Source organism: Camelus ferus, chromosome 3 (assembly GCF_009834535.1).
Source record: "Camelus ferus isolate YT-003-E chromosome 3, BCGSAC_Cfer_1.0, whole genome shotgun sequence".
Taxonomy (NCBI): Eukaryota; Metazoa; Chordata; class Mammalia; order Artiodactyla; family Camelidae; genus Camelus; species Camelus ferus.
The window spans coordinates 33,285,749-33,357,837 of NC_045698.1; positions in this window are offsets into that span (position 1 = coordinate 33,285,749).

Here is a 72,089-nt window from a genome sequence, read left to right on the forward strand (position 1 = left end):
CACTTTATCGTAACCCCTAAGCGGACCAAGGAAGACTAGATCTAGTAGGGATTTAAGGACGGATAACAATCACTTTCCTAGATTGAAGCAGAGTTGACTTTTCTGTTTCTGTAGAACATTCGATTTTATTCCACATTTTAAAAGAAATTCTGTCTTTGCATGTTGGGCTAACTTTTTAGTGTACATTGAAATAAATCTCTAAAAAGTTAAGTGATTCTTCAGAGAATGTGGGAGAATTTTAAAATCTTCAATTACTCGATTACATCTCTCAGTGTCAGTTTTCCACGAGGCATTCGATCAATTTTCAACACAGACACAGCGTCAACACAGTGTCAAAGGGTGTCTTTGTCACAGCTGGTATCGCAGTGAAGCTGTGAATTTCTTTTGAAATCATGTTCCCTTTGTGACATAAGCAGAACATAAATAAATGTTGGAAGAAATTATTTTCATGATTTTAATAATACCACCTACATTCACGATGAGGGCAATGATCAAACATGTTCTCATTTGATAAACCAGCTGGACAGATGATCTATAATTCTTTCGGATGCAAAATCTAAGCAATATTTAAAAATCATGAACACCCACTTCAGGACTGATACTGCATAAGGTTACTCTAATTTTCATGTGAAGTCCAAGTGTTGTAACAATTATGGCTCATTATGTTGTCAAAGAGAGACCTGTATTCAGTAACTATTTCCAACTCAAGACAGACTACGTTGTTGCCACTAGGCTTTTCAATAACCTGTGACAATCCAGCCTGCGGAGGTTAGAATTGAGCCTCTACACTGTCATCATTTTGTCTTAGTTCCTAAATCATCTGGCTTATTTGCAGAGATCACAGATAAATCCCTGTTCTTGTTCATTCTTGAAGAGTTCTCCTTCTCAGTTCTCAGTATAATACACATGATTTTCTAATGATTATCTTTTTCCTATTACTTTTGGCTTTCATCTAGCACAGTACATGAAGGCAAAGGAGAAGGCAATCCAAACAGAACGCACTGCTTTTAACTTTGCTTCGGTGGAGGGAGCAAGAGGTCTTCCACTTAAAATACTTCATTCATCTCTTGGCTGTGCACCTTGTCCTTTTCTGGCCATTTCACATGACCTTGTTTATGAAGGGTGACCCTGGGCCTGCTCCTCTTTTAGACTGTGGTCGGGCAGAAAGCAGTGAATATTTGCAAGACAATTACCAACTTCTATGCTTCTGACAGAAGTATAATATATATCCTATTTTAGAAATACAGATAAAAATTTACTGAATCATTACTTTTTCTGATCTGTCATGCAAGAATTTAAATGTAAGACTGTCAACTAAACTTACAGGTAAAACTGCTTTGTTTAAACCTACATTTAGCTTCTCCAATTTGAAAATGAAATGCTGTAGAAGTTTAAGAGCGATGGTTAATTTTTTATATGTAGAAAAGTTTAAAAACAGGAATCAAAAAAATGTTTAGATTACTTGGATTAAAATGCAATATACTTGCTTCCAATTTTAAAATAGGCACTCAAAGAAGAGAGAAAAAGGATGAGTGTTTCCCTTCATTTACCCATGCTCCCTGATACAAATATTTTATGTTTGGGGATGTAAAGAGGTCTCTGGAGTTGGGTTAATTGAGATATGAGAAAGTGTATTAAAAGATAACTACAGCCCTTCAAATGAAATAAACCACAAAATCACCATCTTAATCATTAGAACTATAATCACATTGGATTTATAACAATAATTATGACAGTGATGATGTTAATGAAGGAGGAGGAGGAGATGGAGAAGCAGCAGCTGCACTGTGAACATTATTTTATAACTTGATCATATCATTTTTTCTAATGTGCTCGTCAGTGGAAATGAAGGGGAACAAACTTTTTGTTGAAATTTGTGTTGCCTGGATAGTCACAGCAACTATTGTATCAACAGATGCATATACATGTGCCTATTTCTGGTTAGCAAATATACATATGTGTACTTATATACATTCACATATAGGTGAATATGTATACATATACACACATACATACACACATATCCATACATATGTATATATAATACGTGTATTTATATACATATATTTAATCCATTTAGACTTTAGTAGTGCTTCTGTTTAAAAAGGGCTAAGATCAACTTGGGGATAAAAGTGAAGCTAGTTGGATTCATGGCATATTGCATGCACAAATGAAAGAAATAGCAGAGGTGCAGCCAAAACCTTCTGAAGTCAAAGATTGATGGCAAAATACTCTGATCGTGCAGAATTTTCTTTTTCTTGCTTCATGAATTTACGCTGTTGATTACTTATCAAAATGAGGAGCAATACTGGGTAATTAAAGTTAACTTACTGGCTCATAAACTTTAATGCATTTGATGATGTGTAAGGCCCTAATACAATAACCAACTCAGAAATATTTCCAGGTGAAAATCACTTTACACGTTTGTAAGTGGCTGTGATATCTGTGCCAAGAAAACAGCATCCTTGGTAATCTAAAACTCAATTTTACATATTTTTAGTTTCCTGCATACTTATGCATTCCTATTATGCTTCACTGTAACCTTCTGAATACAGACATGCCATGTTCTTACTTAGTTCAAAAATGCCATGAGAACCTAATACTTCGCAAAAAACGAGTCTTAAAAAATAATGCCAAGCCCTGTATCAGTGATCGAATACTTCAGTACTACTGATTTACACTCTTAGCAGTAAGTTTTGATCCATATTAAAAGTTGCTGGGCTTAGGAGAGGTGATATATTTAACATTATCAGTCATTCATACTTAGCATGAAAGTTTATCACTGCTCTGCCCTGAGAATCTATAAATAGGAGAGAGGAGAGAGAAAAGCGTTGAGGTGCTGAGTGCCTGAGATTGGAGAATAGGCCACCAGAGGGGAAGGGAGAGCGAATGGGAGACTAACTTTGTTAATTTTACTGTTATTCAGTCTGTGCTGCAAACAAGGGAGGACACTGACTTACTCACACTAGACAAATGGCATTATGTTCTGAGGCACGTGGACGTTATTGGCCACGCCTGGTTGACATTTTAGTGCCTTTCTTTGACATCTGTCTCTGTTAGGCTTGAAAAAGGTATCATTATCTTCAATGTTCTTCCCACCCTCAATCCCTGCCCCCATTCTACAAAGCTTGGTGAAATAAAAAAAGATCTTGACTTGATCTTTTCTTGGGTTTCTTTATGAATGGTACATATGAAAGTCCAATTCTTATAAATGGCATTAGGTTTGTAATGTGATTTATTTATCTATTTATCTGCCAGATAATAGAGAAGGAACTGGTGGAACTGAGGTCAAATCGATATATACAGAAGAGATGTGATGTCAGAGCTCCACACACATGGGTTGACTGTCATGGGCTCCAGAACTGCCATCCCCATCATGCTTACGCATATAAAATGGGAGGACACTTTAGCAGGGCATGTCAATTCACTGCAGAATGATAATGACTAAGCTACATGCATGCTAATCTGGAAAGTGTGAGAAAAATGCCCTGTAGCCTGTGATTCTAGTTTGAAAAAAAATGGCAATGTCCAGTTTGTTGCAATAACAAGGGAAAAGGACTGTTTACAAAATGGCAGGCCTTAAGTGGAAATTTCTGACTTTACTTTTTGTTTTATTGTGAGGTAGGAATCAAAACAAGTGGGATTTAAGAATACAGATATGCAAGTCTCACATGGAGTTGGAATAAAAATGGGCAATGCAATTATATCTGAGAAACATACCCAGTCTCGAATTTAAGATATCAAGAAAAATAAGATTCCAAAATTAAGCTGTGTAATAGTGAGCAATAAATGACAGTCCTCAGCAAGAGCAAAGCAAATGTGAAAAAACACGTATACAGAGAATCTGACTCTCCTGGATCTTTAGAAATAAAAGCCATTTCTTTCTCTCAGAAGAGAAATTAAAATTTTAAAAGCTGTAGTTAATATTCATATCTCTTAAATTGTGATTTTTTTTTAAAAGCGGAAACAGTTGTTCCTGAGAACTTCATAACTCGACTATAGCATAAATTGATGTATAGCATTGTATTATTTACACAGGTATGTGGTCAAAACAGATTCAGTGGCAAAAATCTAATAGCACTCAGACATGGAATTTGAACACGAATTCAGTGATGCGTGACCAGTTGGAAAATACTTGTGTTTCTCCTATATTGGGGCGGTGCTGCTTACTGTTAAATGTAAAGAATTAGGCAAGTCTACCAAATACATTTTTCACTTAAAATTATATATTTTATTATTAATTCTCAGGAAATTAGTATAACTGACCACATCTTGTATATAATGACTTTTGAAAGGTCACATTTTTTTCCCAGCAAATTCTTGGCCCTTAATAATTTCAATTTACCTCATTTTGTAGGGAAATAGTCCATTTAAAAAAAGCTATGTTATTTTAAAATTATACATTTTGAATGTTGGCTTTCAAGCCAGGTCTTGGACAACAAATCAAGTGACTTTGATCAAAGTCTTTGGAAAACGTAATGTTTTAAGGACATGTTTAATTGGATCACAGTTTGAAGTGGTAGCAAAGTGAGTTTGCCCTTTGTCATAAGGTACCTAGGAATCCTGATCTATATTCCTGATTGCTATTGATTTTTCTAGATTTCATTATAAAATCAATAACTGTTGCACAGGGTAAAATAGTTTACAAGGGTTGCAACATACTGTGGACTTCTGAAAACATACTGAGCTCCGAGAAGCCACCCAGGCAGCCAATTAGGAGAAAACATCTATTAGGTAAAAACAGGGCAGTCCCATTGACTGCTATTGATTTTCTTAGCCCTGTGAAAAGACAATCAATTAGATAAAGAAGGCTAATGTTACAGCTGCAATTTAATAACCCCTAAAAAAAAGAAGGAGGGCTATTGATTCCTGACATGGAATGTTGAGGCTTATTGAAATATACTGAACTTCACCTGTCTTTTAATCAGGCCTGCAGAGAGAAGAAGCCTGCCTTTCCAGCCCTGTGGTAGAGAATCCCGATTATTAAAGAGCCTTGGTGAGGCCAGACCTAAGAGATGCAAATGAAAGAGAACTTTAGAAGAAACACAAGCCCAGACTGAATACCAAATCATGGAAGCTATTGACAGAAACTGTCTTGGTGAAGGTTGTTTCTTTTTCCATACAGAGCTCACCAGAGTACCACCTGTCATTTTCAAAAGCAAAGTCAGTTTTGCCAACCAGCCGTGAATGACAAATAAAGCTTTATATGAAACACAAGGGCATATTATGTGCTATTGTGAGTTCTGCTAAGTGCTAATTTATCTGGCTTGTTCTCTTCAGCAAACACAGGCACAGACACATGAAATAATCCATCTAATTATGTAGCTATTTAGGGGAAAAACAAAGCAAGGTGTTTTTGTGTGTTGCAGAAGGTACATGATACAAGAAAGGTTTTCACAAAACCTAACATAGCTAATGAAAATAAATGAAATGCTGTAAGCTGTAACAATTTTAGAACAAATAAACTTTTGCTAGTTTTGGATTTAGGGAGTCCCAGCTGCTTTTCATAAATAGATGAGTACTTTCATTCATTTTTTTTATAGTCCCTAATTGGAAATGGCTAATAGGCCTTGTCCCTTTCAAGTATAAAATCTGGGCTAAAATACCTCATATAGATATTTTCTTTATGCTTTTCTTTTCTATTGCATGTATTTGATCCTTTCTCCCTCATTATATATATGCCTTTTTACCAGCAGACAGCTGCTATTCACAATAATTGCTAGGGCACTCAATTATACTTTAAATAGACCTACTTGAGGACAAATGGTGGTCTAAATTGTACTAAAGGCATACCATACACAAAGACTATGTCATTTCTAGTATCTGAAATATTCTAAATATTCCTGAGCAGTGATATAGTTTATATATCTTCCTCCAGCATGTCAAAGGCTTTCTCCCAAATATTTCCAGAATATGAATATCCTACTCTGTAGGCCATTACTTAATTACTTAAATTTCTATTTATAAACAGAAACAGAAGAATATAGTGTGTTAATTCCCCCATGTGTATTTAGATAGCACTAATTAGTGTTGTAGGGAGACTGTTTTGTTTTTAGTATTTTCCTTTTTGTTTAAAGCCATGTGGATTCAATATGCATGCATGCTTCTAACCGTGAATGTGGATGTTTCAAAAGTTATGTTTTTTAAAGGTGCATTTTCCCTTAGGAGTTACACAGTTGTAAAAGTAACTTTATTGATTTGGACAATGAATTAAATGTTAGAATATAAGATCACAATCAAATGTGCATAAATATGTGCCTATTACAATCATGCTTTACACATATAGTGAATATTATAAACACTATTAGTGGCAGTGTCACCAGTGAGATCATGACATTTCTGTTTGTAACAGCATAACACAGGGATAACAGTCAACACATTATTGATTGGCAGGAGAACTGTAATCCACGAAAATCTGAAATACAATGTTATAGATAAACCACAGTAATAATATTTTTAGAATCAAAATTTCAGGATGTAAAATTACTTATCTAATTTAAATATTAAAATATGATTTATTCAGCCTTTTGGAACCTCATAGTGAAATGTCAATTATTCTCTCATTTTGCTTTTCATTTTCAAAGCATTACATATAAGTCATTTATTCTCAAAAGTATGTTTTGCTGTTGAGTATATAAAATACATCTTTTTTTCTCATCCACTCTCATATGTGTCTGATGTAAAATGTCAAGCCTCTTAGGTATCTTGGGTGTATGTGTTCTGAATTGTATTTTGACCTTAAAGGTTGAAGATAGCTCTCTCACTGATAGATTTGCATAAGCAAAAAAAATATACATAGCATAAATAAAATCTAGGTCATAAAAGGATCAGAATCTATCAAAAGAAGAGTAATGAAAGTGCATATTTAAACATCAAGGAATGAGCTTTTCAACACTTACACCTCTATCAGAGGTATTGAAGTAGCATTTAACTGTCCAACCGGCAATAGAAGAGTCCTTCACTCAGACATCGTCCCTCAGTTTTCCAAGACTGCAAGAATAAGAACTTTACTTTAAAGCATACGGCTAGAGTAGCAAATAAGGTCAAGTTACAATTTCAAAACCAAAAATGGTTTATGAATGAGTGAAGGTAAATGAATTAATTAAAAAGATTTTTTAGTGGGGGCTATATAGGACATATTTATCTTTACTTTTGTTCTCATATGTGAAAAACAACACTGGCAAATAAAGCAGTTTTGTTGGCTCAAGCAACAGAAACAGCGAAATTTATACTGTTTTCTCTAAAATCATTTCTCTCCAACTCTTCATTGGTTGGTTAAGCACTTACGTTTTCAGTGCTCTGAAAGGACTTTTGAGGAAGAACAGTAAAGAGTAAGGCACATATAATTTCTACTGATGAAGAATATAGAATATATTTGAAGATCACCTAGTAAATGCAAAAATTACTTACAAATAATCAAGCTAAATTTTTTCTTAAGCTATGCTATTAATTTATTTGTTAGATTTTTCACTTTCTTTTTATCCCTCATTTATCAAGAAATTCAAATTTGTTTTATATGAACTCAAGAAATGTTGCAATTTAATAATATTTAAGGTTGTCTAATAGTGCATAATTATTAGATCTGTTGATAGTTTAATAAATGAGTCAACTGACAGTATTTTGGAAAGCTTGTCATTGGGGAAATATAAAATTTTGAAGCAACACTTAATCAGCTTTTATATCCATGAATTTTCCACTTAACTCTATGCCAAACATTTATTTAAAATAATTAATATAACTTATTACATTTTTCCTTCATCTAAATAATCTCAGAGCCCCTTGATTTTGTAATAGTGTCACTGTTTTGCTACATTTAACTTTCTATTTAGTATTAGAGTTGATTGTATCCTTATTTTAACAGGAATAAGTTTCTTGAGAACCTTGGCTAGCTGATTTAAAGAGCTACTAGTTTAAATTGGTGGTTCTCCGATCTTGACCAGTAGGAAATGTTTGGCAATACCTGGAGACATTTTGGTTGTCATAATTAGGGAACAGGGGCCTCCTGGAATCTAGTGGTTAGATTCTGGGAGAATCTAGCCTAAGCTTCTTGAGAGAAGAAGGTATCTCTAATTTATCTGTGTTCATGCCCATAATGCCTGATACAGAGTTGGTTTCAGTAAATACTGGTTGAATTAAGAAAAACGCAATGAATGGACGTATGGCTTACAATTCCTTGATGTTTGTTTCTACATCACTCAAACTATTGCTTACATCCTTCTTGAAACTCCCTATTTTACTTTATACAAAAGCACACTATATCATTCTTTCTGAGATTTTCTTCTCATTTCTGCTTGCCAGTCGTTTTTTTTTTTCTTAAATATAGATGATCCCCAAAGTTCTCCTTCTGTTCATCCTTTCTGTCCTTCCCCTGTCTTCCCTTGGCTTCCCCAAAGATCTAGTCCAGGGTGAACCATGTCAACTCTCATGTGCTCTCTATCTTGCCACTGTTTTGGGAGCTTTAGGCAATTCTTAATGGTGCTTTGGCCATATCTACTTACCTCTTTCTAACTGCAGTATATTCAAAACAAAATTAATGGTAATTGACATTTGACTGTACAATTCAATTTTTGTGGAATTATTCTGTAAGTAAGGGTATAATTTAAAATGTAGGTACAATTAGACTTTCTAATATAATTTTTAACATGCTGGAAACAATAACCAATTGCTCTAAAAGAGAAAATGAAATATGTATACTCTGTTACTTCTAGGCGACTAAATATGGTGATGCTATGAAAAATATGGTATTCTAAAAATCAATTAATTGAATTAAAATTGTATTCCAAATATATTATTAAATATATGTAAAATAAAAAAGATTTGATAAAAAGGATGCCTGGTATAGTCTTTTTCTGAATAAAATATATTAATAGCTGTATCACTTCCAACATTAATCTCCATTAACAAGGCATACTAGTAAAGTAATGCAATTATGGCTCATTTGATTTTAATTAGCTCATTTATTACTTCTAACATTTCTTCAAAGTCCATACATATGCATGCATGCAGACACATGTGTAAACAATAAAATACTATTTAAAATAAATCGAGCTCAATAGCATTCAACTTTCTGCAGGGGAGAAAACATTTTCACTGAGAATTAACACCTGAATTTTATGGACAAATCCTTAAACAACCTACTCAGGAAACAAAGAGAAAATTGAATTTTGTTAAGAGCACATGCCAAAAAAATTTCAGAAAATATATACTGCTTTTTATCTCCTTAATTTAACTTGGAGTTTTATGTACTGAGTCGACACTGCATTCAGATCAAATGAGGTTCTGCTGCCTTATACTGGAAGAGCATGCACTGTCTTCGGGTGGATTGTAGATGTTCAAGGTGTGGACAGCATGAAAGACTGAGTAATGGCAGAAAAAGGAGACAAGAAGGTTGGGAACATACATTTTAGGCCAAGGGAATTATATGTAAAAAGACAAAATCATGATTCTGACAATATAAGTAGTAAACTTTAGCTGAAATGTAAGCTTCATAAGGCTATAATGAAAACTAAATTAAATATAAAACTAAGTGAAGCGCATGTTTATAAAAGCTTCTGAGGACTGTCAAAATCATCTCATACCAATAATTTACAACATACTCTGTGGAGTGTACAAGGATGTTGAATGAGATGGTTTTCTTTGTCATTAAATGAGGATAAATCTTAATGCTAAAAGGAGGTACTAAGTTTCCTGCATGAGAAATGTTATTATAGTTGAGAGAAAGCAGTTCCCGCGAGGGTTCACTAAGAGGCAGTAGAAATCAGACTTCGTGCCATCAGCTATCACCGCAATATTTACTCTCAAGTCCATGTTTACAGCAAACAAACAAGCACCACAACAGGAGAGAGAGAGTGGGAGTAACAGGCCTTGTGAGCAATGGCTGTTTGTGAGGCTTGCACCACCTCTGAGCCAAGAAGAGAAGTCAGAGAGGACAGCAAAAAACCATGCAAGAAGTTGTCTGACTACAACAATGGGAGACTGGGTTCTTGTTTTCTAACTGGGCATTTTTCTGACCTGCTGAATCTATAATCCCATCAGGTGGTTTTATTCTTGTCAAATATGTTCACATAATCCTTAGGAACCTCTTACAAGCTCTTCCTAATTTGGGGGCAAAAGTGAACAGAGATGATGGTACTTGCCTCTGAGATTTCTGAAGGCAGGAGGCATGGAGAAATAGCCTCAGCTAGCAAGTTAAGAAGGGACCAGGCAGTTGTAGGCCTGATTACTCAAAGCCTAGTGATTTAAATATTAATCACATTTTTAAAAAGTATCATCACAGCAACATCAAGACTAGTGTTTGATGAAACAATTGGGGCACCACAGCCTGACCAAGTCAGCACATAAATTAAACCATTACAAACCACTGCTAGACAACTTGGCGGCAACATGCATCCCTTGAAACCATACTTAATCTCTAAATTAAGATAATAATGTCATACCTAACCTAACATGATACAACTATCCTCAGAAATCTGGAAATTCATTAACCCTTTCCCCAAAAGAGAAGGCAAGTGATGTAAATTCTTCTCCTTGTGACTTAAATACTCTGATGTAAAGTTAACAATAATTAAATACTATGATATAAAGTTAATGCATCTTTTGTTATATGATATAGTGTTAAGAGAGAAAAAAATAGATATTTGCTATACATACACTCACACATACACTCAAAACTTATAACAGTTACTGTTGTTGTTTCTCTAACTAGTCACATAGTTGTAACTGTAAATACAGTTGTAAATATTTGTAAATACCTTCTTCCACTACCCATTCTGTGTTTCTTTTATCTTCAGTATACCACTTACAAAAAGATGTAACATACATGTAATAAGGATACCATAAGCAGAAGAAAAAAAGAACAGAGGAAATATTTGAGATAATAATGACTGAGAATTTGCCTGCCTTAATGTCAGATAACAAATCATATTAAAACTTCAGAAAATCAAAGACAAAGAAAATTTCCTGAAACAAATCAGAGGGGAAAAAAAAAACCACCTTCTCTATAAAGGGACAAATTAAAACTATAAAACTCAGGTTTTAGGAAGTTTTGTTGGGGAGGATTTGGTGATAGGGTGGTTTCAGGCCTGGATTATTAAACCAGCTCTGTCCAGGCTGGTCTCTTGGCAGAGTTAGTGACCAAGGGAATTTGATTGGTTCAGTAGGAAAGTGAGGCTGGATATAAAAATTTTCTGTATCTTATAGTTTGTTAAGTTTCTTTTTTTTTCCTGTAGCACATGAAACAAACACAGAAGATCCAGCTGTTAAGACTCACAGACACAGAAAACAAACTTATGGTTACCAGAGGGGGAAGCGGGGAGATGGATGGATAAATGGAGAGTTTGGGATTTGCAGGTTCTAACTACCATAAATACCATACCATAGTATTTGCAGATACTAAAGTAGATACACAACAAGGTTCTACTGTATAGCATAGGCATCTACTTTTAATAGCTTGTAATAACCTATAATGAAAAAAAATTAAAAGGAATATATTTATGTAAACTGAAACACTATGCTGTACACCAGAAATTAACACAACATTGTAAATCAATTATACTTCAATAAAAAAGAAGATCCAATTGTTTATAGGATAGATGCACATTGTTCTCCAGAAAATTCATAACTCCATTTGGTGCACAGAAAGAAAAGCAACCCTAAATAAAATCCCAGATTGGGAGAATTTTAATGCATTTCAAAAACAATTAGTGATATCAAGGAAAACGACTTAGTATGTGATCTATTTTCCTTTCAATGTAATAATGTCTTGGAAATATTTTGCAATAAATAGCAGAACCGAGATAAAGTAGAATTCTTACCCAACTCAAAAATATATGGGCATTGTCTTTTTTGAGATAGAAAGTTTATGTCTGTGTAAGACTGAAATGATTCTCAATCTTCCTATAGTTTTTGTTTCATGTTATTTACTTAAGGGTATTGTTGGTGGCTGGTGTATATATATATATATATATATATATTTATATTTTTTTTTTCTGTAAGTCTGTGAATCTCCTGATTAGGATTCCCATAAAACATTACCCACCAGCTGATTTTATGGCAAACTGTAGAACAGTGAATATTACTAAGCTCCCTGAAGCAGACTCAGAGTGTAAATAACAACCCACACACAGGTGCCAAAAATCTTTCCCCCTCAAGCTTTCCCTTTCACACCCCTCACGCCCCCCTTCTCTCATTCTCTGTAGCATAGCCGGCTAATGTGAGGAGTGAGTGAACCCATCAGAATGTAAGGAAAACTATAAATGTGAAGAATTTTAACAAGGGCAATGACGTGACGAATCACAAAAGGCAGTTAAGTGAAGAACTCAGAGGCAGTGTGATCTTGGAACTAGAGATCACACTACAAAGGGCAGTCAGCCCTGTCCCTGTTATAGCACTGATATATGTAAGAATAAGTCCAAATAAGATTTCAGTGTATATTCCATGTCATGGAATCAGAAGCATGGGTGAAAGTTAGAAAGTCTAGGGTGACAGATTCCAGCACTCAGCATGAATTCTCCATCACCCACAAAGTAAAGGGCTATAGGAGTATCAAAAAACTTACTTTAAAATCAAAGGTCTAAACAAACAGATATTCCATGTTCATGAATAGGAAGATTCAAAAACGGGCACCTCAACAAAGAAGATATACAGAAGGCCCAAAAGCATATGAAAAGATATTCAACATCACATGTCATAGCTGAATAGTAAATTAAAACAACAGTGAGATACCACTACACGCCTATTAGAATGGCTAAAATTCAAAACACTGATAACACCAAATGCTGGTAAGGATGTGAAGCAACAGGAAGTCTCCATTTATTGCTGATGGGAAAGCAATATAGTTCAGCCACTTTGGAAGACAGTTTGAGTCTCTTACAAAACCAAACATAAACTGATCCTATGATCCAGCAGTCGCACTTCTTGGTGTTTACCCTAATAAACTGAAAATTAAGTCCACATGAAAACCCACACAGATACTTATTGCAACTTTATTCGTAACTGCCAAAACTTGAAAGCTACCAAGATGTCCTTCAATAAGTGAGTGGATAAGTAACCTGTGGTAAATCCAGACAATGGACTATTACACTGTGCTAAAAAGAAGTATGCCACCAAGCCAGGAAAATATATGGCTGAATCTTAAACTGATCTGCTATATGATTCCAACTATATGACATTCTGGAAAAGGAAAAACTATGGAGACAGTAAAAACAATGGTGGTTGCCAGGGTCCCAAGGGAAGGGAGGGAAGGAGGGATGAATAGGTGGAGGAGAAAGGATTTTTAGGGCAAAGAATCTATTCTGTATGATGCTATGTTGCTGGGTATATGCCATACATTTGCCGAGATAAACAGAATATATAAAACAAAGAGTGAACTCATGCAAATTATGTAGGAAGGGAGAGGAGAAGGGGGTATATGGGAACTCTCTGTACTTTTCACTCAGTTTTTCTGTAAATGTAAAATTGCTCTAGAAAATAAAGTCTACTAATTAAAAAACATGTGAAAGAATGGTAAGAAAAAGAATTCTTAACATCTGTTCATGTGTTAAGGGCAGAAGAATTTTCCTAGAAGCCCTGGAACTGACGTCCCCTTATTTATAATTTGAATGAATTGGGTCAAAAGCAAATTGCTATAAACATAGTAAACTAAAACTACAGCCACTCATCAGCTCAGTTCTATAAGTGAGAAGTCCACGTGAGCTCGACTGGGTTCTTTGCTGGGGGTCTTACAGTGCCAGGATCAAGCTGTCAGCCCAGCTGGGCTCTTACCTGCAGGCTCTGAGAAGAATCTGCTTCCGTGTTCATTCAGGTCTTTGGGAGAGTTCAGTTCACTGCAGCTGCGGGACTGAGACCCACTCTCAGCCGGGCTTTGCCTGTCCAGGGTTGAGTTACTGTACGACACTGCTACCATAGCATCTACTTCGTTTCCCCCAGTAACCTGCAGAGGCCTTAAACTGACACCAGCCCCTCATGAAGCACATGCCTTAGATAAGCCCTCAGAGTCACAAGTAAATGTAAGCTCCTAATATAATTTCTCCAATGGCCCTTGTGACACTCCTCCATCTTCAGAGACTTCCCCTTGGGCACCCCTTAGATAAGACCCCTGTGGAACTTTCCAAAACTCTGCCCTTCTTCATTTGATCAATCTATCGTTAGCCTGGGAACACCAAAGCTCTCTACTCTAATGGCCTAAAGGCATGTGCCCCAGACCCTGCTGCTCTTTATCCCTGAAGCCTGACCTCGCCGTATGTATGCCATGTACGTCTTCCAGGACCTGTGAATAATAAACTTCTCTATCTCAGTTTCTCTTGTGATCTTTTGTTGAACCTCGGGGTTGGTTCCTTATCTGATCCCCTGGGGCTCTACTTAACACATGATGATTTAACAAAATCATAACATTGCTCCATGGCCTCCTCTATCTCATCAACAGAGAACCTCCCTCCTGTCAAATCTGTAACTCTCTTGCTTCAAATCTCTAACTTCCACTTCTGTTACCAGCTGAGCCTTACCAGCCACCTAGGTAATCTTGCTACCTTAAGATCAACTGACTAGCAACCTTAATTGCATCTGCAAAGACTCTTTTGCCATGAAGCAGTCATGACAGTGACAGCAGGGGGTTAAGGTCATGAGACCATCTAATAATTCAGCCTACCAACATGGGGCAGAAGTGTTCAAATCTCACACACTTAGACACATCATAGTAAGACTGCAGGGCACCATGATAAAAATAAAAGCTAAAGGGAGTACCTAGATTACTTACAAAGGAATGAGGATCACACCAGCTTCAAATTTCTCACAGCATCTATGGCTACTTCAAGATAGTGGAGAAATGCTTGCAAATTCCAGAAGAAAAACAATTCTGAATATAGGCATCCAAATTCAGTTATATATGAAAGCAAAGTAAACACTGAGGTCATGAAAAAACTTAGACCATTTCAAAGTGACGAAACTTTTTCTGAAAAATTTACCAAAACAAACAAACAAACAAACAGCAGAGGAAGAAGTCAGATTCAAGAAGCAGTAGAAAAGAGAAAAAGGATAAAACTCATTGATACTTGTTACTCCTCAGTAAACTGATTCTATAAAGTTAACAACCTGGAACTAAAATTCCAGATAAAATAAATACTGATTATTTCTAATCTGATTAGGAAAATAATTTTAAGTATCAATGATAACAACAGTTAATCAGAGAAAAAACTAGAAAATACAACTTTAAAATCATACTGAACTGTGCTTTCTATGAGAGAGACATTCAAAACCCAAATGGAAGATTGACTATAAAGAAAATGAAAAAAAGTATACTGTGCAAATACTAATAAGATGAAGCAAGTAGTATTTATGTCACAAATAGAATTGTCGGTACAAAGCCTTAAAAATGACAGAATAATATATAACAATACGTCAGGCATTGACTGAGTGCTAAGTAAGTCCTGGTAATGTTCTAGGTATTAACTCTTTCAATATTCGTAATGAAGCTATGAGGTAAACACTATTATTACCTTCATTAATATTTTCCAAATGAGGAAACTGAGGCACAGAGGGTTTAACTGGATTGCCCTATCACACAGTTATTAAGTGGTAAAGACTTGATTCAGTTCCATTATTGGCCTAATTCCAGAACAAATACGGTTAAATATAAATGTATATATTTAACATATGTATACATAGTCTCTAATATAGACAGAAATAAGAAGGCATATACTATACATGACACTACATGTATATGAATATGCAATTAGCCACACAGTTATAATACATAAAACAAATAAATAAAACCAAGGAGAAGTAGGCAAAGTCAGAGAGTGCACATTTTTAAACCACTTTCTTCAAAGTTGTCTGATCAAAATATAACAACAAAAATTTAAAATGTATGTATATTGAAGGAATCTCAGGAAATACATTTTGAGAAAGTTGACACTTTTGTCATGGATAGAGTGATGGATGACAATGAATTACCAAAGGAACTACCAATCAAAATATTATGACTTGTTAATTTAAAGCAACACAGTCAGAGGAATCCTAGCACAACATGCAGAAACAGAAATATGGTGTAATTTCAGAGTCTGGAGAATCCAGTAGTTGATGTACATGGAGAAATTATACATGAAACACTAACTAGGGAAACGAATATGTCAAGCAAAAGTTTTCAATAGGAAGACTATGCATTAGGCAGCTTATATCTGTAACTGCAGGAAGAGATTTTAGCTTCTAGAATTGAATGGAACTGATCATTGTCCATTTAATCCTCTCACGTTTTTATCCACAAAACCCATCAGACAAAAGGGTAAACATTTATGAAAACAAGAAAAGTATTGGTGATGGTAAGGATAACTAAGACAGATTACAGAAAATAATTACTACTACTAATGAAGGATTTCTTAACAACTGCACATATTTTATACTTTGAAAAATAAATAGTAAGCTGAAGGTAACATGCATAGACTATTTGATTTACTTTATCAAAGTAGTATAATTGATGATTTTATCAATCATAGTATAATACTTTCATAATTACATTCATAGAGAAGTAGATTCTGACTGAAATTCAAACATTTTTCATTGTTCCCTATTTTATATTCTCCCTCTTCCTTCCTTCCTTCCTTCCTTCCTTCCTTCCTTCCTTCCTTCCTTCCTTTCTTTCTTTCTTTCTTTCTTTCTTTCTTTCTTTCTTTCTTTCTTTCTTTCTTTCTTTCCTTCTTTCTTTCTTTCTTTCTTACTCTCTCTCTTTCTTTTGGTGGGGGGAGGTAATTACATTTATTTATTTGTTTATTTATTATTATTTTTAAAAATGGAGGTACTGGGGATTGAACCTAGGACCTTGTGCATGCTAAACACACACTACCACTGAGCTATACCCACCTCTCTTTATTTCTGTTTAGACCAGGCATCATTGTGATAGTCTTCAGCATTTCTTTTTAGTTAAATACTTTTAAATAAAGAAATGATCTTTCTCCTCTTGATGTGTAGGATTTTTATAACATAGTTTCTTGTCACACTTGCTGATTGGATGGGGGAGGAAACATGGGGATGTGTTCAGGATGGCTGGAGTGTTCCAATCAATCAATTCATGTGCATGCACTGTATTTCACAAAATTCGAAGGGTTCATCAGAAGAAGATACTACTGAAAATAAATTTCAAGGGTAAGCCTCTCCTAACTCAAAAAGTTGCATTTGTGCTTGTCTAGTGACTCTCATAATGCCACCTGTAAAGATTACAAGCTTCCAAGATTCTGGTAAGAAAGGTAAATTTTCCAATGGAATGACCCATAAAACTAAAAATTCACTCCTTAATTGGCTATGTAGCACCTGGTGTTGCCTATGATACGTCACACAGCATAAGAAAGGCACGTTGCCTAAGTTTCCAAAAACCAGACTGGTCTTCCCTACACCATGTGGTGGCAGGAAGGGGAAGGATGCAGAGCCTGGGTCCCAGATCCAGTAACACCTTCACCAAGAATCAGGCTGAAGAGACTAAGAATGCATCTTGATTGAGGTAGGGATGACTAGCAAGGACCAGTTTCAAGATGTCTTCTGTTGAGGTTGCTCACCTGCATAAAGGGCATTTAAGGTCTGCCATTAAGTTGGATTAGTCTCTGGATCATTTTACTGGAAAGCAGCTCAGTTTCTGATGATTAGGGAAAGTTCAAGGGTTAAAAAATGTTGGAAAATATACATGTTTGAACACAAGTCATTTGTTCACAGAGCCCACTCAGGAGCTGCCTTCAGACCCTGGAGGGGTGGTTTCTCAGGGCTCCTGTAATCTAAGCTTTGACAAAAGGGAGAGCAAAACATTTCCCAGAAGAAAACTGAGAACATGGAGAAGATACTGAGAGGTTGTTCATTTATCTGATAAAAATACAGAACTGGATTACTTTAAGGAAAGTCAGGATTATGGGGACTTGCCTTTCACTCTAATCTAATTGCAGCTGGAAGCAACAGAGTGACAGAGCATGCTCATAGCCAGCTTGGAGACAATAATGTGGAAAAGCCAATTTATATCCTAATTTCAGTCCTTTATGAACACAGGAGGTAACTTTTAGAATTAGGATTTCCACAAATATAAATGGACATTAATTTCTTTTAAAGAAGAAAGCAAGTGATTAAAAGCTTGCAAAAAAAATATATTGAAGTCCAACTGAGACTTGGAATGCTCACCAAGATGGAGAAATTTTCTATTATAATGCATATCATTTTGGCTGCAACTTAGAAACTCAGAATTCTCATTGTTACTGATTTTTAAGAGTCTGTAATCAGTTTATTTTTGGCTGTAATCCAAGAGTTATTTGATGTTTTTAAATTACTAAGCAACTGGGACTTAGAAAAATTAATTTTCTGTATTATTTTTCTTGTAGGTAGAAAACATGTTTTATGTAATTTACTTTTTATAATTTATTTACAGTTTTGGGGAGTACTTTTAAATGAATGTTTGTATTTTATGGATACTGGGAAAAGGGTGTACAATTTGCTTATGTGGAGCAAATATATAAATATGCAAATAGGCAGGGCTGATATTTCATACTTAAACCAATGTATTTTTCTCCTTCAAGTTGTTTATATTAACCCTTCACTCATCAGTTGGGCCATAGCAAGAGGTTACTTATTCCCTCTTGGTAAGGGTGTGCAGCAGAAAAGCAGAGGAGAAAGAAGCAAAGCTCCACTTCTGATTTTTCATGCATCTAATGTGAGTCTGCAGGGTGAAATGAGATCTGGTGTTCCCAGAGAGCTGTGGCAGGTGGGATGGGGCTCAAGGCTACACAGCAAGGTGCACAGCTTTGGTAAGAAATGAAGTCAGTGACTGAAAGCCAATCCACACTTCCATCATACTTCAGATTTTATCTGTTAATTCAGATGAAATTCCCATCAATCACAAAACTATGAAGCATCTGTTGGAACCAGGAATCTGGTACTATCTCCAGCACCAAAATTATTCTGCTTTGAGTAGTGTCTGGAAGCTTCCACAGCTTTTCTTCACCCATTGAAATATGCAGTATCTGCTGTCACCAGTGTCAAGAAGATGGATACCCCATTCTCTACTTGATTGCTCAGTATTTTATATCGAAGTCTTACTTTCATCTGGCAGGTGAAACCTATATCAAATGATAATGGAGTCTGTAAATACAGTGATTCTTTTTACTCTATATAAATAATGAGGGATTTTAAATACAGAGATACTTTTCTAATGTTGAAGGAATGTTCCAAAAAATTTCTTTCAAATTTATATGCCTTTTATTATCTTTGCTTGCCTTACTTAACTGGCTAGGACCTTTGATAAAAGGTTGAATAGAAATGAGAAGAGTAAAAATCTTTGCCTTGTTCCCAATATTAGGGGCAAAATATTCCTTATTGTCATTAAATATGATACTGTTGTAATTTTCATAGATATCTTCATCAGGTTTTGGGAGTTCTCTTCTTTTCCTAGTGGTTTGAGAGATTTATCATGAATGGATGTTGATTCATTTCAAATGCTTTTGCTATGATATCTATAAATATGGCCACATGCTTTCCCCCTTTATTCTGCTAATGCATTGAATTCCATTGATTATTTTTAAAAAAAATCAATCTTACATTCTTAGGATACATCCCATTGGTGATGAATTAGTAACTTCCTTATATTTTTTATTTACCAATATTGTCTTATTGTTTTCACCTATGCAAGGATACTGGTCTGTAATTTCTTTCCTCATTATATTTGTTTAGTTTTAGTATTGGAATAATTCAGGCTTATAAAATATTTGAGAAATGGTCCCATTTCTTTTTTTAAAAAAGCATTTGTGCATGACTGGTATTATTTCTGTTTTAAATATTTGATAGAATTCACCAGTGAAGCTGTTGGGGCCTTTAATTTTCTTTTCTGAAAGCGTTTAATTGAAAATTTAATTTACAGTTGACCCTTGAACAATATGGGTTTCAACTACATATGTCCACATACACTCAGATTTTTTTTCAATAAACACGTATTATAGTACTGCACAATCAGCATTTGGTTAAATCCTTGGATGTGGAACCTCGAATATGGAGAGCAGACTCCAAAGTTATATACAAGCAGATTTTTGACTGCACGGGTGTTGATGCCCCTAGCCCCATCACTGTTCAAGGGTCAACTCTACTTAATTGATGTAGGGCTATTCATATCCTCAACTTCTTCTTGAGTCAGTTTTGATAACTTGTATTTTTAAGAAATTTGTCCATTTCATCTAAATTGTTGAATGCATTGGCATCAAGTAAATAGTATTATTTTCTTAATTTCACTTAATTTCTTTAGAATCTGTAGTGGTGCCCTCTCTAACCAACATTGGTAATGTGTGCCATCCCTCATTTGTTTTCTTCCTTGATCCATCGAGCTGTAGATTTGTTAATTCTATTAACCTTTTTCCAAAAAAAAAAAATACTGTAAATCATTTTCTAAACATTGCTTTATCTGTTTCCAACAAAATCAGATACATTTTGTTTTTAGTATCATTTTGTCCAAACTCTGATGCAGCTGCTGACATCTAAGCTGCCACTGCTTTGTTTATGTATTGAATTAACTCTTAGTTTTCCCTCACTACTTTTTTGCAGTGTCCTGGTCCTAAGATTCAGATATACCTTCAATAAAACTGAGCCAGAGAGAAATCAGCAAGAGATATAGTTCTAATCTCTAAACCATGTAACTGTTTCAATAATAATTCATTGTCCATAAGTTCAATTTTAGCTCTATATTGATGATAAATTATTACTCAGAAATGTCCCAATCAGTCATAAAATAGAGCATTATCAGCAGAATCCAGTAGCCTTCAGACTGACCTACACATGCCTGAATTCTAGATTCAAGCTAAGACTTCTGATAAATATTCCTGTAACAACAATTTTAGATGGATTAGCGTATTGACACTTTTATGAATTTAGAAAGTGGAGTAATTTTGTCAGAATATTATTTTATAATAAATTAAGTAAATCTTTACTTTTTATGTGTTATTATTTTTACCAGTGTAAGTGACTGTACTCTCTCTGTTCTAAAGCATATGGGTATTGTAAGGGTTAATTTATTTTAAATGTTTTCGGTAAATTTGACTATTTGTTCTTATACCCAAGACCATATTTTTGGTAAGAATTTATATGAAGCCTTGCAGAATTTTACAGAACAGGTATTGACTTAGTGCACCAATAAGAGAGGTAAATGTTCTCTCTCTCTCCAAGCCCATTATTGAAATTCATATATGAAGGATATTGCCAGATTTTTTTACAGATCTGTTTTTATTTTTAAATAGTTTTAATTAAAATCCTAAAGAATGGCACAGCTTTGGAATATGTGGGACAGAATAATAATTTGTTGGAGGAATGCATTTTGTGCTGGAATCTATGATACTAATTCAATATGAGAGGATATGTGTGAAAGGACGTTGGAGAACGTTTAACACATAAACCCATCATCTTTAACCCAAAATATACCTAATAAAGTCTACCCAGAAACTTAATATTTCTACATAATAAATTCGTTGGAGAACTCGGAGGTGTTCAGCTTTCCATTTGAGCCAACACAATGCTGGTAGGTGTGGGAGTTCATAGCACTGTGTGTGGAGGCGGAGCGCTCCTTAGATTTCTACAGGCCGTAGAACTGAGGATTCAAGGTAAACCTGCGGGAGTATCATGAACCTAAATGCTCTAAGTCACATCAGATGTAAAAGAGAGAAGTTAATTCTGAATATTTCTAATACTTTGAAACACCAAGGAGACATGGTTAGAAGGTCCGGAGAGAGGGTGACTGAGAACATGCTAAACTCAAGTGCTAAAACACAAATTTTGCAAAAGCATGGAACAGGTGGTTCAGGGAACCGTGAGTAGCATCATTTGTTTATATGCTGTTTTCTTGGCTAGAGACTAAAAACATGAAGATGTAGAGATGTTATCCCTGAGCAGAACAAAGTGTAGTGAGATCAGTTTAACTAAAATACAAAATACAATTCTTTAGTTCACCCAAGGCATCTAAGAAACCATTCTTGAGTTTTCCCCCGTAGTTTTCAATTAGAGGGCTTGATCAGGAGTATTTAAGACATTGGCCCCTGTAATAGCTGTCTGTGACTTGGTTTCCTGCTTACAAATAATATAAGAGGGTATTAGCTGGTCGTCTGGTTGGAAAACAATACCAGTAAGTGACAACTCCTTCTTACTGTCTAAGTATACCTTAAGGGCTCTTCCACAGGCACATAAACCTGGAATAAATTCTCTCTCTGATAACTAAATACTATCATACATACAGGGAGAAATGATAGAAGCTTGGGGTTTTTGAGTTACCTCTTTGCTCAGGAATTAAAGTTCTCATATAAAAATGATCCATCTAAAATTGACTTTTTTAAATTCTAAGAAGTGTATCAAATACTATGTAACTAATGTACACAGTGATGTCCTCAGTTTCAAATTTGTTATATCATTTACAAAGCTTATCTCGTTTCTTCCTTTTAATATGTGTTTGAAACTAATTTGGTAATATTTAAAAGGATAGTCAAAAATACCATTCACTGCAGCCAACATATCATAGGATCCTTTCATTATTTGACAGTTTTGACAGTTATTATTGATTTGGGCAGCAACTGCAGCTAACCAGAAGGGGACAATGTGACAGTTTTATGTAACAAAAGGCACAGTGTCATGTCAACTGAACTAAATGTTGTACAAAGTGACAGCAGGACAAAAAATCCTTTCAGACTTAATTTTCTGCTTCATTTTTTTCCCCCTACCATCAATACATAAGGCAGGGCAGTAGGTGACACAAATTAGCAGGATGGAGCAAAAGGTCTATCCCTGCCTCTGTGGCTGTACTTGACTTCTTCTACGACGGAGTGGCAATTATTTCTAAGGTGAATGAACAAGAAGAGCAGCTTAGAGTAATCAAACTACCCTTATAGGAGAAAATATATCCCTTATCAAGATGCTTTATATATTTCACCTAGGTGGCTTTTGGGGAAAGATGAAAGGAAAAAGTCCCCATCTGCTGGGTCATGCCTACAAGACACATTCTGTCAAGTCTTAAAAGCAACAACAGCTTTGCCTGTGGGATACCTATAATTATTATGCGGAACAGCCCAGTGCCTGCTGCAGCTCATTGTTCTGCTAACACAAGACTGAATGAGAACAGTGGCTCCAGGCTGTGAGTGGATAAAGTGCAACTTTTCGATTTTGCTCTTCTAAGGCTCCTGCATTGTGTGGAGCCCATGAGTGACATCTCTGGCCTTCCTTGGAGCTCAGAAGATTGAATCAGTCATGCTGAGTTAAACAATGAGTGGGGGACATAACCTTAGCAGTGCCTGTCATTTTTTCCTCCTAATTCAATCTACATTTAATCAATGAAAGTAATGTCTTGTTTGTTTAAGTCTTATATCCAATGGATCTTGAGGATTTTGAAGTAGTACACCTTCACCTTGACCTTCTCTGCCTTTTTGAACTTCAACTACCATGTCAAAATTGGGATCCGCAAAAATGGTAGGCTACATAGGTATACAGCTGGCTGGCTATTCCTTCTGTGATTTCCCTGATTTGCGCTCTTAATGGAGCTTGGGGAATAAGGTTATCTGAATGATAAACTGGAGAAAATATTTTTATAAGGGAAAAAACAAAAGGGACAACAGTAAGAATAGCATAATTTGAATCCCTAGAGTACCAACATAGGTACGCAAACTTGAATTGATATTTAAAGGGGAAAAAAATTTCCTTTTTCAAGTTGTCTGTTGTTCACTTTGTGCTGATGGTTTGAGGGTTCACTTTTAGGCTATCACCATTACTGGGAATAGCCAGTCGTAACTTATACAAGTTCAAGGTCTTTATTGATCGGTTTAGCTAGTCTTAATCAAAATAAGTCTTCCTTTCCACTCATGATTAAATAAGTCTGAGAGAGCTTGACACTGAGTCTCTGACTTTTTTTGTAAGTTTGTAGAAAAGTGCTGATCTAAACATTTTATTACCTGTCAACTGTCAAACTAGAAAGCAAACCAGAAGATAACATTTTAAGGAAATGGATACATAATTAATTAAATGCCACAATTAAGAAAAGCAGCCATCTGTAATGTTAAAAATAGAGAAAAAGGTTTTAGGATTTTGGGTTTTTTTTTTTTCAAGATTATTGCTGAAATGTCAAATAGAAAAAAAAACTTTATAAAAACAATACATGAGAAAGTCAACTAAATGGAGTAATATGGTGGAATCAAGGACTGGTTTGAAATAGATCTGGAAAGCTTGGCATTTATGATTTCTTAAAAGAAAAGCTGTAAGTAAGAAAAATAAACCCGATGATAAAAATGTGGGTTTGATACATCTTTGTAAAAATGCAAATAAGCTAAGGTTTTATTTTTTAAAATAGACGTGGAAAAACCTGGAATGATGGAAACTTGGATTTAAATTTTCAAATTAATTTCAATGTGCAATTTCTCAGTGCTACTTCATGAGTCTAAAGGGAAATAATGAAAAGACTTTGGTAACAGTTGATTTTTAAAAGCTGCTTAATATTGGCTAACAATTTCATCTATAGGTTACCTAAATAGTTTTAAAGAATGAATTTATTTAAAAAGAAAGATTTCTTTGTTTGGCCTTTCTTCTTCTTTGATGCTTTCATTTGGCATTCACTGAGCTCCTACACTGCATTAAGGGTTGTGACAGATAATAAGGCAATGTGCCTGACCTTAAAGAGCTCACAATCTGTTTGAACTGTGCTGACTGTGCTTTATCATTTAAAGGAATGAAATTTCACCATTATAAAATGCTTCAAAATGATTGGCTAAACTGTGCTTAATGTCAAAGGCTGCAGGAAGTCTTTAAGAGCATCCTGGCTCTCAGGGAGAGCTCTCTGTACAAACACCTACCTTCTGAAACCCAATCTCTTTTGCTCTATCCCAGGGCCTCCCTACCTGACAGAGGCCTTTAAGACTAAAATGAACGTATTTTAATGAAGAGACAGGATGTATTTCAACCCCTCCCCCCCCCAAAAAAAACCCTCCCAAAAGTCTAGGGCTGTATATGAAGCCCAAAGGAAAAGCCAGTGGGATGATGCAGGAGTGTACTACAGCATGGTGGCTGTACCTAAATACGGAGACGGGCAATCTGAAACTGGGGGACGGGAATCTGTAAGGCAAGATGGCGATGTGTGGGAAGGGATCTGAGCACAAATGTTGAGTCCATGCACTACTGACAGTGTGCTTTCATGTGCCAGCCAGGGAAATGTAAATGTCCAAATCCATCTCAACTGCTCTATGGTTTAACACTTAGTTCTTTGGCTGATTCTCTTCCAGCCTCTTTCCTTCTCAAGTAGATTTCTGACTTCTCCCCAAGCCTCTTCACTCTTGGTTGTGAATTCTGTTACAGCATGCAATGGAATGTCCAAGTTTAGGAAATAAATGTTTCATTTCTCAGAATTGATAATGAACTGACAAAGTTTTGTTTTTTGTCTCAGCTCAGCTTTTTCATATCACACTGGACTCTGATAAGTCTGTTGACATTGTCAAGCTTTGTTACTTTTCTGCCCATTAGATACCTGCAGGCTTCTTGTAGGTGTGTGTGCATGTGGATGTCTGTGCACATGAATGTGTGTGACCCCTTTGTTCAGTGTCAACGCTGACTACATATAAATGAGTGAACTGTTAGCAGTAGAATAGACTAAACCTTCTCACATCAATCTTTAATCAAAATTAAGGATTAAATTAATCACAATTGGCTTTCAATGTATATCAAATATTAAGGTATATCACTTTGAAAACGTATATCTCTTTTGGGTTCAAGACAATTATCTTTTAGAAATGACTCATCTATTATCCAGAAGTTCAAATTAATTAAAAAAAAACTGGGTAATTTGGTTCTGATTGCGTTTGACTTTGTGCTCTTTATTTATTTTAACAATCTGAGAAGTGTGGATTCTGATAGGTTGTGCTCTTCTGGAGGCGAGATGCAGGATGCAACAGCATAGATTATCAATCAGTTCACTCAGATGGATCATGAGCAAGATGGAGCTTTAAGTCTCCTCAGCAGGATGTATTACAGAGTTCTCCAAGTGGATCTAATTGTAAAGTGAACACCTTCTGTGACCTTGGTTACCTGAACCAATCAGCCTTGCCATTTTCACATATCCAAAGCACTTCAGTGTGGAAATAAGAATGGCTTCATGAAATAGAGTGGGTTATTGACCCCAGGTGGGTGGTTTTTCTCTAATTTTTAGCCAGATTGTTGGCTGGCCCTAGTTTCTTCCATATTTCAACTAGCAACAGGGAATTTCAAGACTAATCAGCAAGTACTCCATGTGTGGAGAATCAAAATCTAGGGACTATATTCATTGGTAAAGAAAAAAAAAATTAGAAATCTGTTAGATAAAAGTAAGTTAAATTTTACCAATGGTAACAGATGGAGTTTCTAGGCAATTCTCAAAGATAGGAAAATAGAGAAGGTGGGAAAAATACACACGCTTATCTGAAGCATCCTCTTGCTATTCATTCATTCATTCATTTATTCAGTACATCATTATTAACCATCTGCTAGTTGCCAATCATTTTACTTGATGACGGAAATATAATGGTAAATAGGGACAATTACTACCCTTAAAAAAAAATCACAACAATATGATGTTCCCCTTAAAAATACCACTGATTCCTTTCTCTTTTAGAATATAAATTTTTGGCACTTATACAGTGTAAATGTTTACAACAAAACAGCTGAAAATAATTAGAAAATAGCTCTAAAGCCTAACACTATTAGGGTTTGAGTGTGTATTATACCAGATTTCTATATCTACAGTTTTATATAGTGAGATATAGATATGTATTTCACTATCAAGATACATTTAGAGATGTAACAGTATGTAGAGCTACAGAGGAGAATATTTTTATAGTGTATATGCATACATACATATATGTGTGCATATTTGTATAACTTGTGTGTATTTTGCTACCGAGTACAATATATATATATATATTATGCATCTCTCTCTACACACACACACATAAACACAGGGGTGAACATTCACCTTTGTAGATGTTTTTTTGCATAGTTTTTCTCATTATATTTTTAGAGTAAGTGTCCAGAAATCAAATATCTGCACCCTGATGTATCCATGCTTTTTCTTGCCATTTTACTCTCCAAATTTATACTACCACCAGCAGTTCATGTTACTATATATTTCTCTATATCCTTATAAACAATGAGTATCTATAAACTATTAGAAGCTTGCCAGACAAATACATAATAAAAAAGTAAATGCTTTAACTTGTAAATGTCAAGATTGAGCAAATTTCATATCACTACTGATAACTTAGTATTTCTTCTTTAAGCATTTTTTTCTCTTTTAATGCTGTGGACATTTTTATATTACGGTGGGGAATGTTTCTTACTGATGTCACTTACTAAAAACTGTAGAGGGCCAGCCCATATTCTGGACACTGAAAATACATCATTAAATTAAACAGACAATAACTGCCCTCTTATGGCTCACATTTTATTGAATGAAGGAAAATAATAAAAAACAAATATATCAATTACGAAGAATAAGTTGTGTTATTAGAAATAAAAGAGGAAGAGGAATAAGTGTTGGCAAATATTCAAGGAATGTTAATCATAATGCTAGCATGCATATCAATTTTTGGCCCATTTTTAAATATTTTAATTTGCTCATGAATTGCTTTCCTATACAAGCTTTTTAAAAGTGTAGATTTTGAAAATGTCTTAATAATTTGCTTCCTGGTTTCTTATTGTATTTCATACTTCAAAAAATGTAAAAATATTTGCATTTGTTTTGTCTGTTACGTTTATCATTTTATTTTCACGTTTATGTTTTCCATTCAAATGTTACTAATTCAAGTTTAAGAGAGGTAGAAATTCAATCATAGATGTATATTATTTCTTAAATAGAGGATCAGTTGTTCCAACAATGTTAAAACATACATTCATCCCATTGATTACCAATGTCAATTTCATCTCACATTAAATCCCTGTATTTACCTGTATCTACATCTACATGAATCTTTGTTTCACTGAGCTGACAGTCCATTCCTGTGCCAATGCCAATGTATATTTTACTGTATTAAAACTGTTGTTTTCAAATAGTATTGAATAGCTGGTAAGAAAAGCATAAGGTCTTACAGTTTTTCCACCCAAATTTCTAATCATTCTTACTATTTTTAAAATAATCTATAAGATTTTTTAATTTAATATAATACAAATACATGTCAATGACTCAGTCAAATCTCTCACTGGAATATTGTTTTGGATTCTATTTTCATGGTAACTGAGGGAATGCAGATATCATTGCTCTGCCGAGGTACAGAATAGACTACAGTCTTCATGGATTCCTGAGTTTATCACTGTTGTGATCAAATCCAGGTTGCATGGCACTTCTGCCTTCCTCACATACTCACTAAAAACATAATTACTGGGTTTCTTCAATATGTCAGTCATTATACTAAATGACATCATAAAAAGTAGCAACAAGAATTAACATAATAAGAAACAACCAAACAAAAAACATTGCATCAAAGTAATGCAAAAGTTAGTTCCTGAAATCACATAGAATTGATAGTTGCTTGTGATGGTATACAAGGAACTAAATTAATTTAAACAAATTTAAATAATTTGTCTAGTGCTATTTGTTAAATACTTCATACTAATAATTTTGTAATGATCACTATTGGTTTACATAGCTCAATGATCCAGTATCACATAATTTAAATACTTGTATTTTAAAACTATAACTTTTTATATGATACCAATAGGATCTAAAGTATTGTCTTACCCAAGATTATATTTCTATTCTTGGCTTTTTGTTCTGCTATAAAAATGTCAAGATTTTCTTTGCAATTTATAAAATAGCAAACTTGTCCTTAAAAAAATTAGGTTTGTAGTATCTTTATAAATTGATTTGTGGAAAATTATATAATAGTATACTGAGACATTGAGATTTATCTCAGTCTTATCTATGTATTTCAATAGCATTTTATACTTCCCTCATTATTTATTAAGTATCTTTGATTATATTTATTCCTAAGTGCCTTGTATTTGTTATTATTGAATACTTCTTAATGCTCAATAAATCCACAAGGCAGGATATCTAGGTTTCAGAATACACAGTCATTTTAAAATAACCAACTTTATTTTCATACATTAGCAATGAATACTCTGAAAATAAAACTAAGAACTACTTCAATTTACAATATCATTAAATAGAATAAAATTCTTAAAAATAAAGTGTAAGAATTATGCACTGAAAACTACAAAACATCACTGAAAGGAATTTTTTGAAGTTTAAAGAAACTCAGAAATAAACTTATATTTAAGGGTTAAACTGACTTGGAAATTAGTTGCTAGAACAATCTAATGAGGAAAGAATAGTCTTTTCAACATTTGTGCTGGGATATCTACATGCACAGAATGAAGTTGTACTCTTACCTAAAACCATATATAAAATTAACTCAACATGAATCAGAGACTTAAAAGCAAGGGCTAAGACTGTAAAACTTTCAGGAGAAAACAAGGTTAAATCTTTGTGACTATGGGTTAGAATATGGCTTCTTAGATATAGCAGCAAAATACAAGCACAAAAAAAAAAATAAATTAAATTTCCTTAGAATTGAAACCTTTTGTACTGCAAATAGAACCATGAAGAAAGTGAGGACAAATCCACAGAATGGGAGAAAATATTTACAAAATCTTATATGTGATAAGGGAATTGTACCCACAATATATAAAGAACATTTAAAACTCAATAATAAAAAACATAAATAACCAAATATAAGAATGAAAAGATTTTTTATAGAAGATATATATATATATATCAACAAGCACATGAAATTTGCTCAAAAAGTTGCTTAATCACTAGGGAGATTAAAACCATGAGCTACCATGCCACACTAGTGTGACTAAAATAAAAAAGAGAGATAATAACAAGTGTTGATAAGGATGCAGAGAAATTGAAGACCTCATACATTGCTAGTGGAATGTTAAAATGATGTAAAACAATTTTGTATTTTCTTAAAAGGTTAAACATAGAGTTCCTGTAGAACCGAGTAATTCCATTGCTAGATACCTACTTAAGAGTATTGAAAACACATATTGAAAGAAACTTGTAAACAAATGTTCATAGCAGCTTTATTCATAATAGCCAAAATGTAGGGACAACTCATATGTCCATCAACTAATGAGTACATAAACAAAAAGTAGCCTCTCCATGCAATGGAATATTATTCAGTCATAAAAAGGAATAAAGTACTAATACATGTTGCAACATGGATGAGTTTTTAAAACTTTAGCTAAATGTCACAAAATACCACATATTGTATGGGTCAATTTATATAAAATGTCCAGAAATGGCTAATATATAGAGACAGAAAGTAGATTAGTGGTTAACTAGTGCTAGTAGGCTAGCAGTTAAACGGGAGTGATTGCTGATGGATATAGAGTTTATTTTGGGGTTGACAAAAATTTTCTAAAATTAGACAGTAGTCCTGATTGCCTAATTCTGTGATATATTAAAAAAAAGATTGGATTGTACATTTTAATTGGTTGAATTTTATGTTGTGTGAATTATATCTAATTAAAACTTAAAAAAAAATCACAGAGGAAAAAAAGGAACAGGAAATTAAAAAAAAACTTATGTTATGTACAGAGGACCAAATAAGAATGACAGCTGATTTTTTTTTATCAGAAAAAAAATTATATATTCTAAAGAACAAAGTCTTTAGAATGCTAAAAAGATATCAACCTAGTATAAGCTGTGGCACATTTTTTCAATGTAATTCTGTGCAACTTTTAAAACTGATTGAATTATAGCTACATATATTACCCAGAATACCTGGATAAATGTTCAAAATTATGAAAGAATAAGAATATTTGGTAAGTACTGCAACTGTGATTTTTACTGAAGTATACATACCTTTTATCAATAATGACTAAAATAAAATATAAAATTTCCTTTTAAAACAAATCCAAGACTTTTGCAAACTCTACTAGGTCCTTATTATGTTTGATCACTCACTCTCATTTTACCATGACCATTCAGGAAAATCTATTTTCAACTTCCTTGAAAGTAGAATAGTGAAGTTACTTAAGAGGTATGCTGGATTTCAACCAGTAGAATTATTTTTTCTCTTCAGGGAAGGTAGTAATGATATGATGAAGTATGAAATAGATAACTTAAAAGTTTTCTTTTCCTTAATGATATACAAATACAGTTAATTCAGCAAGGGCATGAATGCAGATTGTGTATATGAGGTTGCACTGTACAACTCTATGAAGTTTTCTAGAATGTGATAATCCTTTAGTGTCCCGAGAAATTTCCACAATTCCTAGACTGTAGGATCATCCAATGAGAGTACTCATTGTCTGTGCACAATTTGAAAATGCACATTTTCATTTTCTTATATGTTCTGTGATCATTATATAATGTCGAGATAAAGACAAATTACTGGGTACGTGTTACTTACAAATATATTACCCAGAAGAAAGCAGTTATATTTCTTCAGGTTTCATGTTGGTTGCTGCTAGGACAAAGTAATATAGAGAAGAGTATGCCTTATACACATTTCAAATTCCTTTTTCAGATTTGGAGTGACAACAGGAAGCAGATATATTAACAAGAATGTTATTGCCCTGAAAAAAGATGTTGTGTTAACCTACTCCAGTCAGATTGAAATTGTAGCTCTCTTAATTCTCTTTAGTAATATTTGGAAACCCCTTAATTTGGGAAATAGAGCTTTAGAAGCAAGGATATTAAAAATAGAAGCATCAAAACATCTTTTTCTCTTTTAACAGATTGGAAACATCTCAATCAACTAAAACTTTTAGATGTCAAAGATTAAATCAAAATACATGGGCGATTATATGCTGTATATTGAGTGATGCATAAAATCCATCACACAAAGCCTTCTATTTTAAAATTGATTAAAGAGGGACCTAGGTTCCAAATGAGTTCAAAATAGAGATTCAATTTTATGAAACTGTGAACAATTCTTAGTCACTAAAGTTGCAATTGTTTGAAAAAGTAAAATCCCTGTGAAATTCAGCTGTTTGCTACTAAAATGGAAAACGTTTTGCTTTCAGAAACTTACATCCAAAATTTCAACTCAGTTCAATTTCTGTAATAAGTAGTAATCAGAAGAGTTTTTAAAGTGAATTCTTAAAGGATGTGGTTTGTTTCAGTGTTGCTTTTCAATAGCAAGTGCCTATTGCTTTTTTCTAATTAAATATTTAATGCTTCTCAGACTATGAAATCTCATAGCTGTGTTTTAGATCATGTATTGACAGAATTAAGCCTTAGCAGAGTAATTTTTACCTTCTATTTATATATGTCTGCTTCTAACATTATTCTCATCTAGACACTGCAAAGACTAAGGGGCTTCCTAATGAAACATTAAGATTTAATCCAAAAATATCTCAAATGATCATATGAAGGATAGGGGAAAATGTATATTTAATTTATCATTTCCTTCCATTTCTCCTCTTGTCCACCTCAATCACTCTCCACACTATGGCTATGCTGCTTTTTCTCACAGGCAAATCTAATTCTATCACTTTGCTGCGGACAAGCTTGCATATTTCCCCATTGAGCCACAGACTCCTTATCAGGGTGTGCAAGGTTCCTCAAGATCTCCTTCTTCTCCTTTTATTCTTCCCCTTTAGAGCTAAGCTTCCGCCATGGTGAACTACTTACACTTTCTGGAAACTACTTGATTTTAAGATTTTCTACAATTGATACACACTTTCTGGAATAACTTTCATCCTTCTCTTGATCTAACTGCTATTTGTCACCCCTGTTAAAAAGCCTCTCCTGACCCCTTTGTTTGGCTTAGCATCTCTTAGAGAGCACTCATTCTTTGTCAAGTTTATTGAGTACCTGCCACAAGCAAGGTACTTTTCGAAGCACAAGGGGCTCAGTAGTGAACAAGACAACATCCCTGCCTATCTAATTCTTCCATTCTGTAATAGAGTCATGAGTATAATCCTTAGCATGATGCATATCGCCATCATAGTCTACCCACCTGTTTCTTTCTGCTCACCCCTAGTAGACAGTAAGCATCTTGAACATATGGTCTGATTTTTATTTGTCATTTTTTTCTTACAGCATTTATTTCTAGTAACTAGCACATAAGGAAACTCATGAAATGTTCCTTGTGAGCAAGTAAATGAATGTCTCAATACTTCCTCAACACCCACCCAATAAAATTACAGTCTTATGAAAACTTAGTGATAAGAAGCATAATGGTAAGTCTAGTGATAAGCAGCTTAGGACATTTCACAGCAGCTAATCCTATCAATGTACAGCATTATTTGTCTGAAAGTTCCCCTAAAATTAAACCTATTGTACATCAAATTTGTTTTGGTAAATATTAATAGGGGTAGTAGTAAATAAAAATTAACAATGACTAAAACTTACTAGACATTTACTATAGGTAAGTCGTTCGGTTTATGTGATTCACTTGATTTTTCAAGAACCCCATGAAGTAGGATGATGATCTCCTTTTGTATGTAGATGGAAAAACTGAGGCAAATACAAGTCTAGAGACTTCCCTAAGTTATATGTTCAGTAAGAGTCAGAGCTGGCCGACAAACCTGACAGGCATTGTAGCCAAGATAATTTATTTCTTTAATCAGACATTAGAGGTAGACCCTCCAATGAGTGGCAAAGTATTCTGTCACTTAGCCTCATGCGAATGAGTTAACTTCATGCCTCAGCTTCCTTGTGGGTGTGGTAAGGGAAAACACATGAATACGGCACAGGAATCAAATTTTACAATCTACTGAAAACATTGGGCACAGTGTTTCCCAAATAGTAAACATCCTCTAGGTATGGCAGTGTTGTTGTGCAACATTAACCATATGGATGGTACTTTCTGCACCAACAGACAAGCTATTTTCTTCCTAGCATGAGTCATTTCAATGTTTTTATTTTAAATATATACAAAACTCTTAACAAGGAACTTCTTGAAAAAAAAAAAAAACTTCGTTTTTTCAGTTTACTGCTTCTGTATCTTCTTCAATTAGCCTCTCACAGTGGCTTGTACAAAGTAGTTGTAATGAAATGCTTCTTAGAATGAAAAAATAAAACAAGTATATATACTTGTTCAAACTAAAAAAAAAATCATCTAAATCTATTATCATCTTACCTTAATAATTTATATAAATCTCAGAAAGAAGAAAGGAAATAACTATGATTGCTAAATGACAATTATTTGAGTGTTTTTGTGCCAGTGCCAGTAAATTGGCAATGAATTCTGAAACAAATTGAGTCAAAACAAGCCAAGAAATATGTCAAATGTAACACAGCTAAAAGACACATCCTCCAGCTGTTGCCTTTGGGAGAAGGCGAGTTGATAGCATTATCTATGGCACTTCTGGGGACAATCAGGTTTCTGCCCAAGGGGTTATCTATTTTTATCTTTATTGAAACCAGAGGATTATCTTTCCAATAAAATAGTGTAGTAACTTTCCAATTTTCACACTTTGTCAGAAAAGAGAACATACATATGTTGAGCGCCCAGTGTGGAGAAAGCTAGAAGTTATTTCTAATTTAACAAAGAACTCCGACAGTATTTTACAGGCATTATTGGAGGCAAACAATATCTTCTGTAAGAATAACTATATATAAGGGAGTTTTTTAAACAAGTTAATAGATACTCAGTGTGACGTTTCTAATTTTAGGAAGTTTACTAATCCAAACGCAAAGTGGCGTGGGATAAGATCAACATTACAGAAATAGACCAGAGTCTCTTCAGATATGGTACGCTCCTGTTTCTTGCTTTTACTTTCTAGGGACTGTTGCCTCCTCACAATTTTTCTGGAAAGGATTTTAAAATCAGTACCCCTACTTGTGCTTGGATTTCTCATTATAGATCATAATCCATAACCAAATTTTCCATCTAGATTCAAGGAAACTCTCCCCAAAGTGCTATAGATACACATATGGACCAGATAAGCCCAATTCCATCAGCATCAATCTTCATACATACAGAAAACAGACTTAATATACTCTGCAGGAAAGATACAGGCATTATGCTGTAGAGAAAGAGAAATTAGGCACTAAAAGTCAGAAATGCAAATAAAGCAGGTGTCAAGAATGTTGAACTTAAAGTGACTGGGTGAGGAGAGTAGGTTCAAATGTATGAAAAAGAGAGCTCATGCAGCAGGTAAAGATTTTAATTTTTTGGTGTTGAGAAAGAAAGTATAATTGTAAAAAGACTGTGTGAGGGAGGATGCAGCCTAAAATGCAGGAACACTGGGTTGTTGTTTACCATTAGCACATAGCCAAAATAATTAAAATTATGCATGGATTTCGCAGTGTGGAAACATCACAACCAGAAACAGGGAGAATGGAGAATGAGGAAATTTGGAATAAAGTTAATTCTGTTTCTGTCGTATTGAAATGGTGATAAAATCATAAAGTTTAAGGCATTTGTAAATCCAGAAAAATCTTTAATCAGATGAATAAGAAATAGTAGCATTAAACAGAGAGGACTCATAAGTGATGATATGATTCAGGTAAAGGTGATCTCAGGATATTAGTAATAAGGGTGGACAACACATTCAAGGGAACAGGAAAGGAGTCCAACAGGAAACAATAGGGGACTTCTGGTAAATTCATGAGAGTGAGGTAGTGCAAATCTCCTAACATTTCCTGACTCTTTAAATGCACAGAAATACTAAAGGGTACATAACAATGAAGTTGAATATAACACTGAATTCAAAAACAAAATAGGGACTATCCTAGGAACAGAAGTAAGAGACCAAAATTGAATTTGATGTAGGAATTAGGACTGAAGCCAAACAATTCTTAACACACTGGACAAATACTTGGACCTAAGTGCTTTAGGAGCTCGAATCTTGAAGCTCATGTAAAAACTGAGATGAAGGCTATGTCTTTGAGAGACAAGAAGCTGGAACTTCACTATGTGCATAGAGCCATGTGCTGGAAGGCTTGTCCAACAAAAAAGCAAGGACTAAAATATCTCTACTGATCAGTTTAAGGAAGTTCTTGAATGTCCATCTGGAGCAATGGATGGGAATCAGAAACCTAAGCCTGTATCTTCCAGTGGGATAACCTTCAAATTCATATTAATGACGGCATAAATGGCCCAATCAATAACTGATCATAAAACTGTTCCTGAACCAGAAATGTCTATGGAGTCCCAGGAGAGGAAGAAATATCTCCTGAGAGAAAAAAATGGTGATAAAAAATGAAGCTTAAAGTTCAAAAGCAAGTCAAGGAAACCCTGAGTTTAGACTAATAATGGAGAGTGCTATTGAAGATGAAAGACTTATGAGAGAAGTAGGATCCAATTATCCATAAACAAGGAGTCCCTCAAGGAAAATTGTCCTCTGATGAAAATAAACTCTTGGTGAAAAATAATTAATCAAAAGATATGGACAGCAATGTGAGAGAGATAATAGATGGAACAGACAGGATAACGTATACAGAAAGAACAGGGAGGAGCAGAACTATTTGAAAGTTTTGAGGAAAAAAGGGGGGGGGAATATTCAAATAGCAGAAAAAGAATCATAGTGTGTAAAAAATTAACAGCTAGATTTGAAAACACAAACAGAGAATTTCCAGAAAAGAAAAAGACAGGCAGACTTAAAAGTTAACAGCTCGAAGATCCAGTCAAAAAAAGAGAATTAATGATTTGCAAAATATGTCTTAGCAACATCAACATATAAAGAGCATGAATTCCAGAAGAAGAGAAAAGAAAGAACAGAGAAGAATCAATATTAAAAGTGATCACAGAGAAGAATTTTTGAAGGAATATATCAAGTCCAGAATGGCAAAATAAAACACACTTAGACTTAGATATAGCACAGGGAAACTATGAAAAATGAAAGATCCAACAGAAATTCCTAAGAAGACACTGGAAAGAGAAGGCATTATTTGCAAAGGAGTAATAATCAGACTGATAGTAGATCTCTTGTTAGCAACTGTGGATATTAGAGACAATTGTATTATAATATCTTTAAAATACAGCAAAGAAATAACCTTCAAGCTAGGATTATATACCCAGAAACAGTATTATTTAATGATGAGTAAAACAAATACATTCTCAAACAGGCAGAGACTGAGAAAGTTCACTACTTAGTAACTCTTGCCTAACAGACTACTAAAGGATGAATTTTGGTCAAAATGAAATTGAATTTAGAATGAAAGGGCAGGGTGGGCTGGAAAGAGTAATAAAGATCGAAAAGAATGGTGAATATGTGGCAAACCCGAAGACGTACTTATTGAAATGTATGACTCTCTTGGACTGACAGAGGAGTTAAAGACAAGGTTGAAATCTATGTCCAATACTTTATCATAGCCTCTAATGAAAAAGAATATGAAAAGGAATATATATGTCCAACTGAATCATTATTCTGTACACCAGAAATGAATACAATATTGTAAATCAACTATATTTCAATTAAAAAAAAAAGACCAAGAAGAAAGGGATATTCAGTGTTAAGGCATTTAAGATATTGACAGCGTTTATATGAGAAAAAGAAAAAAACATGGCGAGTAAAAGGAGAACCCAGTCTGGGGAATGCACAAAAATGTAGACAGTACTGGAATGTGTCAATATGCTTGAAAGGAACAGGGGAAACTGGATCAGGTAGGGACCATTCCTTTGGAGGTTTTTGGATACAGTACTGTAGCATGAGAAGGTCCATGATACTTAAATCAGAATCATCATAACCAGAGTAATAACTCCAATCCCTCTGTTCACAGTGTTGCTCTCTAAGGAAAACAGGGCTGGCGAGCTTCATTCAAGTGTGGCATTTGTCTTATGGTAGAAATATAAGAAGAGACAGTAAGAAAGGATCTAGAAGTGGAAATGATTGGTTATTTTGTAAATATAATAACTAGTCATTTCTTGTAAGACACAGGCACACCCTTACTTTACTTAACAAAAAAATGCACTGTTTAAATTGATGACTTAGAACTTGCATAAAACAAGAAAGTAAACTTATTACAGCAAATGTCTATAATTAGTCCACAAGGACAATATTTTCTGTCTAAAATGGGACTGAATACGGAAATCCACATATTCTCCTGAGGCAAAATTCCTCATTTTCACAATGAATTTTAACTTGAAAGAAAATAGTTCTTTTGTCTGTGATTGCTTTTTCCTTTAAGGCAAATCCCCTCACTAGGCCTGACTGTGAGAAATGATACATGAAATGCTCAGCGCTACAACGTCCGGACAATAAGCATTCTTTATTGGGATTTAAAAGATGGGAAGGTAACATTACTTTCCCAGCGTTGAGAGTTCTGATTATGAGCAACACTAACAATAGCTATTTAAGAGACTGGACCTAGGATTCTCATATATGAATGGTTACATTATGTAAAGTGTATGCCTGGACTACAACTTCTCGAAACAGTGGGAGATGCTTTCAAGGTAAAAATGAGCAGAATACATGAGTGGCGGCGTAGTGACTATTTCCCATGCTTTGCCTAGACTGTGCCTGACTGACACAACAGTCTTTCTTCCCTTAGTCTCTCTCTCTCTCTCTTTTTAAATGAAATGCATTAGCAGCCACAAGTCAGGCAATTAGCCCTGATCCCACCCATTTCTTCTTCCCTCATTTTGAATCTATGACTAAATTCTTAGATTCTACAGACAGTGTATAATCCAATTCAGTCAAATCCTTCTCATGGACCACTCATATCCTATTTTTCCTGATTTGAATTTTGCACACCATTTATTAATTCAAGAAATAGTTATTGTGGTCCATTTTAGTCAGTTTAGGCTGCTATAACAAAATACCATAAAATGAGTGGCTTATCAAATTTTTTTTCTTACAATTCTCGTGGCTAGAAGTCCAAAATTAGGATGCCGGCCTGGTCAGGTTCTCACGAGGACTTCTCCCCTATTGCAGGCTACCCACTTCTGGTTGCCTCTTCCCTTGGCAGAGAGCAGAGGAGAAGCACCCTCTCTCCTGATTCTTGTAAGGGCACTTGTCTCATTCATGAGGGCTCCACCCTTATGACTTCAACTAATCACTTGCACAAAGGCCCCACCTCCTAACACCATCAAGTGAGGGGTAGGACTTCAACATATAAATTTCAAGGTGGGGGGGTCACAAACATTCAGTCCATAACAGAGACATTTATTATGTCAGTCATTGTTCTAGATATAGGGAACACAGTAGTAAACAGAATAGACAAAAATTTTTGCCTTCACGGAGCTATAATTTAATGTGGCAAACACACAAACAATAATAAATGTAGAATGCATATAGTTTAGAGGGTTGAAAGAACTACACTGGGAAAAAAATATGGAAAGTGAATGAGAAACTGTTGTGTGCAATTTTTAATAGAGTAGATGGAAATGGCCTTCCTGGGAATGTGACATTTGAGTGAGTGTCTGAGGAAGGTCCAGGGTGAACTATGAAAACAACTGGGGGACTGCAGCTCCAGGGAAAGAGAAAAGTAACAACATCTCATGCTACGTCCCCAGAGCTGTCACTTTAAGAAGTAGATACTATCAAATAACTGCTGTGCTATGAATAAACTCAGGGACTTCCATTTCTTCAAGAATGTTCTAGACGCCATTCAAAATGTGGTCCCAGGACTGGATATCTCCCCTGCAGTGTCCCTGTGCTCCCCTGCACAGCACAGCGCAGTCCTACCAGCCAGTTCTCAGAAAGTGCCAGGCACGTTATCACCTCCAGGCCTTGGTCCAGTAAATTTACTTTTTCATTTTTACTAATTTCTGTGCCTGCCAATTTTTCACTTTTTAGGTCTAAGCTTAAATGCCATTTTTCTTCAAAGAAGACTTTTCTCAACATCGTATTATTCACCACTGTCTAATCTCCCAAGAGAAGCTTCCCAATTCTTTCCCAATACAATCCTCTTTTTTCCCCTTTCTTCACTTCTTTATTCATCATTTTACTGTCTGCCTGCATCCTTATATAATGTGAGAAACAAGAAGGCAGAGACCTCCTGTATTGTGCTTTCTTCTGCTGGCCTGACCTTTTCCCAGATCGCCCCATAGATTGTACATTGTTATCCTTCATTTCTCAGACCTAATGCCACCTCCTCAAGGATTGATTATGAAATTCACAGAAAATTCACCAAAACTATAACATAAAAATAAACTAATTTTTTAAGAAAAAAATTCAAACACAATACTGTAAGAGTCAAGTGCGGAGAAAGTTGTGTGCTTTGCTTCACCATAAAGTCTCCAGTTTCTAATGTGAAATCTGACATCTGACTCTCTATGTGTGTGTGTGTGCAATTAGTTATCATTTGTTTTTAATAAATTCAAGAAAATGGATACATATATTCAGTATTGGAGAGTGTAGAGAAACAGACACTACTGTGTACTATTTTTAGGGCTGGTGATTTGGGAATATCAAAATTGGAATTGTATGTTCCCTCAACTCAGCTTTTTTAACTCTAGAAATTTATTTCTCAATATGCCAAATATATGTAATGCAATGTTCACTTAAGCACTCTTTGTAATAACAAATAAAAAAAAGTAAATTTGCATCAATTGAGCAGCAGTTAAATATGTAATGCAGAATGGCTATTAAAAGGTATATTAAGAAATACATCTAGAATACATTATTAATTAAATTTCCAGAATAAAGCAAACTTGCATATACATGCCTCAGCAGAATGCATAGAAGAAATACAAAAAAAGTTATGTTTGTTCATCTATAGACTTGTAAATCTAGGCCCATCTATATATTTATTTGTTTATGTATGTACATGTGTCTGTGTGTATTTATATGTGCACTTTCAAATATTCTATAATGAACTTGTCTTTTATGAATCAGAGGAAAAACTTAGAATATAAACTATTTATTACTTTTCACAATATTTGCCATCACACTGAAACAAAAGATTTTCAAATGGTCCTTCATAGTAGAAAATTCCATTCTTACTGATGTCTGAATTGAAATATATTTACAGATATTTCTTTCCATAATAAAGTTTTGTTTACACTCTCATCAAATTTATTTGCAATTACTTGCACATTCCCGGGTGGTAAGGGGTAGAGAAATTGGCCTGAAAATGTGCTATGGCTGTACAAATAGCTTTAAATCCATATATATAATTGAGTCAATGATGACCTATTTACTGGATATAAAAATGCTGTATATTCTACAGCTGCTATAACAAATTGCCACACTACTAGTGACTTAAAACAACTTAAATGTATTAACTTATGGTTCTGTAGGTGGTAGTCTAACACAGGTTTCATTGAGCTAAGATCAAGGTGTTGGCAGGGCAGTATTCCTTTCTGGCTTCTCTAAGGGAAAATTCCTTTCCTTGCCTTTTCTAGCTGCTGTGGACTGCCTGTACTCCTTGCTGGTGGCCTCCTTCCTCCAGCTTCAAAGCCAACAATAAAGGATTAAATCGTCACAGTGCATCTCTCTAACCTACCCTCGGCTTCACTATTCCACTTTTAAGAACCTTTGTGATTATGTTAGTCCAACCTGGATAATCCAGGATGATTTCTCTATTTTTAGGTCAGTTTATTAGCAACCTTGATTACTTCTAAGATGTTAATACCTTTTGTCATGTAAGGTACTATAATCACAGGTTTCAAGGATTAGGATGTGGGCATGTTTGAGGACTGATCATTATTCTGCCTGCTACACCAACAAAAGATCATTCCAGACAATAAGTAAAACAGTCAAGTCTTCTCAAGATTCATATATGTCTTGATTATAACATGTTTTCCGTAACAGGTATAATTGCATATTAGAGATAAATTACCTCAGGTCCTAGAATATACCAAAAGAAGGATGGATTTCAGCCCAGGCTTGAACACTCATTGATAGTCTTGCCAAATCCTCCAAACTGTAAATCAGAATTGTGGTTTCAGCACTCATGTTTACCTGTTCTGATAAATATAATTTGACAAGTGCCATAGAGATGTGTCTTTTCTTTGAAGTTTACCCACTAGATTAATTTTTCACACACTCGGTCTTTTCCACCATTATCACACTTAGGAAATTAGAGTATCATTGCCATTTCATCAATAATCAGGGTATTACTACAAATTTAGCTATCTTTAGTATGGTTTTAATATTTCTCTCTGAACAGGAATGTGATATGAGCTATCCCTGAATAGTTCCAGAGCCTGAATTTTCTATCACCATTTTATTTAAAGATATATGAGTGAGTTAGCTCATAATTAGATTTTATGACAACAATCTTGTAAGGTATTGTCAGATATCCTGGAATCATCTTATGTACAAAATAACTTGCTACAGAGTCGCTACGTACATAAAGGAGGGGAAGAATCTAATAACAAAGCCCTTTCAACTATGCTACCACATTTTCATTTGTGTATTTAAGCATTTGATAAATATTTGTTGCATGAAATGATTCCTTAAGATTGTCTATTTGAATGATTTAAGCTTTCTGTAATTTCTACACAAAATTTATTGAAAAAGTGTTTTTTTAAGAATTTCATTAGTACAATTTTGGGCCACTTTCTGTTTTCCTCCCCTCTCTCCCACTCGTCCCCCTATCGGCTCCCCCCCCACCCCCACCAAAGAGAGAGTTGGAAGACATAAAATTTTACCACTGCTATTTTAAAGGCAATTATATTCATGGAAGGAAATTATTATCTGATTCCATCTTACTGGGAAAGCTGGGTATTTTACATTATCCAATAAGACTAAACTCATGCCATCCTTCACTCTTTATTTATTGGGACTTTAGGGCAATAATATTTTTCTCTTTTATTTCACCTTCACCAACTTGATGTCATCTGAACATCTTCTGGGAATCCCAAGGTGAGTTTTTTTATTTTGTCCGAAGAGGAAGTTGTCATATTTCTTCCTGTTCGAACATCTCTAGGGTAAGTTTCTTGTTTAATCTTGTTTCCTTATTAATATTTTGATCTGTAAATTTTCTGTATGCTTTTTAATAAGATGATTGCTGTTTATCTTTTTAAAAATTTTTTACCATTATATTCAATTGATGTTGCTTATTTCAAGGCCTAGTAAGAATTATGGTCATTCATTTATAGTCAACAAACATTTATGAAATTCCCACTATATGGAAAGTACTAGACTAGCAGTGACCCATTCTTTCTTGACAGAATATTTATATTTCCTCTTAATGTACTCAAAGTGGTAGATAAATCTGAATATTTTTAGAAGGATAGTGAAATGTTTATAGTTTAGTGAAACTAAGACTAAAAAGACTATGGGAAAATGTACTCACTTTTAACATACTAAGCACTCTAGAAAACAAGAACAGTAACAACAAAACATTAAAATTAGTGTGTTTCTAGTGACCTGTCTCACCGAGTATTACCAGATTATCTGGAGTCACTGGAGCATCTAACCCAATTTTCTGTAATACTTTTTTATTATTTACCCAATCAGTAATTCTCAACCTGTATGACTTTGCCTCCCAGAGGACATTTGGCAAAGTCTGGAGACATTTTTGATTATCGTGCCTGGGGTGGGTACTGGTTTCCAATGGGTAGAGGCGAGGGTTACTGTTAAATATCCTGTGATGCACACAGCAACACACACACACACACACACACAGAAATACATGTTGAGTCAAAACATCAATAGTGCCAATGTTGGGAAACCTTGACTTACAGAAACTAAATATAAATGCTCTATGCTCTATGGCTCTTCAAATAACCTACAGAAGAAGAAGGCCAGTGCTGGGCTGATTGTTTTTTTCCATACTAAGTTAAACCAAGGAAGGTGGAATTATTATTTTGTACATTTAACATAAAGTATATAATGTTTAATCACATTTACCCTTTAATTTGTAACAGTTTTATTAAATTACAATTGCAATCAGTTAAAACCATTAAGTGCAAACTTGACTGGCTTCTCAAGTATCTAAGGAGACACAGCTGGAATGAAAACAGATGGAAGGTGTAAATGAGAAGATTCAATTAACATTTTTCCTTCTAGTAAATGTTTCACAAAGAAAATCCCCTGAGACTGAAAATGAGACCTTAATTCAAGAAATATGGTCCTTTTTTTCTTACCATGTTAAAAATAAAATCTTTTAACATCTTTTTACACCATTTGGTGTTCAGACCAAATCTATGTCCTTTGGGTCAAGACACAAATATGGTAACAAAGAAATTCAAAGCTAAGAGCTGCAAAATTACTATACATTAGAACACTAACCAATTTAGTGGCAGCCTGATTCCTTCAGAAGTCTTTCTCTACTCCTAATAGCATTATAATTGTTATTATAAGACTAAATTTGACACTATGATTCCTAAGAATGAACATAATAAAAACACACCATTTATTATGGTGCTAGCAACTCTCCCGCTGTGCCTTCATCAACATCTAAGGGGATCAATGAAATGTAGTTAATCAGATCCGTTTGAAACATCTTTATTTTGAAAGTTTAATGCCCCTTTCAATGCTAATTTAAAATATACTAAAATTGAGTTTGGCCACTCATAAGACTGAAACTGTTTTCTCCTGTCTCTTAGGGATCAACAGAGAACTTTATAAATATTAGCTGATGGACAGAGGCAAGGTTATGTATTCACATCTTCAATTATTTCAGTTGCTCAAGATGTTGTAGCTGCTTTCAGAGTAAAACACTGTAATTATATATCCAGCATTTAGTAGGACTCTTTTAGAGTTTAAGGCAAAGATAGATGTTCAGTTTACTGTGGGATGGAAGTGAAATACATGAGGGTCTAAGGAAATACAGACCTCTGAGCAGTAGCTGTGTCCCACTGGACAGCCTAATGTGGTGTGCCATCCTCTTGAGTCCCCTCTTCTTTGTCTACTTCTAGTTCCACTGCATCTTACTACTACCATTTCCACTGCCGCTTCTTCCCGAGGGCTTCTGCTTATGGTTTCCATGCTTCTTTAACCTTCTGTTGTAATTTAATGTAGACTACTTCTCTGTGTGATTCATATTCAGACTCCCCCACAAGAAAGTTCTGTCTAAGCTGGTGGTTTGCCAGCCAGAAGAGAGAATTTCTAGGGGCCAGAATTTTCAAGTCAGACCTCTTCACAGGCACCTGGCTCCTTTTATGTCCATTCCATGGATGGCTGTCATTTTCTGATCCAGTCAGTTTTGGCTAGGAATTGCAGGTTTTGAGGATAGAGCACAGTAGTGACAAGGAACACGAGGGACAGCTGTAGATGTCTTTTTTTTTTTTTCAGATGTGGGCTGTGATGTGATATGCACTCAAAGCTTCATGATTTTCCCTTGAGTTTATCCAATTATCAATAATTGGGATAATTCATATTTCCAATGTCTTGGTTAGACATTTTATCTCGAAGAAATCAATTTTACCCCAAATAAAACATAAACAAGATGTGATCAAGAAAACTTTATAAATATTTGGCAAGTACTTTATAAAGCAGCCATAAGTAGACCTTTTCTCAAAGTTGTGACAAACTTACAACTAAAATACCATAAAACATTTCACTAAATCTCAAAAAGAAGACGGCATATAGCTCAGATTATATATAGAAAGAATGAAAGTGTCTAAATTGTTGTAGGAGTAGATCTTGATATAAGCAAGCAAATAAAAACCATTCTTTAATCATGAAAAGTAGTGGCAGATGAAAGAGTAAGAAAAGAAACTATCATGGACAAATAATAGATAATGACATGTTTAAGTGTTTTTTAAAACATAAAGAGTGTGGACAGGGCTTACTAAGTAACAGCATAATAAGAATATTCTTTGATGATATAACTTATACATTTGGCCAATAAAAAGATGAAGTAAAATAAAAGCTATGCTTTTTAACTAGTAAAATGGTATGAAATGAAAATACAAATGCCTGACAAAAGCATGAATAAATCTATGGAAAACAGACACATAATAGGTCAGTATACACCTTAAGTTTTTCTAGGACCCAATTTAACTTTTCAACATGGTAGCAAGACAGGTAATTTTCAATCCAATAATAATTTTTTTTGCTAGATTCAAATAGAATACTTCACTAATTTAAGAGGTTCATTTAACATTAACATAGCAGTCCCCCAATTTTTTTTAGTACACAACTCCCTGCAGAAGCCAAAAGGAGCATGGAAGGAGGTGGAGGGAGAGTGAGCCCTGTGTTCCGAAAGGTGCTAAGCATCGTCAGGTGTGAGTGAGGTAAACCCAGCTACCTGGCCACAGCCCCCAGTTTCTAACCAAGCAACAGAAAGAGATAAGTGAAGCCAATCTTAAACCAACACCTGATAACCCACCTGCCAGACTATTAATGCATCTGTTGGGAGTCTTTCTGGGCTCCTGATCTGTGTCTCTCACTGATGTTCCAAATTTCTGTTTGGGTTTTTGTTTTTCAATTTTATCTTTACTGAGGTATAACTGACATATAAAATTGTAAGATATGTAAAGTGTAAGTCATGATAATTTGATATAGATAATTGTGAAAGGATTCCCCCATCTTGTTAATTAACACATCCATCACCTCACATAATTATCTTTGTTTTCCTAATTTGGTGAGAACCTTTAAGTTCTACTCTCTTAGTAAGTTTTAATTATACAATACAGTGTTATCAACTATAGATCTTCAGACCTTATTTATCTTATAGCTGAAAGTTTGTATCCTTTTACCAACCTCTCCCTATTTCTCCTTCCCCTCCCCCAGACCTAGAAAACACTTTACTATTCTCTGTTTCTATGAGTTTGACTTTTTTTTTTAAAGATTCCATATATAAGTGATACCATGCAGTATTTTGTCTTTCTCTGTCTGACTTATTTCACTTAGCCTAATGTTAGCCTAATGCAAATGGCTAGATTTCCTTCTTTTCTCATGGCTGAGTAATATGCATATATTACATCTTTACCCATTCATCCATTGGTGGACATTTAGATTGTCTCCATATCTTGGCTATTATGATGAAAGTTGCAATTAACCAATGAACATGGTGGTATCATACAGATACTTCTCAAGATCCTGTTTTCATTTCCTTTGGATATATATCCAGAAATGGGATTACTGGATCAAATGGTAGTTCTATATTTAAATTTTTGAGGAAACTCTATATTGTTTTCCATAGTGGCTGCACCAATATACATTCCCAGCATGTTTTAATTTTTAATGGTGTCACTTTGTATTATGTAATTTTTAGAAAGACTGATTCACTGATCTGTTGAATTCAAAACAACAAAATACTTTGTTGTGACTGCTATATATATTATTATTTTTTAAAACAAATTGTGAATTAGATTTTTATATATGCTGTTAACAAGTGTGATACATTTAGTTACTTAAAATAATACATATTTCCTCTCTTGCAGTTCTAGAAGTCATAAGTCTGAAATAGTCTCACTGGGCTGAAACCAAAGTGTTGGCAGGGCTGCACTCCCTCCAGGGGCTCTAGGGGAGAATCTATTTCCTTGATTTTCCAAATCTTAGTTCTGTAGTCCTTGCATTCCTTGGCTCATGGCCCCCTCCTCCATCTTCAAAGTCAACAGGAAGACACCTTCAAAGCTCTTTCTTCTTCCATCCTCACATAGCCTTCTTCATACTCTCTCTGTGTGTAATCTCCCTTTGCCTCTCTCATACAAGGACACTTGTGACTTCATTTTTCACTCAGGTAATGCAGGATAATGCCCCATCTGAAGATCTTTAACCTAATCTAATCTGTAATGACACTGTTTCCATGTCAGGTAACATTTACAGGTCTACACTCATAGTCTCAGATATATTAGTGACAGTGAATAATACTCCTTCCTCATTGTCCAAGATCCAGTTCCACAGGGCCCCACCCTGACACTGAGGTATTAACATCAATTCAGCTTTGTGCTCTCTGGAGCTCAACTATGCAGGCTCTTTTCTTCAAGATTCTAGGTTCTGATAACCCGAATTTCTTCCCTTTTCTCCCAGTCCTACAGCTAGTAACTGCTTGTTGTACTCATTATCTCTGATACCTCAAAGTTCTATTTTTACCTTTTTGGTATTCTAAATGAGTTAAGCCATTTCCTATATTACATGCTTTTTGATAAAAAAAGAAAATATGGTATGTGTTGAGATATGGGTGACTTTTTTTATTCTGAGTATCTACTACTTCACCTGCAAATTATAATTATCATATAAAACACTAAATTATTCATGAGACACACACATATATACACACGCACTGACACAGAATAGTAATTACAAGCAAGAGCTTTGGAATAAGACTAGATTTTGACTAAATGTCATAGTTCAAGAAGATTGTTAAATGCTTTTATGTCAATTTCCTAATCTGTAAACTGCAGTAGATAAAAATAGCAAGCACCAACTAGGAAAACTTGTGAACTGAATCATTTTCACACTGATTATATGGAATTTTATAGACATATGTGCATCTATAACTAACATCAACAATGTAGAGGACAAATCTTATAAGAATTTTTAAAAATCAATAAATTTAACATATGTCTATGATGAAACATCTCTGAAAACTAGAATTAAAAGAAACATCCTTAATCTGATAAAGGTGTCTACAAAACACCTACAACTTACCTTATAGAAACGTATTGAAATTTACTGAAATTTTTTCCCCAAGGTTTGGGAAAAAAACCATAAGAATGTCTACTATAAGCTCCTCCTTTAAATACAGTACCAGAAACTTTAGACCATCTAAAAATACAAGCTATAAATAGTAAACAAGAGGTAAAATTGTCATTATTTGCAGAAGACATGATTGTATGATGTAGAACAATCTGAAAAAAAATCTACAATCTGATTTTTTAAAAAAGTATTTAGCAAGGTTGCTGGGGATTTCTGCAAATTATATTTATATATGTTAGCAATCAACAGAAGACACATTAAAAATCATATAGTTTCTAAGAGTTTTAAAAAGTAAAGCTCTTACATTAATTCTGAGGAAATATGTATAATACATTATACTGAAGCCTGAGCAATATGGATGAGTGTAATTAACAGTGGTTTCAACAGTGGAAATATCATGTTGGAAGGGTCGATATTTTGACATATCTATTCATGCCAAATTAAAATTGATATATGAATTAAATCCAATATTAATCAAATTGTGTACATGTATGTGTGTATGTGTGTGTGTGTGTGTGTGCACACACACATGTCTGGACATTGAGGAGCTCTTTCTAAAATCTATACGGAAATGCAAGGTAATTTTGAAGAAGAACCAACTAAAAGACTTAAATTATCAGTAATCAAGTTTGCTATAAAGCTAATCTAATTAATCCAGAGTGATATTAGCACAAGAAGAGAAAAGCAAACAGTGATACAGAATTAAGAGCCCCGAAAGAGAGTCACACATGTATGTCGCCTGAATTATGACAAAGAAGACATTGTACAATGACAGCAAGGGAAGTCTATTGAATTAATGGAGCTGAATCATTTGGATAAAAAAAATGATATAAAAAATGAACCCTGAAAAAATGAACTTTGACCTCATCTCACCAAATGTAATATTTAAGAAAGATCACAAATGTAAATGTGAAAGGTCAAACAACAAAATGTCTGTAAGAAAACAAAGGAGAATCTTTCCATGACCTTGGAGTAGGAAAATATTTCTTACAGGAGACAAAAGAACTAACCATAAAAAAATGAGTAATACATTTGACTTTGTCAATATTCAGGAGTTTTCTCCATTTTTGAAAGGTCACTTTTTAAGAGACTATAAAGACAAGCTACTGACTGAGAGAATATATGTGCAATACATACAAACATATATATTCAAAATGAATTCATATTCAGAATAAGACCCCTCCATATTAAAAAGAAAAGAACAAAAAATTCAAAAATCAAAGAGGTAAAAATTTGATCAGGCACTTCAGTAAAAAAAAGATTCCAAATGAACAATGAGCATATTTAATGTCAAAGTTCAGAAGTCTTTATTTCATTAGCTCTGAAGACTGAAAACTTTCATTATTAAAACTCCCTTTAGATGCCACTACACTTGCATTAGTACACTTTCTAGCACACTCGTACAAGAAAGGCTAAAATTCAAGAGATCATCAATACCAAATTTTGATAAGACTGTGAACAACTGTTGCTTGTGGGAGTTAAATCGGCTCCATCTTGGTAAACTGAATGTTTCTGACAAAGCTAATACATATGTATTCTATGAATCAGCAAGTCCCACAGAATTTGGTATGCATTGCGTGAAATTTAATGCTTATTGCCTCAAATGACGTAAAAATATGCTCACAACAACTTTGTTCCTAATAGCTAAACACTAGAAATGACACAAAGGTCCATCAACACTACAAAGGACTAAAAAGATGGTAATTCATATTACAAAAGGCTATAAGACATTGAGACAAATGACTATTCTCTTTGCAACAGGAAGGATGAATCCCACAGAAAAAAAAAAAAAAAAAAAAAAAGGAGGGGTAAAAGTAGCAAAATTCCAAAGAGTGAATATTGTAAGATTTAATTTACATGAAGATCCAAAACAGGTCAGACTAAACTATGGTGATGACAGGACAGAACAGTGGTTACCTTTGTCAGGGAAGAATATTACTTGGGAATGGGAATAGGATTCTTTGAGAGCACAAGAAATACTTTATATGTTGATCTCTGGATTTTGATAAGTGTATACATCTGTAAAAACCTCATCAAGCTGTGCACTTAATATTTGCATACTGTATACAAGTTGTAAGTTATACTGCAATAAATAGTAAAAACTAAGACGTAAAATAGCTCACTTCACTGTACTAGGCATTAATCTAAGCACTGTATACATATTAACTCATTCTCCACAATTCTCGTCTACAGTTATGCTCATCCCTGTTTTTTGCCCCTTTGAGGCATAGGGAGAGTAAATATCTTTCAAAGGCCACATAGTTAAGTGATCCTGGAGGGCAAACCTAGGCAAGATTGCCTGAGTCTGGAATCATAAACGCTGTACCATAGCCTACATTTTAGAAAGTCACTGGGAATTATAAAAGTGCTAATGTCTATGTGTGCCTCTTCGGTTTCATGAACACAACATAGGGGGTGTAATCATAAAGCACTTTTATTTATGTCACTCAGGCTCTCCATTAATTTTATACAGTGAGGTCCCATTACCTCTCCGGTCATTCTTGAGTAACAAAAAAATGTTCATTTCTTTTAAGTTGCATAATGGAGTCTCAATTCAGTAATTAAAATGCCCAATCTCAGGTAAAAATCACAACTCAAAATTTGATTGAAGTGGAGGCCTCTCCACTTTGCCCTCGTTGGGCCTGTCACCAATTGACTGACTGCTGCATGTGGAGGGGGGTTGTGGTGGGAGAAGGGTACAGCCAACCATTGTCTTCTCTCCCTACTTGGGTTCCCAATTTGGTGAAATGGATTTCAAGGTCCATACAGAACTGGAGCAGGGATGGAAAGACAGTTCATGCTTGGTTGATAATGCCCTGGAAATCCAGAAACCTTGCGCTCTGGGCTTGACAGAAGGTGACGGCTGGCACTCTCTGAGCCTATCTTGTGCACGAGGTCTTCCCCATATTGAGTAAGGGATGAAATACAGTCCAGAGACCCCATGGTACCTTTGTGGAGCCCGAGGAAGAAGACATATGGGGCCCTATAGCCTATTTCTAAATATTCAAAGTTATATCAAAAACCAATTATTAAATAAAATGCAGCCCTTTGTCCTAGCTTGTCAAACTTAGAAAATGAGCAAGCAAAAAAATATGTAAGAGCATTTTTTGTATGATTCAGAAATGATTAAAGAGGCTTTGATTTAATTACTCCGTCCATATCAGGGCAGGCTTTTGATTGGCAATATCTGGATGAGAAGTAAAAAACAGATAATTCATCAATTATTGTATTTTCCACAAAATGTATCATATTTACTTAACTCCAATGCAAATATTATGTTCTTTTATGAAAATTTTAACATATTTTGCATTCCAGTGAAATAATGACCTATAGCAGAGTCAACAAACTTTTTCTGTAAAGGGTCAGATAGTATATATTTTAGCTTTGAAAGGCAAATAGTCCTTCATAGTGACTCAGCTTTGCTGTTATAACACAAAGGCAGCCATCAACAATAGTAAGTCTAAGGGGAAGTTGTGTTTAATGAAACTTTATTTACCAAAGCAGGCAGTGAGCCATAGTCAGCCAATCTCCAATAACAAAAATGTAATTATATTCAAAATCTACAAATTTTTATGCATTGTTATTAAGAAGATAATTTAGGAAATGTAAACAACTGTTTACATTTTGCATGTATGTTCTCTAGTGAGTTCTAGTATTCAATATCAACCTAGTAGTTAACGTAAAGGATCAGAATTACATTTCATGCTAGACCTCAGCACACACAAATTTAAGAATAATATATTGTTTTATATTGTAAAATTCCTCAGACATATGTGATTTTTGCAAATACCACACTAATTTGTAGGTACCTCTTGAACAATGAATCAGAACACAAAAAGATGCAAGAAAATGGAAATGATATCTCATTATGCAAGTTTCTATTGAATGTGTGCTCTCTGAAGGGAATGATTTGACAGGTTAATTAACTTGTCTTTTCTCCTACCCAAGCTCTTCTGTCGCTCAAGTCCTCCCTGCACTCTGAAGCATGATCCATCTCTGATGCTGGCAGCAGGAAAAACTCACAGACCTTTGCAGATGGCATTTGGATGCAGTTGCCTTTTGTTTTGAGTGTATTTGGCAAGAGGTGTGGAAAAACCGTGCCCTGGAACCTGAACCATGTGGGTCAGGAGAGTGAATGTTCTGGGTAGGGCTGTCCTGTGCCAGGGCTGAACGCTAGGTCCTGAGTCACACGGAAGGGAACATAGCTACTTACTGATAGACAGAGGACTTGCCATTGGCTCCAAGTGCCAGCTGTCTCCCTCTAAACTAGTGTTTCCCAAATCTCAAAGTGGTCCTGCATTAAAAAATCATTTGAGAGCTTAATATATAGGGAATCAACATATTTATGTATACGCACAGTAATTTCTTCATCACTGACTACTGCTATATGATAGATTTCCAAGGGATGGGATATTTGTACAAGTCTGTCTTCTTACAAAAAACCTCCCCAGACAATTATATGGTGAAGCCATGCTTGGGAACCATTGATCTAGACCATGCAAGAAAGAGAACTGATAGATCATTTAAAATGATGATGTTACCCTGCCTTATACAAGATTATTTCTTTAAGGAAATTCGTTACCTTGGTTGTATTATTTTTGTTATTCTAGGGCCTCTCAGTCAAATTCTAGCACCCTGCCCTCCAGCAGCAGTACTAAGAGAGATTCTGAGAGTGATTACATAAGACACACTGACCACCTACCAAGGCCTTAAAAATTGTTTTTTAATAAGCTAAAATACATTGTTGTGAGGCCAGACAACTTGAACAGTTACCGGCAACTCATGGGAGCTATTGTTCCTCCCCTTGGAAGAAACCACATGACAATGCTTTGGGCATGATATGGCTACTTACAGCTCTGGGATCCACTTACCATGGGAGCCATCTTTGACGTCTCAATAATTAATGAGACAGTGGTTTTATATGTTCCCCTATTTCTCTGACACTTTTAAAATTTGGTTTTGTAGTTATCTTCTGAATTCAATGTCCTCATTTGTGTATACACTTCTGAAGAGTAGAAACTTTGCCTAATGAATCTTTAAATTCTTAGTACGCACCACAGTTCCTAATGCATAATAGATGCTCAATAAAAATTCAAAACAAGTAAGCATCTAATAAATAAAAAATTTTTCAATGAGAACCAACTTTACTCAGCGCTGTTAAGCAAAATCCTCATGCCAGAGCATGAACAAAGAGAGATTTGCTTCCCACTGCTTCCAATCTGTTATTTGGAGTAACAGAGTGCATCTTATATTGGAGCAATCTCTGCCATTCTAATAGTTGCCATCACCATTATCTGAAGAGAAGACAGAAATCAAGGGCATTTTTATAAGAGGTTTCTTACTCTCTTATATCTTAAACTCTATAAACCCTATAAAGAAAATTGTTAGGCTGGCATGGGAAATTCAGTTCAACTCTGGAAAACTTAAGCTTGTAACTTAGTTTTCTATTCCTTTTAATACATGTAAACTAATAATTATAGAGTTCAATAATCCTGAAAAGTATATTGGGCAATTTTAAAATGTGGACTCAGCCTATGAGCCACGTGTTTCTTTGTACGGAGGTCATAGGCTTCGGTGGTGACAGGTGACTCTAGGGCAGAAAGGAGATGGCTCCTGGGAAGGCTTATGCTATCGGACTCCTCGATAGCTGCAAATGTACTTAAAACTCTGATCTTGAATTACATTAGATTGTTATTGAAAGTTGTTTCAGAACATTCGCTTCTTTGTACTTACTTTATTCTATCATTAAATTCAGATTTAAAAGCCTCCCTAGGCTCCTTCCCCAGGCACCCCTCGCCCTCTTCACCTCTATCCACTCCACCACTTTCTCTTTCTCCTGTGTTTTACCTGCCATCTGGAACCACTTCCCTGCCTCTCTGGACTTAATTGACTCTTTTCAAATCGCATCTCTAGCCCCCATCTCTCCTGTCCGCCTTATGACTCCTAACCTTACAGAAACAATCAACCTCTTCTCCGAAGCCTGGCCATTTCCCTCCACTGAAGTTCTTGTCCTATCCAGCCTTTCCCGCTCTCCTCCACTCAAGTGGCTCTTGGTAATCTCTATGCTGTTGCTTGTTCCTTTTTTAAAGCTATTTAAAGAAGCAACTGCAAATGTCATTGCATTGTTCCAGATACACGTGTACATGTGTGCAAAGCCACACAGAAGCGTATTTAATTGTGTTGCATCTTACATAATCAGTATGAGTCACTGAAGTGAAACCCATTAAGGAAAAATTACTCTCTAAGGAGTTAGACTATTGCACTCGGGTGGCTTCCTCTTGGTCAGGAAGCAGAACCGTGCTTCCCTGATTCATAATTGGCTTAAAGAGCTCGGAGAGTGCCTTTCAGTCAGGTGTAGCTGTAATACGTACAAAGCCCTATAGAAATATTCAGAATCAGTACCCTCCTTCCTACCCCTATCCACACAAAAAATTAAGATCTGCTTTTGGAACTTTGATTTAAAATACTAAACAAGTAATTAAAAAAATAAAAAACAAAAGATAAGTTAAAACAATTCTTAAAATCAATTCTGTAAAAAAATATCAGCTGAATCAAATTATTCAATATTAGTATGGAAAGAATACAATCTCTTTTGAAGTTTTAATATGAGAAAAATATGCTGGTCAGTGTAGAAATTTAGAAGTTGCTACCTTAATTTAAAAATCCATAAATATCCTGTTTTGAGTATTTAAATACTAATATAGTTTGAAAATCTATGATGAGTACTGACTGACCTATTTTCAGCAATTTAGAGAAAATTCCTCAGTCCTCATTTTCAGTTCTTTATCAGTGTGCAAAACAGTTGAAACAGGACTTGCTGATGTTCACTGGAATTTAATACGCTTCTTGAAAATTCACGGAATCCACTTTCACAAGGTCAGTTCTGACAAGAACATTTCTCATACTGTTGGAAGCTGCCAACAGATGATTAGTACATTTTAACTCGGAAGATCATGCCCTTTGTCTCCTCATAGAAATGAAATTAGTTGTAGCAAGAACACTAAAAAAGTGCCATCTCTGAATAAAATTAAATCTTTAATAGAGTTTGCCCATTCAGTTTCCCAGTAAAATAAAACAAAATCTTTTCAGGTTCACATTTTAGGTTATTTGTATTGACTTTTTGATTCATTTAACAGATACTTATTGTCAGGCATATATGTTAGCTACTAGAGATTTCTGAAACACCTTCCCAGCCGCAAAGGTGCTATAGTCTATCCAGAAAGGGAAGTCTGCATGGGTCACAGTAGATAAATTCGAACAATTATAAGGTGAATAAGCCAGGAGGCGACTACATTGGGAAAGTCAACCTATTAGTTTAAATTTCCGGGATAAGTCTCTACTATTAATCAATTTGTGAAGCATAATATTTACAACAAACCAGTTCACAGCAGCTCTTTAGTGATAGCTCAGTCCATGTCTAGCTGAAACCAGGTATTTAAAACATATTCTGAGAAGTGACAGGATGTATCAGGTTTGTGTTATTTCTATCTTTTTTCATGTTCTTATCCAAGATGACACTTTTTGCCCTTTATCTTTGTGGATTACATTGAAAGAAAAATAAGATGTTATTTGCTTGGGTAGCTGTTCGTGCACAGATGGGCTGCACTCTCACCTGCTGGCATACTAGCTCTGTGATAGAAATTTCTCCAACCTTTTTTTTTTTTTAACCAGGTAGGCTTGTTACAGGATAACACAGAGCACTATCATCTGCCCTCATCAAGGCAAAGCAGATGCTCCTCAGCCTGTGTAATCCCTACCTGCAGAACACTGGATGCCCCTGACCACAAGACACGCAGTCAAGAGGTCCTAATGCCTGTCACTTGTGCTCTCTGAAAGTGTAGCACCTATTTTTCTTTGTCTGCTTTAGACAGTCACAGTAAAAGGAAACAGTGTATGAATGCCAAATAAAATAAAGACAACTAAATTCAGGAGACATGCCTCTTAGCTTCAGAGAAGTCAGCATTTAAGCCAGACATTTAGTGCCTTGGTTTTCATTCAAAATTTACGACAGACTCTTACACAGATAAACGATCGCACTGACAAGACCCTCTGGGACACTAAACCATTATTTATAATTATTGTTCAAGTATGTTTTTCAAATTTGAAGGTCTACTTGTACCTGCCAAAAACTATTTTCAAAGAACTTTACTTAATTAATTACACTCACGCTTGTATATTAAAGAAATTCTATAGATATTTAAATTGTAAATAAAAATAGGGTGGAAAACAGCTGATAGAAAGTGACCATAATTGATTTTGCAAAGTCTGAATAAACTGAAATGATACATTTAATCAGGACAAATATTATTTGGTAGATCATGTTTATAAACTTTTTTAATTAAGGAAAAGAAAAGCTATTTATCTTTCTAGTTATATAATGTCTACCTTTAATTCTTTCTTTTGCCTCAATTTCCATGTTAATGTTAAATCAAAAGATATAAACTGTTATGAATTCTGAAATGACAAACTAAGAAAAGGAAAAATAAGTAGGAGTTATTTTAAAAATTAGCTATGAGAATATCAATGCATTTTTATTGAATTATCTCCCATGTTATAAATAAAACATTTCCATATTTGATCTTATGACAAAGTTATAGTGGGCTTGAATGGAATGGATATAATTTGATTTTGATTTGTAATTAGTATCTGTTGTCAGAAAAATATCTATTTGATGGAACTCAAGTCTTTGGAATAAAATTTTGACTTGTAAACAGATGTGTAAATGAAAATAAGAAATGTACATCAGTCTACTTGTGTAACTATATGGAACATTATCCAAAGAAAATACCATTTATATAAATAGGAAGTTAATCATACATAATAAATTTTGGTATAGCAGACAAAGCCTGAATTTGATAAATTATGCTCTAAAATAGTCACATTTGTATAATTTTACATACATTTTAATTACCTTATCAAATTAAACATGTAATTATTTCCATTTTTTAAAAGTTGGGTACTTTTCTATCTTTATTGGGATAGGAATTTAACAACTGATTTTTTCTTTAACTTAAAATATTATAGTTGATTATAAATTTTAAAATAAGCACAAAAACCTAAAACCATACTAAATCTAATAGCTAAGAAATACAGTCATTGAGTTTTTACTATATGATAGAAGTGATCTCTCTAGAAGTTGGATAAATCTACTTCCTGTCTTATTTTAATTAAATAATTCAGATTAAAATACTTAATTAATACATGATATAAGCAATATAAACCTAACTTCAAATATACTATGAACTTGTGTTTTCTGTAGGTCATTTCATTATGAGCTTGTTTGTAAGATTTTAAAAGAGTTTATTTTCTACCTAGAGAGACGTCTTCAAAAAGGAAAATACAGATGATTTATTTTTCCCTTGGTAAATTAATAAGTTAAGATTTAGCATGTAATAAGTTATATGTATACAAAATGAAGAATTTTATGAATGTGCTTTCCACTATATGATAATGACTATAAAGATGTACAGGTAGCAAGATAAAGTCAACAATAAAGTTAAAGAAATAAGTGCTAAAAACCTCCATCATTAGTACAAAACAATTTGGTACAATCATTTAAAAGTTGAATTGTCTTAGGGTTGAAGAAAATAACCATTTAAGTAAATACTTCAACTCTTCTGGTATAAAAAATAGTTGCATGTATGTGTGTGTGTTTGTGTATGAGTGGTTATCAAGCATTTGAAAACGCCATATTCCTTTGTGCAATTAAAATATTCTGAAAGGTGCATACAAATGTAAACACAGACTGTTTTTTCAAACAACAACACGGAAAGTCAGTAGGAAATATTCAATACGCTTTCATTTACCATCTCAGTGCATCACCCTTTATGTGATTAACGGTGAATCAGCCAATATCTGTTGTCACAAGATGGAATTTAAAGTGTTAAATTGAAATTACTTGTTTAGGTAAAGTAAGACCAATTATATTGACTCTCTGGCTTCAAGATATGGAGGAAATCCCAACAGGGGCAAATATAGAAACTAAAATTATCGATGAAAGACCAAGAACTATATGAATCAGTGGGTGATGTGAGAGTCACTCACAATAAAAGAGAATAATAACATTCATGTGAAGAAATGGTTCATGTTTAGCACAGTCAGGAGTCAAAGGGACCAATCATCAGCTTCATGCTGATAAAGAGACTAGGAGACCCCATCGGAAAGGACAGTCTGCATGAACATATTACATGATTCAGTTAATCATGTTACCTAAGCTTGCTAAAACAGGGTCAAAGAAAGAGACCGGCTACTGGGTTTTTATTCAGCAAATCAATCAACCATGCCAAGGAAATACAATAATCCAGAGAAATGTTGAACAAAGCTTTAGCACATAAATTGTCAGCTTGAATGGAAACACATAATGGAAGGACCATGAACAAAATTTGGCAGTGGTTTAAGGTGGGAGTATGAGAATACACAGAGAAATCTGTGTGTCACTGATAGCAGCCAAGGATGCTGCTAAACACAATGCATGATGGGACAGACTCCACAACAGTTTACCTGGTTCTAATGTCAAGAGTGCAGAGGTTGTATCAAATAGGTAGTACATAAATCTAGAGTTGAAGTTAGTTTAGGAGCATCTTTATGAAGCTAAATGGGTTGAGTAGTGGGGTGAATAGACATGTCAGAGGAGAAAATTATTCATGCCACAACTAATTGATGAATTCCTTCTATATGTCACACATTGTTCTAGGTTTTGGGAATAAAATGTTGAACAAGACAGAAGAGATGATTGCTCTTGGGTAAGTTACTCTCTGTTGGAAAAGACCGACAAATAACAAATAAATCAACAAATAATATCAGATCGCTATAAAAGATATGAATACAATGCCAACAAGTTAATGTGATGGAGAGTGACCATGTGGGAGGGATTAACTTAAAATGGGGGGTTAAGGAAGAACCTTGATCTGATGATGATGCGTCAGGTGGGATCTAAATATTAAAAAGTCTTGGGCCAATTAAAATGTCAGGGTCAATTAAAATGCCAACTGTGTTCTGGCTATACATTTTGGAATTTAGTATACAAGTCAAAGTTTCAGATATTTGTAAGTATTTACAGAACTAGCAGAACTGGTAAATGAAAAAAAAAAAAAGAAAAAAAAAGAAAATCCACAACAGTTTTGTGCCTATGAGAATACAAAGCAAAGCAGTTAAAATTGAGAGCAATAGAATAATTCTATGTGCATTCAAATAATCTGATAAACAATCTTCAACCATTGTCCAAATAACATAATTTTGGTTTTGGGAAGTTCAGCCTGGGAAATTTCAGAGATAGAAAGATAATGTGATTGGCAGTTGTTATCAAAAGAATTTCCTTTGTGGAAGTCAAAGATTACCAGCATTTAACTGACTACGTAAATCTGTATATACATTCAGTCAAGTATCATTGATACAAATATAATGGAAAGACAAATTTAAAAAATGATTCCAAGTTAACATTTGGTACTATGAAAATATGAATGTAATTTAAAAATCTAGACATATAAAGGAATGTCAAGACATAAAATTTAGAATCTTCTGTAGACTTTTGACTTTCAATGTATTTTTAGATGTTTTAGAATGTACATTGCCCAGGAGTCATTACTGACTGTGCTACATTTTTCTGAAGTCCATGGATCAAGTATTCTTCTGATATGAACTAAGTGCATCTTTTCCCACTCCCATCAAATGTCTTGTTCTTAAATTTCAGCATCAATGGCTATTTTCTGCTATTGTTTTCAGAGCTATTTTGATTTATGGAGAATGTTATTATAATAATAATTGATTTTCAATAAGCTATTTAGAATGTTTTTCATAAGAAATTAAGTTCCTATATTTAGTTTGGAACGTTTTTCCTGTTTAAATTATTTGCAATAAAATAATTTTCCAAGTCAGATAGTAAAGGACCAGTAAATAAAGCTACTTTTATCTGAGAGGAGCAAATTAGTATTGTAAGTGCCATATAAAATGTGTGATATACAGATATTGGATTTCCAAGTCCTGACGATTATCATTTTTCACTTCATCTGCAAAGCACTAATGATTTGTTGTACTATTGCAGAAATCACGTGGTTTTTTTTTAATGCTAAAATTATGGACAAATACAAAATTAGGTGAATATTCAACACTAGATCACTAGGAATAGTTGCTAACTAGCTGTAACTAGCAATGTAAATGCTAAAGGTTAATCTGCTATCTATTGATTTAGGATGGCACATTTCCATAATGTGGACATGTTAAAGTCACACTAAGGGAGCTACATAACATAGTAGCCTTAGAGACTTCTCAGTGGTACAGTCCCTAAAATAATTCAGAATCATTAGCCAATAATATCACCAGTTAAAAATCTATAAAAACAGATAAAGGTGTCAAATCAACACACTGTTCAAATGATTTGAGATAGGGTTCCCTTGGAAAAGAATTAACATAGTTTTTTTTAACTTTTTTTATTGAGTTATAGTCATTCTATAATGTGTCAAATTCCAGTGTAGAGCACAATTTTTCAGTTACACATGAACATACACATATTGTCACATTTTTTTTCACTGTGAGCTACCACAAGATCTTGTATGTATTTCCCTGTGCTATACAGTATAATCTTGTTTATCTATTCTGCATATGCCTGTCACTATCTACAAATTTTGAAATCTCAGAGTTTTTGATAAATTTGTTCTCAAGAAATTCCATTTCTATATCATTTAGCAACTTATGAATGTCAAAACCAGTTTTAGTGGAGATTTCGTTATCAACTTATTCTCTTTGGAATTTATATTTGTCATTAGTGGATAGAGACTGAGGGAAAATACGTAGTTTCTATACATTAAACAAATTATTTTAATAAGATTGGACCAGTAAATAAATGCCTTTAATCTGTTAAAATAATTGTATGTATATTATATTAAAATTCCTTGTATTTTAGAATAATAGCACTCAAATTACTCAGACAAGTTATTAAGTTAGTGCATAAGATTTCCTAATAAGCTTTCTCTAAAGATTAGAGAAAACTTAAAACTGTATATACATAATAAAATATATATGTAAGCCTTAAAATATTTAATATTTATTATTTATAAAAATTCAATACTTTGTGAAAACATTATAAATTATTTATTTTGAATAAGTTTATGCTTTTACCACATTTTTTATTTTTTAAGAAATGATTCCCCCATTTTTGCAATAATTAGCTTTATTTTCACCAGTCATGTACATAAACTATAGATATTTACACATTTTGTGTTCTTTTATCTTGGGAGTGTCTTTGTTTAAATTGTATGAAAGAAGTTTCTTTAGACCCTTGCACTGTACCTGCTACACCCTTGAAGAGATATTAAAATGTTAGAAATACTGCTTTTTATCCCATCAAAGAAATCACTGGCCCTTATAATAATATTGCCATTTTTTAAAATCAATTGCCATTTCTTCTTAATGAACTACTGACTGAAGAATCTTCCATACCTATTCAGTACTCAATAGAAACCTTGCATGAGATAATATGAAATGTTTTCTACGTCAATGATTAATCACCAAAATACAATATTATTTGGCAATAGAAGGAATGAAGTACTTATACATGTTTCAATATGGATGAACATCAAAATATTATGATAAGTGATAGAAGCCAGTCACAAAAGACCATGTGCTGTATGATTCTATTCATGTGGAATTTCGGCAACTAGCAAATCCATAGAGCCAGAAAATATATTATTGGCTGTCAGGGACTAGGGGAAAATAGGTGAGGATTGAGTGCTAACGGATATGGGTTTCTTGGGGGCAGTGATTAAAATGTTCTACAATTAGATGGTGATGTTGCATAAGTCTGTGACTGTCCTAAAAAAACACTTTAAAACGGTGAATTTTATGATAAGTAAATTATATATCAATAAAGCTGTTATTTAAAAATAATAAAAAATCACAATATTCTTTTGGTCTTAATCTATATTGATAATAATATATACTAATGCATTTTTCTCATTTTTATTAATGCTGTGTTAAAGTTGTTTTTCCAGTTAATGAACTTTGAGTGATCCATGTAATTCTCTATTAGCTTGAAAATAATCTTTTTAAAATTAAGGACTGATAAACATAAACAAGTGTACAAAACTAAGTAGATCTGTAGTTGTATGAAGTGCTGTAATTAATTTTACATTCATGAGTATGGAATGCTTACTGCTATTCAAAAAACTGATTGCTCACATGTTTTACCTACTTTTTAATCAGGTTGTTTTCCTATTGTGAGTTTTAAGAGTTCTTTCTATATTTTAGATAGAACTCTTTTATCAGATATGTGTCTTGCCAATTTTTCTCCTAATTAGGAACTTATATTTTCATTCTCTTAATAGTACTTTTTCACAAAGCAGAAGTATTTAATTTTAATGAGGTCTAACTTCATTTTTTTTTCATGGAGCACATTTTTTTCTTGGTGTCTGAAAAAAATCCCTTATAAAAGAAGATGTACAGATGGCAAGTAAACATATGAAAAGATGGTTAACATTATATGTCATTAGGGAATTACAAAGTAAAACAATAAGAGATACCACTGCACACTACTAGAATGACTAAAATCCAAAACATGGACTACACCAAATGCTGGTGAGGATGTGGAGCAGCAAAAAGCTTCACTCACTGCTGGTGGAAATGCAAAATGGGACAGACTATGAAAAGAATATTGTCAGTTTCTTAATAAAGCTAAACATAGTCTTAACATACTATCTAGCACCTGCCTTCCTAAGTATTTACCCAAAGGAATTGAAAACTTATGTCCACACAAAAACTCGCACACAAATGTTTATAATAGCTTTATTCATAATAAAATCAGAAAGTAACCAGGCTAGCCTTCAGTGTGTGAATGGATAAAATACATGGTACATCCACAACATGGCAAATTACTGGGCAATAAAAACAAATGAGTGATCAAGCCACAAGAAGACATGGAAGACCCTTAAATGCTATTCTTACTGCTATTTGAAATGAGCTGGTCTGAAGAGACTGGGTAGTCTATGTTTTCACCTATATGATATCTTAGAAAATGCAAGCTATAGAGATAGTAAAATGATCAATGATTCCCAGGGGTTGAGGAGAAGGTTGTGGAGCACAGGGTAGTTTCAGGGATGTGAAACTATTTTATATGAGACTATGGTATGTTAATGGTGGATGTATGACATCATGCATTTGAAGAAATCCATAGAACTGTACAATACAAACAGTGAGCTCTAATGTAAACACTGGACTTAAAGTTAAAAATGTATCAATATTGGTTCATTAATTATAACAAATGTGCCAATGCAAGAGGTTCATAATAGAGGAAACTATGATGAGAGGGGTGGAGAGTGAACATATGGTTTTTGTACTTCCTATGCAATTTCTTTGTAAAGTTCAAACTGCTCAATAAAAAAGTCCATTAATTTTTTTAATTGCTCAATTCTATTATAAAATGTTACCTTAATTTTCAAAAAAAAATTAACTGGTACTTAAAAAATCACCTAAATTCTGAAAAAAGGTAATACATTTAAGAAATGTTCAATAAGAGTTCATGTAAATTCTGATGTCAGAATTGTTTCATCTTTGGGAAGAGACAGCCTAGCTAGACCTTGAGGCCTCAGTTGGCAAAGTCTGATATGCAGGAAAATAAGCAGTTTACAGTGAAAAGGCAAGAAGGAGGAGGTTATTCATTTAAACAAAATCTTCATTTTAACTTTTCGCAAATGAGATTGTTTGAGTATCTAATACGGCGTAGGACACACGTTTGGCATTGTGAGGGGAAAAATGCACCTGCAGTAAGATGTCGGTAACCGCTCTGTTTCAAGGTGTTTGACTGCGGAATTCCGTGCATCGTCCTTAAAATTTACGAACATTTCTGGGCTGATTTTCCTCCTCCTCTCACTGAAGGTGTGAGTCAATATGTTAGCTGAGATATCTCCCAGATCTGAGAGTGTATTCTTTTAGGAAAAAATTTACCTCTTATGAGCAAATCTCTCAGAGAATTTGAAAAAATTTTGAAAGATGAAAGTTGAGAGTTGGAGAACCTGAAATTGACTCACTCTCTGTAATGATCCCCACAATGTGGGAGCAACAATGATACAAGAAATGGAGCCCAAGTATGACAACTATTTAAAACAAGCTATATTTGAACTCAGATGCACCTTACTGAAGACCTCTCTCCTCCTGACACTGTACTCTCCCACCACTGTTACGGTGAAGCTCTGATATCAGTATTTCGTATCTTAGTAAAGATTAAGCAAGACTGCTTGGTCTCTACACATTGCTCACAATGCTTTTATTGTTACTGTACCAGTGGCCATATCTTACTTGTGTATTGTGGAGCAGGTTCATAAAATAAATTTCTCATTAAAATGTATTTCTTTCTTTTGGTTTTGGAGGTATTTCTCATACAGTATAATTATGGAGAAGGTCAAAGATGACCTTATTATCACACTACATTTGTGAAGGTCCAAAAATTATCTAGCACTAATTAAATTTCATCCTTGTTTAACTCTGATTCAGAGTTTGGGAAGTATTACAGCAGTGTTCATTAAAAATATTCTCCTGTACAAGCTGAAATCTGTTGATTGTCTCTGTCCTTCCAATGTACAGATTAGGTTTTATGTGCTCAAGTTCACATTGTGGGTATAGTTTTTATTACATATGTATATCGAGGATATTCCAATATATATAGTATATATACTTAGGATGTTCTCTACATAGTTTATTTATTGTTCACTGAACAGATAATATTCACTTTTAGAGTACAATGCATTTACTTAAAAAAATAAAAGGTTTAGCTATTGTTTAAAGTAAATCATATTTTGGAGATGTATATGTTAATAACCAAAGTTCTTAAAGACCAAAAATGTTTAAGAAAGCTAAAAATAATAAATCATATTTTCTCTTTATTACATAATCAAGAAACTTCTGTAAAAAAATTCCTTAAGAGTTAAGATAGAGAAGAATCTATTAAAGTGCAGAAATTTTAAAATTATAAATATTAAAGATAAATCTCTATTCTTTAACTTTTTTCAAAAAATGTTTGCCTAAATAACTTTTATAGTACTCCTTTCTTCTTAGCTAAAGGACACCTCTATTGCTTGTACATGAAGTAAGAAAATGTCGTAAATCATATCTTTTTAGGATATCTGAATACTCAAGAATCAAAAAAATTAATTTGTAAGTGAATAACACTTTGTGACTTACAGCTCATTTTTATAAGACTGGCCGATGACAACATTTGATGTCACTGAAAACTAATTCACAAGATGATGTAGATCTCTCTGTAACTAAAAATTAAGCAGAGTTATCCCCTCGTTATTGTTCAAAAATGTAATAAACATTTGTGACTCTCAGGAAGTAGAGAAATATGCGTTGGATACTTAGTCAAGTCTTAAAGTATAGCCTACTGCACCTAATTAAATCAGCCACAAGCTCAAAGAAATTTTGTGTACTCTATCTCCTCTTTTTAGTCTGCTTTCATATTACTTGCTTTATGAGCATCAACCACTAATTCAACAAAAACAAACAAAAATACGTACTGACCACTGAAAACCTAGCAAATCCTAAGGAATATGCTAAAGGCTAGTAATTTAAACATAGGCGATAACTCTTGTCTGTAAAAAATTCAAAGATCAATTGTAATTTTTGATCATCTCAATGACTGAGTTCTCTGCATTTCAGGTGTTGGCTTTGTAGTATATCTACTTTAGGTTTTTCAATAAACCAAACCACTTCACAGGGCATGATGAAAGCTGGAATTTTCAATCTCCCAGTTGGAGGTGATTGATTGATTGAGGATATATTTCAGAATGTTGTTTGTTCATCCAAGTACCTGAAAACCTTAGTATAATTTATGCTATCAGCTCTGAGAACATAACCTTCAGACAATTTTAATGTTAACACTTTTTTATTTGTTAGTTTGCTTTATACTTAATTATGGGACAACTACATTTAATTTATATCATTGAAAAACACAACCTCCACACACAGTTTCAAATATGATATATTTTATTAAAAGCTGTTTCATGTCTAAGATGCTAAAAGATAGCTTTAGGACTTCTTTAGGTTTTTCTGAGTATTTTTTCTTCGTGGATATATATTTACTTCAGATGCCAAGATAAAGATTATGCTCAGCTAGTTTTAACATAATTTTTGATGTTAGAAGTGAAGGATGTTTTCCTATAATGAAGAATTTTATGAAACAATTATGTATCAGGTACTTTGATTTAAGATGAATAATAAAGTCAAAGCATTACAGAATAATTAGTTCATGGGGAAAGTTTTAAAATATAGAAATGATAAAAGGATACTTCTCTGGACATAACATTCTAGATAGTCTTTTATCCTTGATACAGCAGAATAATAGAAAATTACATGAAGATATTTGCATTTAGCTTTTAACTATTGGTCCTTTGATCTCTGGAGTCCATATTAAATTTTCTAATTTCAAACATGCTAAATAACTTCTAGAAAATGGCAACAGCTATATCTGATGAATAATATTTCTGAAAACCGATTATAATTCAAAGATGCTGTTCCATTCAAAGCAAGTGTGTCCACTTAGAAATATGTATTTAATTGAATTTTTAATTTCTTCAACTTGAAGCTATGAATTTAGTGCCCTGAAAGAAAGAGATTAAGACTGAATGGAGAGAGGAGTTTCCCATCCTGCTTTCCTGGTATATTTAAGATTTCACCTGAAGGGGCCACCCTCTTGTACGCTGAACAATGCTTTCCACATGGTTATTAAATCCCATGGACAACAAAATAATAGGCCAGCGGATTTCACTTAGGACTTTCTTTAGCTCATTAAGTCTTGGGGTTTTCTTATGGAAAGTCAAACACGCTGTATTTTTCTTACAATAGGGCAGTAGGTATACTGAGTTTGAAAAAAGAACTACCACCTATATCAAGTTGTAATTTTGACTTAAAAAACATTTTTTCATAAAGAGCCAAAAATACTGTCTAAAGACTGTAAAGTCACTGAGGAAAAGTCCAGACATAGAAAATAAACACACAGACACACACAAAATAGAGTTAAGAGTTAGAGTCATAGAAGGAAACTTAATGGTTTACCTAATGAAAACCATTAAACTAAAACTCATCAGAGTGTTCATAAGACTGTTTTTAGAGTGCATGCTTTAAGATTGTCTCCCATTCTGTAAAGCCATTGTCTAATATCTAAAACGAATTACATAAACATTCGTCACTTCTTTTGATAATCAACTTTCGTGAGGTAAGACTTGGCAAGGAGTGATGTAGGAAATCTTTGCTTTAGATAAGAAATAAATACCACATCGGAACTGGTTCACAGTAACTTTACTTTTTCGATACGCTCCATTTAAGTCCTGAGCCAATTATTCTGATACCACCAGGAGAAAGAAGGTCCATGTAGGAAATAGTTTATAAGAGACATACTAGCACTGAGTTCATCAAATGCAAGATCAATTAGGTTCTAATGAAAACACTCCATATAAGCCAGGCAAAAAGTCCAGCGGCCAGGGAGATAAAGTGTCACAAACTATCAATGAAGAGCAAACAATCAATGAAGTGTTAGTGGGAAAACAAACTTTCCTCTTTACCTTCAACTATGCAAACAGCAGGCATTTCAAAAGCTACAAAAGTGCTATCCTACTGATAATGACAAAACAACAGTGTTGATTATTCAGTATGCCAGTGCAGAAGGCTTCAAAGTTTGCCGATTACATATAATCACTTCTATTCATAATGAAATGTTGACTTCCTTTGATTTGTATTTAATCCTTATCTTGGAAAATGTATCATTTTCAAATAGCATAATCACACACACTTCAAACACTCATTAAATTCTTTTTGTTACAATTGGATGAAATAACTACACTATCAACAGCTATTTCAAAGTTAGCACAACAAACTTTGGTGATTGATAAAGATTAGTCATTGCAAGAATGTGTTAGGCACCACAGATTAGATTCAGTTCATCAGTTCAGATATGTAGTGGTCAAATACGGAAGAAAAAAAAAAAGAAGTCAGGAACAGGATGTATTGATGTTTTTATATGTGATATTTAACCAGCTACTTTTAAAATTATTATTCAGAGAGTCAATATAATCCAACAAACAGATCAGAAAACTAAATGTGAAGACAGCTGAGAACTTAGAATTATCAAATCTTAGAGATAAAAAGAAGCTCTTATCTCTCATTTTGAAAACAAAGTGACTGGGATCTTAGCATGACACATTTGGCTTTATGCTTCAGTGGTAGAGATAGAGTTAGGAATACATCCTTTGATTCTAGTTTTCCCTTCTTCCCTGTCTGTTGGAGCCCAAAATCAATCATTGCTATTTATGAACAAAGCAACAAGTTGTGAAGGACTCTCATGTCCCTTCCACCTGACTTACTGCAGTTCATTTCTATATTTCATTAATAAACTAGAATTTCTTGTAAGCTATAAAGTAGTAAGGTATGCATTCAGTCATTATGTTTCAGTAGTGGTTGAATTTGGTCACAATCAGGTAAACCATAGGTAAGCTACATTTTTAATTATCTGTTTTATCAAATCTGGTGTTAGCTTCTACCCTATTCAGATGACTTTTCTGTATTTTCCTAAATCAGGGACCAAGAAAACATTAAAAGGCTCATAGACTAACAATGTCTTTATACTTTAGTGTCATGGGCTAATGGTTTTATAACATCTCATTTAACAAAGAAGTTTGACAGTCTAGGTTTGCATATATTTACTGGGGTATGAAGTAAGAAGGAATAGGACACATGATTTTCAGATACAATTGAAATTATTTTTTGACAGAGAGAAAAACTTCCACTCGTTAAAAAGGAGGGATTTTGTCAACATGTTTTGGCTTCTTTTACAAGGGGTGAAGCAAACATTTTTAATAAATTCATGCTGGGATAGAACTGCCAGATCTAGGGTTTCAAGCTCTAGAATTTTGAAAGAGTCTGCGAATATTATTGTGAAACCAGTATCAATAATTTTTAAAAACGGTAATGTTTTGGAACTATAGTAGAAGAACCGAGCGATTCCTCTCTCCCTCTCTGAATATTAAAGAGGTAAATTCTACACATTGCTAAGGTTGTCTGAAAGAATTAGTGAGTTGGATCTCTAACAGAAATTCATTAACATCAAGTCTAGCCAAATCTCATTCTCTTTATTTATAGTAACTTTACTAATCTTGCACGTCTAAGGAATGGTGTAGTGCATGTATTTTCATCTCAGCAAGTCAAATGACTGAGTACCTCATGATACTGCTTTTAACTATAGAAAAATGGAGAAAATAGGTGATTAATAGTACAGATTGTGAATTTGAAGCTTATTGAAAAGCAGTGCCCATTTTGTCCTGATTAATGAATCCCTCTCACTTAGGAGAGTGGTCTCAAGTGATTTCCAAGACCCTGGACCCACTTTGTCAACGCCTAATCAGTGACTTCCGTAATGTCTAAAAAGGTGCAGCTTATCAGATTTTATTCAAAATTAGATTATAAATATACTTGATGACAGATTTTGTATCTAAAAAGCTTTTGAGAGTTTTATAAATCTGAGAAACAGCCAAGTGCTAATAATGAGACTAGGGGCATGAATGGGGATTATAAAGGATAGGCAGAGGTTAGCTGATCATTATTTCAATATATATTAACCGTGTAAACGTCTACTAGGAGTAAATAAAAAGCCAACAGCAAAAAGGTAGTCCTCAAACCTGGCTTACAAGCAGTTTATGTAAAAGATCGCTAAGTGTTTAGGTGGATACAAGTTCAATGCCAGCTAATAGTGTAAAACATCTATTAAAATCAAAGAAGTAGAACTAAAGTAAATTTAGGATCGAGACTTTGTATACAAAACTTTCAGAAGAAAAGAGGTAATTCCTTTTTGTTTGTGTGCATTACACTAACCCCATCTTTTTTTTTCAGATTGGCATTGACTAGAGTATACCAAAGAAACAAAGGAATCAGAAGAGAAAATCTCTCCAAAATACATCACACCAGAATCTGTTAACAGATCTGTATTGAAATTCTATTGCCTCTTATGAAAAAAATAAAAACAATAATAAAAAATAACCTTAAAACAATCCATTCAGTACAAAAGTCAAATAAGTGGTATGGAAAATAATAAGATTTTCATCTCTGGAAATGTTTAAGCTGACAATAAATGATTGTTGGTTATGAATGTTGTAGAATGAAGTACTTAACTGGGGGTTGATTTTTAGACAATCTCAAATTCCTTTCTCTGATTTTCACTTGTTTGACCCAGAGCTGTCTTCTCACATTTAATATGCTAAGCAATTATCTCACATTCTTCTAGTATCAGTTTCTTCTCCTCCAGTGCAATTTTTCATATAGGAATTGTGGAGTTGTAGAGTGACAAGAGAGTTGCCTAAGGCCAGCTAGACATTTTTATAAATCCCTATAAAGGATCCTATCATCATGTTTGGAGTTAGGCTAATTATAGTTTTTTTTTTCATTCCTCTTTGCCATTGATGAGTCTAGGAATGGGTGTGTGACCCGTTCCTACCAAGAAGATATAAAGGGAAGTGTTCTGAGAGTTATTTCCTTCCCTGGTAAGGAAAAAGTCTTGTCAGAAGAGTATCATTTTTTTTTTTTTATTGTCATATGGATAACTGACGTGGTCATAGCATTTGTAATGGTGGCTACCATTCTTGGTAACTGAATGAGTGGTCAAGGGAATTGCAGAAATGCTGATCCAGAGCTGTGATATCATTGAGTTACCAATTTACACTTGAGATAAACCACATCCAGACTCTTGTTAAGCAAACTCTAAATGTTCTTGTTTTAATTCACTTTTAGAAGATATTCTATTTTAAGCAGACAAAACACTTTAATACATTATACAAATATTGTATGAGTATAAGATGTGGTAAGTTTCATCAATAAAAAATGAAAGGGAGAAGAAGAGTTTAACCATAACAGGAGAGACGTACATACACTCAAGAATCTGAAAATTCTTCTCTAATGTTTAATGTACCTATCCATGTGTTGAGTATATTGTGTGGATATTTTGTGGGGAAAAGGTGTGAGATTTCATGTGGGAAAGCTCTGAAGCAGTAAAGAGCATGGTTATTAGTAAGAAGTGTAAGAAGCATAAGGAAGAATAGGAAGAGGAGGAGAAAGTAAGTTTCAGGGTTAGATACAGAGTTTTGCTCTTCAGTGTGTGTTTATATTTTGTCCTAGTGCAATTATAGCTTTTGGAGATCTGGTATGAGAGGCTGGGGTTTATAGTATCAGACTTGTGTTTTCAATATGTCATGCTGTGTTTGAGAAAGCTTTGTGTTGAGGCATTTAGATTGGACGTGAGGACCTCCAGTGCAAGCCTACTGCAGATGTCCAGGGAAGAGATAATGGTAACTTGGAGTACCGTGGTAGCAGTGGTTATGGAAATATGTATATAAATTTGAAGTATTTTAGTAATAGGCAAAGCTTTGTGATGGATAGGATGTAGAGCCTGAAAGAAAGGAGAGAATGTCAAGTAGGACTCCAAGATTTCTGACATAAGGCTTTGTATTGATAATGATTTTAATCATCAAGACTCACAAAAATGGAAGAGGTTTTGATTTGGAGGGAAAACAAATCATGAGTTTGGAATTTTTATGACAAAAATCTAAACGGAGATGTAAAAGATCCATTGGATACCAGATTCTGAGATTCAAAAGAATGATAGGATTGTGAAAAAAAAT